Raw genomic sequence first — 60948 nt, 5'->3', positions numbered from 1 at the left:
CTGGCACTGACAAGGCTAAACCAACAGAGCCCCTGGTTAAAGCCAAAACTTACAGAGTTTTGGTGATATTGAATTTTGAATGTATCAGCTGTTTCCTGAAGTAAATTTCTTGTGTGTTATTATAGCTTTCCCCTCTGATTCTTTCCCCAAGAATTTCTAACAGTGGGATTGATCATTTATTGGGCACAATTTCCCCTATACATTTGAGGTATTTGGATAACATCCCCAGCTGTGTATAGAAACAGTCATGTTGGTAAATTGCAAAAACTCTGGGTTTGGTGTCTCAGGTTTTGGCACCAAAATGTTAGTAAATTGATGGCTGAAACTGCAAGGAGACAGTTCAACCCTGGAGAGCAAGGTATCCCAGAGACCTCATGCTACTCAGAACAAGAGCTCTGCCCTGAAGGTGTCCCAGACACCTAGAGCTATTTGTCTCAGCCCTGGCAGCTGGGACTGCAAAGAAATAGCCCAACCCTGGAAAGGAAATTTTTCTGACTTCTCAGGAGACAAAGGCCTGGAACTGCTTCAGCAGGAAAGGGTATCCTGAGTGTTCCTAAAAGTCAAAGTATACCTGGTGTGATGGGGGATAGTCTCCCCGCAGGATATATCTATCCTGCTCCTCTCCTGGAGTCTCTACAGCTGAGCTTTGCTCAGACTCCACTTAAGGGGGCTTGCTAGCAGAGCTCTGCTTCTCCTGCCTAAGATGTTTCTTCTTTTGCTTCACTCTACAAAAAGGGGAAAGCCCTGCAGAAATGTAGCATCTCCCCAGGCTCCTAAGAAAAGTGTTACTTACAGTTCTCTCTGTCCACTGAGGGATGTCTTAGCAAAGATCTTCTGTTCAGCTCCTCCTTGCCCTGCTCTTTCAGCCCTCTCTCTCTCTTGTTTTGTCCACTGGGGGACATCTCAGCAAGGATCTTCTCTATGCCAGTGAATGAAGATTTTCACACCCAAAAAACTCTTTTGAGGAAAAGGTTTATTTGGGAAGGAGGAGTCCAGGATAGTAGCTGCCTCTTCATGGGTGGAGAGAACAGCCTTCCTTTCCTGACTGACTAGACAGGGAGGTTTTTTTTTTACAGGAAGTCCAGGGGTTGGAGTCAACTCCTGACCCAGAATTCTACTATCCTGCCCTGTGATTGGTTGGTTTCACAAGTCAGTTGTACAAGGCAGATAAGACTTTGAACTGAGCTAAACTATGTTTCTATCACTGGCCTTATCTGAGCCATCCTTCCCTAGTTCTGGGCTCCAGGGTCAGGGTGGGTTTCTTTATAGCCAGCCCCTTTTCCCTACAAGTCACACAGTCAATATGTGTTTCCCACAATAAGGTCTTTGTTCCTTTCTCCAATATAAACTTAGACATCTGCCCTCTTGCAGTTATCTTCATTGGCAGACATTTGGTTAGTGTTAAGTGTCCAGGCAAAAGTATCTCATCTAAGACATTTGCAGAAACCCATGTACAGAGCATTCCATCATGTCTGAATTTGTTGACTCACAACCTTTGGATAGATAGGGAGCAATTGTGCCCTGGGCTCACCCAATCTGCAGATAGGAAAGTGCTGCCTTGTGCTAACCTCGAACTAACACATTCTTAGCTCCTGTTACTTTCAACTTGGTATACAAATCAGCTTGTTATCTAACCACAGTTAGGAATGCAGTATTATGCACTGATTCCCCCTTTTCCCTTCTTAGACTTCCCTAATTGATGTAAGATTTCTCTCCCTCTCATTTGACCCCATTCCCTTTAAGAGTTCACTGAGTGTACATATCACCAATTCTTTGAGTCATAAAGAGATCCTGATTGCTGATTGGATGTGTATAAAACTGGAAAATTAAAGGAGAACTAAGGTAGAACAAAGAGAGAACTGCAGAAAGGGATACAGAGAACCGGGCAAGAGAGAAGTGAAGTATGAGCACTGAAAAGAGTCTGTACAGGTAGAGCAGACTTAGGACAATGAAGAGAATGGACTGGTAGATCTCAGTGTGCATAGATTGTTTTGATTTCCCTCAGATTAGATTCCCAGCTGCTTGTTCGATTCTTTCACTGACCCTGGGAGAGAGTTATTTGGGTCTGGACCCCAAAAGCTCTTGCTAGACTAATGCTTAAAAAGGAAGTGAAAATCATTTACAGCAAAGATTTAAGAAACCAAAGAAAACACCTGAAAACGACAACATAAACTGAGATGAGACCCCCCTCCTCCCACCCTACAATGCTCTTTTCACAGATGGGCAAATTTAATGATATGGAAATGACTAATTTACCCCAGGGAATTTACAGTGCAATTGTATCCAACTTCAATTGCATTCCCTTTTTGGATATGTTTTAAGTTTATTTTACTGTGATTTTTGAGTGTTTTACTTCCATGAAGATCTTTGCACCTCAAGTATTCCGTGTGTCTCTTGAAGCTAGGAGAGAACACTGGATTCCTTAGAACTGCACTTACAAATGGATTAAAGTAATATATGGGTGACAAGAAAGGGACCTGGGTGCCCCGGAAGTGCAACAAGTACTCCTAACCACTGAGCGACATTGTAACTCTCCCATTTTATGGTCTGCTTATAAATAAGAAATATGGTTTTCCACAAAATCTATGGAATCCTGACATCTCACAGATCTAATCTCTTATTTCCTATCACAAACAATATTTGTGTCTTAGTTTTTCTATTCCTTTGAAGAGACATCATGACCATGACAACTCTTAGAAAACATTTAATGGGGTAGCTCACTTACATTTCAGAGGTTGAGTAACTATTTTCATGGTGGGAAACAAAGTAACATACAGGCAAATGTGGTGCTGAAGCTAAGAGTCCTTGTATCTTGATCCAAAGGCAATAGTGAATGGACTGAGTCATTGGAAATGGCTTAAGCATATATAAGACTTCAGAGCCCACCCCACAGTGAAACACTTCCTCCAACAAGGTCACACATACTCAAACAAAGCCACATCTGCTAATATTGCCACTTCCTTTGGGGGCCATTTTCATTCTAATGGAAAAAATTTGGTATATCAGATGAATTCAAAATGTTTTGTGGAATATTACTTTAACTATGTGAAGATGAGTTACATTTGTTTATGTTGCAGAATATTACTTTACATATGTAAATGTGTGTTGAATTTGTTTATGCTGCATTTGTTTAAATATCTACAGATGTGTTTATTTGTTTTTCCTTGCCTCCCTAGGGCACCTCATTGGTCCAACAAAAAGCCAAACAGCCAGTAGCTAGGCAGGAGAGGTATAGGTGGGGTGGTGGGAAGAAAGAATAAATAGGAGGAGGAGTCTAGAAAGAAAATTAGAGTGGAGAGAATGAGGAAGAAAGAGAGGCAGGTACCCAGGACCAGACAGAGAGACAAGCAGGTCAAGCAGGACATACAGATGGAAAGAAAGGTAAAAATACCGAGACAAAATGTAGATAAGAAGCTTTGCACAGTGGCAGTATCGTAGCCAATGAGGTTTATCCGAGGCGCGATTATTGCTAATTGAAAATGTAGATAAAAGAAACAGGTTAATTTTAATTATAAGAGCCAGTGAGACACTCATAGGTAAAGTCCAGCATTCATAAATAATAATGAGTATCCATGTCGTGATTTGGTAGCTGAAGGGTGGACCCAAAGATAGCATGATATAAAAAAATATGATAAACTATTGTTACTGGAATTATTCTGTACTGTTATTTTCCATTATTTCCACAATTTTGTGCAATATCAAAATAATAAGCCAGATCAAATTTTTATCAACAAGCAATTAAAATTATATATATATATATATATATATATATATACATATATATAATATTACATAGATATATAATTTTATATGTATTATATAACCATATATATACACATATATATACATATATATACGTGTATATATATGTATATGTATGGCTAGTGTTTCCTATAATTAATAATAAAGACATTTTGTAAAGTCATGTGGAAACTTACTATTGTAGAAACTCCATAAGTAAATAAGATAATTTAAATTTCATTATGCTATATAGAAGAGATAATGCTCCAAGTAGAAATTTTAAGTAAATTGGTTGCAACAACTCTGGGTTTGGTCCTGGGTTTCAGCACCAACAATGTAAGTAAATTTGTTGCAACAACACTGGGGAAAGGTGTCCTCACTACCTGGAGAGTCAGGCAACACCTTGAGATGCTTAGGACAGCTCTGACAGCTAGAACTGCAAGGGGACAGTTCAGCCATGGAGGTCAAGGTATTCTAGACACCTCAAGCTGCTCAGAAAAACAGCTCTGCCCTAAAGGTGTCCCAGACACCTGGAGCTGTTTAGTGCAGCTCTGATGGCTGGAACTGCAAGGAAGCAGCCCAACCCTGGAAGGGAATTTTTTCTGACTCTTCTGGAAAGTCAGGTCTAGAACTGCTTCACCAGGGAAGGGTATTGTGACTGTTCTGAAAGTCAAGGTATACCTACCTGGTGTGATACAGGATGGTATCCCCACAGGATATAGCAATCATCCTCCTCTCCTGAAGAGCCACTATAGCTGAACCTTTCTCAGCCCCCACCTAAGGGGGCTTCCTATCAGAGCTCTGCTTCTCCAGCCTAAGATGTTGCATCTTTTGCTTCACTCTGCAAAAAGGGGAAACCCATGCAGAAATGTAGCAATCCTTTCCAGCTCTGGATAAAAGTGCTACCTTTTCAGCTCTCTCTTGCTCTGTCCATTGAGGGCCCTCTCAGGAAAAATCTTCTATTAATGCTCCACCTTGCTCTGCTCTTTCAACTCTCTCTTGTTTTGTCCACTGTGGGACTTCTCAGCAAGGATCTTCCCTATGCCAGTGAATGAAGATCTTCACACCCTAAAATCTTTTGAGAAAGAGATTCATTTGGGAAGGAGGAGTCCAGGAGAGTAGCTACCTCTAACAGGGTGAAGAGAACAGCCTTTTTTAATGGACTAGACAGGGTGGTTTACACAGGATGTCTTGGGGGTGTAGTCAACTAGGGTTTGACTTGGGGCCCAAGGTTCTACTATCCTGCTCTGTGATTGGTTGCTTTCACAAGTCAGTTGGCCAGGAGCAGAAATGGCTCTGATCTGACTGAGCCAAACTGTGTTGCTTTCTGCCCTGATCTGAGACATCTTTTTCTACTTCTGGGCTCCATGTTCAGGGTGGTTATCTTTAGCCAGCTCTTTTTCCCTACAGAAATCATATGCTACCAAGTAAAATTTCAAGTACCAGGAATTAGTTACATCTTTTGAGTAGTTGGTCAAAGGGGTCCCACAGAACCCCCCAACAATAAAGGCTAATGTCAGTGTTATTGATTACCTTCCACAACCTGATAGTAAGACCTTATCATGAAGACAGAAGTTAACTTATATCATTGAATATGGAGAAAGGGATCTGGTATGCAACAGGAAGCTTCATTCAGGCTTATTATCATTAATAGTGCTGGAAGGTACAGTGCACACTGCAGGAGAAGAAAATCAATCATCAGTATGACACATCTACAAAAGTGAGCTATCTTCAAGATATACTGGTGCAATGATGGCACAAACATTCTGGGAGAAATCAACAACTATTTAATTGAATTTAAATCCAACTCCATTAGATCAAACCCATAACTAACACTGATAATGAGGCCAAGAACCTGATTCCACATAGGTCATAGACTTATGGCAAAAATCAATTACTATTATTCTTTGAATTGAGCATGGCAGTAAAATGAATCCTGATTACATATTGCTATGCCCAAAATTGAGTACATTGCTCAAGTGTCATCAGAAATGCTATTTTGGATCCTGCCACTGACTTCCCTTCTGGACCAGAGGTGAGTATCCGGGCCCAGTCCAGACCAAATCCCTGGGCATCAGCCACTCTGGGGAAGATGTGCCCAACTTGGCTCCTGGTTCTAGCCACCAGGCAGGTCCCCTTCTAGCTCCACCAGGAAGGATACCCTCCTCCAAGCCCCCTGGCAGCCCCTGCAATCTCCATACCCTGCCCCAACGCCCATCTGCCCAAGACCCCAGCCACTTCCTGGGACTTAGAGACTGTCCCCCAGCTCCCTTCTGGACAAGAGCACACATCCTACCGTGAACTTCCTGTCTGGACAAAAGTTCCCATCCTGCCCCAGACTTCCCATCCAGATAAGAGCTTCCATCGTGCCCCGGAGTTCCCATTTGGACAAGAAAGCTCCCATCTGGATAGGAGAGAGAGACTTCCTGAATCTCTCAGCTCTGTGTGAAGCAAGTGTGCTGATAAGACCAAGAATGAACTACAAGGAGATGGGCAGACATCAAGAGAGAAGTACATACAACAAAATGAAGAGCAATACGGCATCACCAGAACCTAGCCTGCCTCCAACATCTAGACCTAAACATCAAAAATTGGAAGAAGAAGAAGAAGAAAACAGCCTTATGAATAACATCATGAAGAAGTTAGAAGCTTGTGTAGAGGAAAAGACAAAAAATGGGAAGAACACTGTAAACAACTAGAGGAAAGGGCAACCAAATTAGAAGAAAACAATAAAACCCTGGAAAAAACAATAAAGTACTGGAAGAAAACAATAAAGTACTGAAAGAAAATAATGAAAAAGCAATGAAACAAATGAAGAAAACAGTCCAAGACCTGAAAAGGGAAATATAAAAAAAAATAAAGAAGACACAAAAAAGGGAATGCCGGAAATAGAAAATCTGAGTAAAAGATCAGGAACTTCAGATGCAAGTATACCCAACAGAATTCAAGAGATGGAGGAGAGGATCTCTGGCATTGAAGATACAGTAGAAGAAATAGTTTCATCAGTCAAAGAAAACACTAAAGCCAACAAAGTCATGAACCAAAATGTGCAAGAAATTTGGGACACCATGAAAAGACCAAACCTATGAATTATAGGGATAGAAGAAGGTGAAGAATACCACCAACTCAAAGGCACAGAAAATATATTCAAAAAAATCATAGAAGAAAACTTTCCCAACTTAAAGAAGGAAATGCCTATGAAGATACAAGAAGCCTATAGAACACCAAACAGACTAGACCCCCCAAAAAAGTCCCCTTGACACATAATAATTAAACAACTAAATGTACAGAATAAAGAAAGAATATTAAGAGCAGCAAAGGAAAAAAGGCCAAGTGACCTATAAAGGCAAACCCATCAGAATAACACCTGATTTCTCAATGGAGAATTTGAAAGCCAGAAGGACCTGGACAGATGTAATGCAGACACTACGAGACCATGGATGTCAGCCCAGACTAATATACCCAGCAAAACTTTCAATCATCATAGACGGAATGAACAAGACATTCCAAGACAAAGCCAGATTTAAACAATACCTATCCACAAACCCAGCCCTACAGAAAGCACTAGAAGGAAAATTCCAACCAAAGGATGTCAGATACACCCTGGAAAACACAGGCATTAGATTAAGCCACAGCAGTAAACCCCAAAGAAGAGAAGTACACACACATACTACCACCAAAAATAACAGGGATGAACAATTACTAGTCATTAATATCCCTTAATATCAACAGACTTAATTCACCTATAAAAAGACATAGGCTTACAGAATGGATACAAAAGCAGGACCCATCTTTCTGCTGCATACAAAAAACACATCTCAAATTCAAAGACAGACACTACCTAAGAATAAAAGGCTGGGAAAAGAATTTCCAATCAAATGTCTTAAGAAACAAGGAAGTGTAGCCATCCTGATATCCAACAAAAGAGACTTCAAACTAAAATCAATCAAAAGAGATCAAGAAGGGCATTACATACTCATCACAGGAAAGATCCACCAAGATGAAGTTTCAGTTCTGAACATTTATGCCCCAAACACAAGGGCACCCACATATGTAAAAGAAACATTACTAAAGCTTAAACCACATATAAAACCACACACATTAATAGTGGGAGATCTCAACACCCCACTTTCACCACAAGACAGATCTCCCAAATCGAAACTTAACAGAGAAATAAAGGACTTACCTGATGTCATGACCCAATTGGACCTAATAGATATCTACAGAACATTCCATCCTAACAAAAAAAAATATACCTTCTTCTCAGCACCCCATGGAACTTTCTCTAAAATTGGAACCACATACTTGGCCACAAAGCAAATCTCAACAGATACAAAACAATTGGAATAACCTTCTGTGTTCTATCAGAACACCATTGTTTAAAGTTAGGTTTCAACAAAAACAAAAACTACAGAAAACCTACAATCTCATGGAAACTGAATAATGCTCAACTGAATCACCCATGGGTTAAGGAAGAAATAAAGAAAGAAATTAAAGACTTCCTAGAGATCAACGAAAATGAAGATATCACAAACCCAAACTTATGGGACACTATGAAAGCAGTGCTAAGAGAGAAATTCATAGCACTAAATGCCCACATACGGAAGTTGGAGAAATCACACTAGTGACTTAACAGCACACCTGAAAGCTCTAGAACAAGATGAAGCAAAGACTCCCAGGAAGAATAGATGCCAGGAAATTATCAAAGTGAGAGGTGAAATTAATAAATTAGAAACTAAGAGAATAATACAAGTCCCTGAAAAAAGAAATTGAAGAAGATGTCAGAAAGTGGAAAGATCTCCCCTGCTCATGGATAGTCAGGACCAACATAGTAAAAATGGCAATTTTACCAAAAGCAATCTACAGATTCAATGCAATCCCCATCAAAATAACAACACAATTCTTCACAGACCTGGAAAGAATAATACTCAACCTCATATGGAAAAACAAAAAACCCAGGATAGCCAAAAGAATCCTGTACAATAAAACAACCTCTGGAGGCATGACAATCCCTGACTTCAAGCTCTACTATAGAGCTACAGTAATAAAAACAGCTTGGTATTGGCATAAAAACCGACATGTGGACCAATGGAATAAAACTGAAGACCCTGACATTAACCCATACACCTATGAACATATAATTTTTGACAAAGGAGCCAAAAGTGTACTATGGAAAAAAGAAAGCTTCTTCAACCAATGGTGCTGGCATAAATGGATATCAAGGTGTGGAAGGCTGCAAATAGGTCCATATCTGTCACTGTGCACAAAACTTAAGTCTAAGTAGATCAAGGACCTCAACATAAATCCAGCTACTCTGAACCTGCTAGAAGACAAAGTAGGAAGTAGTCTTGAATATATTGGCATAGGAGATCACCTCCTAAATATAACACCAGTAGCACAGACACTGAGAGAAACAATCAATCAATGGGACCTCTTGAAACTGAGAAGCTTTTGTAGAGCAAAGGATACAGTCAACAAGGCAAAGTGACAGCCTACAGAATGGGAAAAGATCTTCACCAACCCCACATCTGACAGAGGACTGATATCCAGAATATATAAGGAACTCAAGAAATTAGACATCAAAACGACCAACAGTCCAATTGAGAAATGGGCTTTAGAACAAAACAGAGAATTCTCAACAGCGGAAACTCAAATAGCTGAAAGACATTTAAGGAATTGCTCAACATCCCTAATCATCAGGGAAATGCAAATCAAAACAACTCTGAGATACCTTATGCCTGTCAGAATGGCTAAGATCTAAAACACTGAAGACACGTTATGCTGGAGAGGATATGGAACTAGGGGAACTCTCCTCCGCTGCTGGTGGGAATGCAAGCTTGTATAACTACTTTGGAAACAAATATGGCACTTTTTTAGAAAATTGGGAATCAATCTCCCCCAAGATCCAGATATACCACTCTTGGGCATCTTCCCAAGGAATGCTCAATCTTACCACAAGAGCACTTACTCAGCTATGTTTATATCAGCATTGTTTGTAATAGCCAAAACCTGGAAACAACCTAGATGCCCTTCAACTGAAGAATGGATAAATAAATTGTGGCACATATACACAATGGAATACTACTCAGCAGAGAAAAACAATGACATCATGAGGTTTGCAGGCAAATGAATGGATCTAGAAAAAATCATCCTGAGTGAGGTAACCCAGACTCAGAAAGACAAATATGGTAAGTACTCACTCATAGGAGGATACTAGATATGGAACAAGGATGACTGGACTGCTACTCACATCACCATTGAGGCTACTTGGAAAACAAGGCCCCAAGAAAGACACGGAGATCACCCAATAATGGAGAAATGGATTAATCTACATGAACAGTCTGGACATGAGTGGGAGCAATGAACGGCGAGGGTCGAGGGAAAGAGAGCGGGAGATACCAGCTGGATCAAGAAAAGAGAGGGAGAACAAGGAATAAGAGACCATGGTAAATGAAGACCGCATGAGAAAAGGAAGAAACAAAGTGCTAAAAAGGCCCACAGAAATCCACAAAGATACCCCCACAAAAGACTGCTGACAATGGTCGAGAGACAGCCGGGACTGACCTACTCAGGTGATGGGATGGCCAAACACCCTAATAGTTGTGCCAGAAACTCCATCCAAGGACTGAGGAATCTGGATGCAGACATCCACAGCTAGGCCCCGGGTAGATCCCTGGGAGTCTAATTAGTGAGAATGAGGAGGGTTTATATGAGTGAGAATTGTTGAAACCAAGGTTGGATAAAGCACAGGGACAAATAGCCAAATGAATGGAAACACATGAACTATGAACCAAAGGCTGAGGGGCCCCCATCTGTATCAGGCCCTCTGAATAGGTGAGATAGTCGATTGGCTTGATCTGTTTGGGAGGCATCTAGGTAGTGTTACCGGGTCCTGGGCTCATTGCATTAGTTGGCTGTTTGAAACCTGGGACTTATGCAGGGATGCTTGGCTCAATCTGGGAGGAGGGGACTGAACCTGCCTGGACTGAGTCTATCAGGTCGATCTCAGTCTTCGGGGGAGATCTTGATCTGGAAGAGGTGGGAATGGGGAGTGTGCTGGAGGGAATGGGAGGGGGGCAGGAAGGGGGACAACTAGGGAATCTGTGGTTGTTATGTAGAATGAATAGTATTTTAAAATAAAAAAGAAATGTCCTTTTGTTTGCAATAGATGGTAATTAACACAGACACTCACAACTGCACAATGTGTGCTCAGTGAGAGACTTGGAAGACTCATTCCAAATCTGAATGTTTTCATAAATGCCTTCTACCCATGGCTCTGAAGTCTATGAAGAACAGGAGATGGATCAATATTAGGAGCCAGAAATGTAGGATGATTTCAAGGAAACAGAGAATTCCAGACAAAAGAGGGTTTGTACATGTGTACACACATAGAAACCAGACAAATTTCCAGCATAGTAAAAGGGAGGTGGACACAAGTTCTAACTCCTAACCAAGAAGCTATGAGCAATTGCTACCTTTTATGAAAGGGAAAGTCAGTTTTCTCCAACAAAGTATCACTGCAGGTATCAACAATATTCTAGTGTAGCCCTCATACACAAGTGTTTATTTAATGGGGTGGGGTGGAGGCTTTTATTTAATTTTGGATTTTGTTTTTTTGTTTGTATTTTTATTTGTGCTTATCTTTTTATAAAAAGGGGATAAAATTGAATGGGTAGGAAAGATGGTATGATTTGGAATGTGTTGGGGTATGGTAAAAATTATGATCCAATATATTACATGAAAAAAAAAATAAAATATATGAAAAGATATTTAAAAGTATAAAAGAGTCAGAAGAAAAATATGATCTGTGTAAAACTATGCTATATTGAAAATTGGGCAGTGTCTCTGACAAAAAAGTTCACAAAAGAAGAAATTAAAATGTCTAAGAATTATCTTTTAAATTGGTAAACATTTTTAAAATTAAGAAAATGAAAATTAAAACTACTTTGAGAGATTTCATCTTACTCCAGTGAGAATGGATATTATCAAGAAAACAACCACCAACAAATGCTGGTGAGAATAAATGATGGGGAAGGTGTGGGGAAAGGGGAAACCCTCATTCATTCTTAGTAAGACTGTAAACTCTGGAAATCAATGTGGAAAATTGATCATATGCCCAGATACACTACTCCTTGGCATATGTCAAAAGAACTTGATATCCTAACCACAATCTCTTCCTTAGCCATGTTCATTACTTCTCTATTCACAATAGCTAAGAAATGAAAACTACTTAAATCTCCTTCAACAACTGAAGAAAAAATGAAAATGTGATACATACATGTAGTTCTACTCAGCTGTGGAGAAAAATGAAGTCATGAAATTTTTCAGATAACTGGGTGAAACTAAAAAGTATTATAATGAGAGAGGTAACCCACACATGAAATACAAATGCTAAATGTTCCTCCTTTGTGCTTCCTGTCTACGCATTTGTGGATATGCATTCATAACCTGGAATAACTACAGAACTAAGAAAGAAAAACTGGAGCAATTAATGAAAAAGCTTGAGATACTGAAATAGCATGCAGGTGCTACAAAGGGAGAAATAGAAGAAATTCATAGCTTTAAATAATATGGGTACAGAGAGAATACAGAGTGACAGAGAGGAAGGAGCTATAAATACTACCAAGGATGTTTGGAGAGACACAGGGAAGTTTATTATTTCATATTTATCTAAAATAATATATAATATGCCTGTATTAACATGTATTTTAAAGACATTCTGCAAATTATAATGATAATACTCCCTCCAAGTGCCATGGACTATAAGGAAAAACCCTAGTATCATGCATGAGAAATCACCTCTCAAGTTGTTCAGGGGACTCCAAGTGACCTTCAAAACAATACCAAGTATTATTGCCCTTGATTGATTGGCACACAGAACTTGGATTACAACTCTGTTGCCGAAGTCACAATACACTTCAGACACAGATATTGGAGGAATTGAACTGAAATTGACCTGGAAGCTCTTCTGTGAGAAGTGGCTTTCATGAAAGCTGCCAAGAAAGAAGAGGAATCATTAGGCTTATCCAGGTGTGATATCTGTGAACCACAGCAATAATGCAACTGGCAAGATATCCATGATGATGCAATTGTGGAACTTTCATCTTGGAGGTTTCAAGGGTTGTCTAATTGAACTTAAGGCACACTCAACAAGTGGGAAGCCATGTCTGGCAGTGTACACGTAGACAACCCCTTGAGCCTGGAAATGGCATAGATCAAAGAGGTGAACCTTCTACTGTAAGTATCAGAATCCAGTATGCTTTCTAGCTGTTTTCTTAATATCTATCTCTTACACACAGATAAATATAATTCCCACCCTCATCAAAGAAGCTTTTTTGCAACATATGGAGACTATTATAAAGTCCCACAACTGGTCAAAATGCAGAGAATAATTGACTGCAAGGTGCCCAACCACAACTGACATATCTGCAATGAGTTCATTTAACTGAAAGGTTGGAAAAAAACATGGAAGAGGCGACAGAAATCCCCCAGCAGCTAAGGATCCTAATTGCTGGTACATATACCCTAGACATGACAGGAAAATACATCTATGAACTCTCAATAGTATATGTAGTGACATGTGCTATCATAATCACACCAGTTGGTATAGAAATAAGGGCAGGGGAAATTCTACATGGTCTTAACTCTAGGTGAGGTCAATGGCTGCTGAAAGAGAATCATCTGCCTCAGTAGGGAAATCCCATATTGGTTTTCCAATCACAAATGCTCCACTCAGAGTACATTCACATAGAAACAGAACTAACTGGCCTCAGTAGGTTATATGTACATGTGATCATATACATATAGATAATATAAATATACATATATATAAACTGCAAAGTAAAGAAGAAATCCTAAATACGGGAAGGGAATGAGGCACTGGAGGGGGAGAGTGAACGTGGGAGCCATATAACACAACTAAGGACATGAGTTTCTCAAAAATAACCACTACTGAAAAAAAGACTTTCATGTGGTAACATTTTGTATGACCTCTGTAACTTTTATGCACATTTGAAAACATTCTGAAAGCTGAATTGTATTAGAAAACATTTTAAATTAAACCCCATTTTTATGTCCTAGTACTTGTTATTGAGTTTCTGGTTTGGGATCTTGAATATTGCAGAATTATCTCTGAATGTGTTTACAATTGCTTAACACAACAACCTTTGACTGGTTACAACATCATTTCTTCCTGTAAGTAGATGGTTTTACAAGGAACTGTGGAGTGTTAATCATTTCTTTGCCTACACTATAAATATTACCTCTCAACACTTGCCAGAAGCTGAAAAGGTGGCTAAAACTGTAGCCTAGCAGCACCCACCAAGAGCTCTTTGCCATGTCAGACTACCTTTGGTTTGAAGGAATACCTTTCCCTATTATAAAGTATGAAAAAGAAATAATTGAAAAATCTTGTGATAAGTTTGTGTTCAGAGATGAAGACATAGTCATACTGGCTTACCCTAAATCAGGTAAGAACTGTTAGAGTGCTCTTGAAGTGTATGAGGAAGGATAAGGCTTTGATCCTCATTCATTTGGGTGATGAGTGGCGTGCTCTATATATCTGATGTGGGCATGGATTGCTGTTTGTGAGTGCATTTCACTCAGAGAAAGAACACCAGCCTGCACTGTGTGGCAAGAGGCTCATCTAGGCCATGCGAGCAATGTCAGTTGATCCTAAGGCAGACTCTGGGAGGTTTCTGTCTCTATGTGGAGGAGAGTAGAAGGGAAAAATGAGGATAATAAACAGAAGAAACAGCACCAAGGTAAAAGTCATGGATGTAAGAATATGTGGAGGAGAGGACAATGTCAGGTAGAAGAATTACCATGGACCTTGTCCAAGGGGTGAAATAGTCTCAAAACTCAAAGAACCAAAAAAGCAGTGTGTGATTTGGAGGAGGGTTTTCTGGGTGGCAGAAGCACTGAACATAGGTAAGTTTTAGGTGCCGACACTGACAGTGAAAGAACATGGAAAAGCCAAGAGCAGTAGAATGCATGAAGAAGATTCATACAATGACCCAGAGAAGAGAGCTAGAGAAATACCCAAGGACAAGTAAACATGTAAACATAAATACAAGTGTGTGTGGAAAATAGACAGAAGGGGTTTTATTCAGCTAAAGAGGAGCAGTACTCATACACATACTGCAGCACGGATGCATCTCAATTGCTTTGCACTAAAAGAAAGGAGCAAGTCTCAAGGATAGAGTCCACTATTACATATCTGTGAAGTATCTGGGAAAGTCGAACTCAAAGTACAAGAATGTAGATGATGATGGTCCAGGACTTGAGGGGACTTTCAGGTGTAGTTAATTGAGTATAGTCTCAGTTTCTCCATGTGAAGCATTGACAAAGTGCTGGATGAATATACTTTGTACTTAGAGCATTTGGACATTGTGAACACCACAGGACTGTGTGCTTAAAAACAGATACACTGTAAATTGTACAGGTGTACAATTTTCTACTTGAGGCTTTTTAACAAGTACTGTTGAAATGAGTGACCATTACTTTTCCTTCTTCAGGAACTAACTGGATGAAGGAGATTGTCTGCTTGATTCAGAACAAGGGGGATCCCAGTTGGATTCAATCTGTGCCTATCTGGGATCGCTCACCCTCAATAGAGAGTCAAAGAGGATATCAACTATTAATCAATAAGGAAGGACCACGCCTCATCAGCTCACACCTTCCCTTCCATTTTTTCCCCAAGTCTTTCTTCAGTTCCAAGGCCAAGGTCAGTGTCCTGTTGTTGAGAAATCTTTGTCCAAATGTTCTTTGAATTTCATCTACCTTGGTGGGCCCTGGAGCTCTTGATGAAATGCACTCAGATTGTGTAGGTTGTGGGTGGGAACATGAGATTCTCATGCACTAAATAAGTGATGCAGATGTGTCTCTTCCTCAGACTACATCAGAGTACCAGAATGTCAAGTACCACACAGTGATCCTGGGCAGTTATATGAAAGAATGTGAAATATAAACTAGAGCATTCAGGAACTACACAAACAGGTCAAGCAGAGGGCAAACTCTAGTGTACACTGGACATTACTGTTTTGCTGTCATCAAAGTCAATTAGCTAATTGTGACTATATATATATATATATATATATATATATATATATATATATGTATGTATGTATGTATGTATCGCATGAGCAGTGTGTGAATCACCCCAGGCAGGGTTGCTCTTAGAAGAAGCAGCCTGACCAGGCATTAGTGCTCTAATCATGGAGATTGTTCAGCAGTCATGGCCCAGTTGTACCCACTGTGTGTTATTGAATCTAGCTGTCCATTGAGATCAGTAGCCACAGGAATCCCCCACACCAATGATAGAGGACTTCCAGAGGGGAACAGAGATATGGAGGTTCTGACCTATCATAGTTTCTAGTTTGTAAAAAAGCTTTCGGGAGGTTTCTGAACCATGGAACTTAAAATATGTTATACTTAACATACAAATACAAATGTAGAACTATTATCACTCTTGATAATATCACAATGAAGTTTACTCTTTTCTTTCTTTCAAATTTGGAGTCTTTTTTCATTAATTGTTGTTACATCTGCATATGTATCTACTTATTTCTCAATATTTAAATACAATCTGCTCAGTCTATAAAATGTTACTTGTATGTATGATTTCAGGCCTGAGCATTTGGAAATGCATAACCAATTGTTATGCTTTTCCCAGGTAAAGTCTGTTTCTCCAACTCTCTGCATTTCTGAGTTGCCTGTAAGTCTTTGTGTTCACTATTGTACAATGACACTCTAGCTTTGAGATCTGCACAATGATTCTTGAAAGTTACATTTGGTAGTTACAGTTGTGGACAAAAATTAGGTTTTCATATTGCAGATATATTTAGCACAGTACTCATCTCTGTGTATATAAGATGTTCTTTCACAATGGATGGATGGTTTTTCACACTGTAAGACATTGATCTTTACAAATATAGGATCAGTCTTGGATTTTTGTTATAGTTGTTTTTTTAACGATTTAGTGACCTGAGTTATTGTGCAGTTACATATTTGTAAATGAAATAAATTTATAAAAGAGGATTTTGACTATAGATATTTGCACTTATGTAAAGTTTTATCCAAATAAAAATAAAGTTTTTAGAAACCTCATGGAGATTTAATTGACATTTCATATAAATTGTGCAAGTTAAAAGGTTTGGAATGACTATGTTAACCTTCATGTACATGTTTTTCTATTTAAGATAATCTATGTCATCAGAAATCCCAGAGATGTTCTTGTGTCTGGTTATTTTTTCTGGAGAAAGACAAAATATGTTAAGATTCCAGAGTCACTGACAACTTATTTTGAATGGTTCATCAAAGGAAATGGTGAGTGTCCTATTAAATATAGGACTTGGGGAGGCTCAGAGACATTTTAATGACAAGGTGAGATATAGTTCAGGTTGGTCTTGAATTCTATATAGCCAGGGAAATGTTGAAGCTCTGTTCCTCAGGCATCCACTTCTTGAGTTCTAGGACTAAAGCACCTACTACCATGTTCCATCAATTTAAAGCTGGCACTCACTCTCATGATCAAGTATTTTATTTAACTTGGTTACATCCCTAGACTTTAGTATATTCTGTAGTCTTCACTTGGCTACATCTTATTTCTCTGTATTCAACCAATATGTGGTTCCAAGTCTCATCACCATTTTGAACCTAATTGCGAAGTCTTCCTGTTTTCACACCACTACAAAACAGACACAGCCACAACTTGCCCATAACACATCATCCCAACAAAGTTTGCAGTGTCTGGTCTTTCCAGCACTAAGGTAGGTGTTATAATTTGTGGTATTGAATAAGAAATGCCTCAAATAGACCTTGACATTTAAACACCTGTTCCCTACTTGATGGCACTGTTTAAGAAGATTCATGAGGCACAATCTTGCAGGAGGTACATCACTGAGTGTGGGCTTTGAGAGGTTCTAAATAATTATTTAATTAAATTTATTCATGTATTTCTGTATCCTGACCAGTTTCCCCTCCCTACTTTCCTCCAATACCCGCCATGTACCATTTTCCCCACCCCACACCCCAACCCAATCCTCCTCTGTTTCTGTTTAGAAAGGGGCAGGCCTCAGCATGGGTGTCAACAAAGCATGACATATCAAGTTCAGGTAGAGCTAAACTCCTTGCATTTAGGCTGGACAAGATAAACCACTATGAGGAATAGGTTCCTAAAAGTCAGCCAAAGAAATAGGGATGGGCCCTGCTTTCATCACTAGGAGTCCCACAAGCAGATCAAGCTACACAAGGGTCACACATATGTAGAGGTCCTAGGTTGGTTCCATGCAAGCTCACTAGCTGTGAGTCCAGAGACTGTGAGCTCCTATGAACCCATGTCATTTGTTTCTGTGGGTACCCTTGTGATGACCTTGAGCCATCTGGCTCATCCAATCTTTCCTCTGTCTCTTCAACAGGATTTCCTGAGCTAGGCCCAGTGGGTCTCTCTATCTGGTTTCTTCAGTCACTGGAGGAAGGCTCTCTGATGACAATGTGGATAGTTACCAACTTGATTACAGGAGATGGCCAGTTCAGACTACCTACCCACTATTGCTAATAGTCTTAGCTTGAGTCATCCTTGTAGATTCATGGGAGTTTCTCTTATCAGGTTTCTACCTGACCCCAAACCCCCACCATCAAGATGTTTCTTTCATTACTCTCCCACTCCAACCATGCCCCCAACCCAATCTATCATGTTCCCATCCCAGTCAACCCAGGAGATCTCTTCTATTTTCCCTTCCTAGGGACATCAGTACATCACCATACACTTTGTGCTCTCCTTGTTACCTAGTCTTTATCGAGCTGTGGAATGTAGCATGGTTATCATTTACTTTACAGCTAATATTCACTCTTGAGTGAGTACATACCATGTCTGTTTTTCTGTGTCTGGGATACCTTACTCAGGATGATTTTTTTTCTGGTTCCTCTAGTTGCCTTCAAAATTCCTAATGTAATTGATTTTAACAGCTGAGTAATACTTCATTGTGGAAATTTACCACATTTTCTTTGTCCATTGTGTGGCTGAGGAGCCCCTAGGTTGATTTCATGTTCTGGCTAGTGTGAAAAACCCTGTCATGAACATAGTTAAACAACTGTTCTCATGGAAAATTGGGCATCCTTTGGGTATATGCCCAAGAATTAGGTATCGCTGGGTCTTGAGGTAGATTGATTCTCAGTTTTCTGAGAAATCTCCATATTGATGTCCATAGTGGCTGTACAAGTTTTCACTAACACTAGCACTGGAGGAGTGTTCCCCTAGATCCACATCAAAAGGTTAAGTACTTAAGTCACTTCCAGTTGCTTGCCTCTGCTTCCTGAATGTAGTTGAGGAGATGACATCGCAGCTTCCTGCTGCTATAGCACTGCCTGCCACTTTTTACCATTGTCTCTTTTCTCCCATCATTTATTCTTATCCCTCTAGACTCATAAACCAAAATTAAGCTCTCTCTGCTTACTTAAGTTGCCTTTGTTCATGATGCTTTACCACAGTGGCAGAAAAATTACAAAAGTGCATGTTCCTACCACACAACTCAGTTGTGGTTTCTCTTAGTCTTTTTTTATTGGCTTCCCATACATTATCCTGACTGTTCACTATTTTGTTAAGATTCATCTTAACAAATATTGTAAATCCTATTTTCTTAATTGTCACAAAAGTATTTTCATAGGCATGGATTCTTAGCACTTTGCATATAGTTTAACTTTCATTGAGTTATAATAATTATATATAATAACAAGATTCATTATGACATTTTGATACAAGTGTGCAGGTAATTTTGTTCAAATTAATGGCCCACTATCCTCTCTTCCGCTGTTTCCACTTTTGCTGATCTTGTTCCTCTTTCTAAGTAACACTGCTTTCTACTTCCATGTCCCTTTTCTTCATGTGTGTGTTTGTGACCCAGTGAGGTCCATTGGGGTTGCTTACTGGAGCACAGGGAAGAAGTCATTTATAGGAACATGGGTTTCTCACCAGTAACTCCTATACTGAAAAAAATACCTCCCCCTCCACCAGCTACCAAAAACTGCCTATAGACTGTGGTAGGAAAGGGCTGTCATGAGCCCTGTCCTCTAACTACACTTGACTGTTCATAAAGCCACAGAAAAGTGGTGGATACTTGGGAGTACTTTCCACTTGATAGAGTATTTTAGGTCCCAGTCTTATGAAGGTCTTCACAATATTCATGGGATGGATTCAAGTGAATCAGTAGTTCAATACCATCATTTTCTACATACCAAGACAGAGGCAGGCTTGTTGATATATTCTTTTTAATACCTGCTTCCAAATAAACTCTTATCTTTTAAAAAGACTTCCAAGACAGAACCACAGTTAATTTCCAGCTACATATATGTCATTAGCTTATTTTTAGTGCTCTCCCTAAAACGGTTTTGGCTTTTTTGTTTGTTTTCAGACAGGATCTGTTGTATCCCAGATTGGCCACAAATTCTCTGTGTACTGGAATATGACATTGAACCTCTGGTCTTCTCTTGTATTGATATCCCGAGTTTTAGTATTGCAGGTGTATGCCATATTTGACTTGGCTTTTAGGTTTTCTTTGAATATGAATAGGTATGTGTGTTTACAATAGTGTGACTATAAATGTGTGAATGTGGCAGTTTTGTGCCAAAACTTGAATGTGGCAGGCAAGCAACAACATCAGGTGTTGAGCCTTAATTTCTACCCTGTTTGAGAAAAAAATCTTTCTTTTAGTTCATCACTGTGTTTGCCAGCTTAGCTGGTCCCAATCTTCTGGCCATTCTCCTGTCTCCACCTTCCATGTCATTGATGGAGCACTAGGGTAACAAAAAGAAACTGAATTATCATCTTTGAATGGTTCCTGTGGATTCAAATCAGGTCCTCACACATGCATGGCAAATGCTTTCCTTTGAGTCATCACCTGAACCCAGCTTTCAATCTCTTTAAGTGGCCTAATTCTGTGTTCTATTATGAAGTTTATTTCTCTCTACTACTTCTGTGTAGATCATTTACCCCCAGCTTTCAATCAAATCTTAGGTTCCTTGAATTCATGTGTCCTACTGCTCTGACCCTTGCTTAACTCTTAACTCACTCCTCACTTGATTTAGTAGGTTCTTCAGATAATCATGAACAATGCAGATATGCAATGGCAGATGAGAAATGCAGAGAGAGGGACAATGAAGGAACAAATGGCTAAACCAGGAACAATGAAGACACTGTGACTGTTGAGAAAACATTACAATAGCCCTAGGAATGTAAATGAAGTTTTTGGGTTTGTATCAGGGTCATGTGCTGTTGTTCCCCTGGGGGATGGGGGCAAGTAGGCACAGAGTTAGTGATATAGCCTCTGGGAGATTGGATAAAAAACAAGCCCAGTTTATTCATAAAGAGGCAAGTTTTACATACCCTCCACCCCAGCCTGGGAGAAGGTCAGAGTAATATGCATCTGCTGGTGTGACTTGGCTGCCTCTCTCATTGGTCCAGGTGATCTCCAGATCATGTCTCAGCTGCTTTTGCTAAGGCCCTTAAGCAGACCAGGTTGGCTTTTAGAAAGTACTTTTTTTTTTACTTTTTTGGGCCCATTTTTCCCTCAAGCCTTTTAGGGATGAGTCATCCCACAGGGGTGAAGGTGGAATTCTATGGTGGAAGGTCTCTAGTAGTCTGTGTTTAGGACACCACGGTACTGAAGAGTCACTATTGAGACCTGGTGGAAGCTTAGAGGTGGATGCTTGGGTGAGGAGATCTCCCTTAGAAAGAATTAAGATAGTTCTTTGGACATGATAGCAATATAAAGTCCAACTGTAGCCATGCCAAGACCTCTTTGGCTTACTGTATTGGTATGATGGCTTTTCCCCAAAACATGCCTCCATTGCTAATGCCCATCAGAAGCAGGTCTCCATGAGGCATCAGGGGTAAATCTGTAAGATGATGAGTTTACTAGTGAACTTGATTTAATCAGCTCATTATCTGTGTGTATGTGTCCAATGTTACCTTGTATATTTTAAATACTAGTTTCATTTTTCTTAGTAAAGCAGTCTGCCATTTGCAGAAAGGACAAGAATATCAGGAAGACATGACTTTCATTCTTTATAAGCAATGCTTTCTGTTTTTGTTCCCACAGTGGCATATGGATCATGGTTTGAGCACACCCGTGCCTGGCTATCCATGAGAAAAAGAGACAACTTCCTGCTATTGAGCTATGAAGACATAAAAAAGGTAATTATCATTCTTACAGCAATCACAGAACCTCTCACAAACTCACCCAAAGTAGCACCCCATATTTCTCAGTATCCCCATGTCAGTTTTAGATTCATAAAGTGTCAATAAAAGTGAAATTATGTCCTAGGTCATTTATTGACATACACCTGAAATTTTCTCTGCAGTTGCCTTATCCATCACCCACATCTTTATCTTATCAACCCTGGAGTAGGTTGGGGTAGCTCAGACTTGTGCTATAGGTTTTGTAATTCTGACTATGCAACACATTTAATAACCTTATAACCCAGTAGTCTATTGGGAAATAGGTAAAGCACATTCATTCCACTATTGTGCCCAAATGTATGTCATCCCCCTTGATGACAAGAAGAGGACAAAGGCAGGAAATCCATCTGTGAATCCTGGGAGAGCACAGGAGCTGAAGTCACATGAACTGAGTGATACACACATCTGTGGTGGTATTGTGTTCCCCAAAATATTGTGTACTCTAATAAATTTATCTGGGGTCAGAGAACAGACAGCCACTAAATACAAAGGCTAGAAAATGGTGGCACTCACACCTTTAATCCTGGCATTCCAGAGATAGAAATCCCTCTGGATCTCTGTGAGTTCAAGGCCACATTGGAAACAGCCAAGCATAGTGACACGCCTTTAATCCCAGAAAGCCAACCTTTAATCCCAATGAGTGGTGGTAGAAAGCAGAAAGGTATATAAGGCGTGAGGACCAGAAACTAGAAGCATTTGGCTGGTTAAGCATTTGACTGGTTAAGCTTTCAGGCTATGGAGCAATACAGTTCAGCTGAGATTCATTCTGGATGAGGACTCAGAGGCTTCCAATCTGAGGAAACAGGACCAGCTAAGGAATTGGCAAGGTGAGATAGCTGTGGCTTATTCTGTCTCTCTGACCTTCCAGTATTCACCCCAATAACTGGCCTCGGGTTTGATTTTATTAATAAGAACTTTTAAGATTCCTGCTACACACATCTGACCAGGAATGTACAAGATGCAGCCAGTCAGGGATGATTGTGTCCTGTGCTCTGCAGTACAAGGGGTTCTGCATTGTGGGCTAGAATACACTGGAGATTTGAAAATTCTTAGTAGAGAATATCTAAATGTTTCAACATTAAGTAATGGTATATGTCTAAATAGACTGATAGGGCATTTGAGATCTGATCCTTATCAGATCATTGCAGGTTTCATTTCATTGAAATGCCCAACAGACAGTTAGCAATATGTTCAAGTACTGTATATGTGTCTAAAATATCTATTATTTTGAAAATTAAAAATATATCTTGGCAAGTCATCACATGACTCTAAAACTACCATTGGGAGAGAGAGAGTCGGAGTCAGGGGTTCTAGGTTATCTTGTTTGTATGGTGGGTTTGAGGTCAACTTTGCCTAAAAGAGACATTGTTCAAAAGATAATTTAAATAATTTTAAGTTCATTTGTGTATTTTATTTTCATTTAGTTAAAAAAATTCTCCCTCTACTGATGGACACATAACACCGACACCAAGCATATAAGCTCAAAAATATTCATATTTGTTCAGCAACTCAAAAGCTTTAGTAGTTTGGAAGATAACAGTGAAAGATAACCATCCTTTATATATCATAAATAAAAATATCAATCATACTTTTGAAGAACAAGAAAAAATAAGTGCAGTCTGTCAGAGAAAACACTGAGCCATCCTTTGAATAGTTCAAAAAAATAGTTAAGGAGGAAAAGAAGCAGTCTTACAGCTAATGTTGAGCTTTCAGAAGTAGATTCTGCTGATAATGAAGGTTACTGAAAGCTGTAACTTCTTGTTTTCATTTTTATTTCTCTTATAATTTTTTATAATTTAAAATAAGTTTTAAATTTAAACATATTTTAATCATACTCTTTCTCTCTCAAAATTTCTTCCAAATTTTCTTCTCCTCATTACCCACACACCTTAAATTCCTTCTGAAATAAAAAAAAAACAAACAAAATCCAAATAAAACAAAATTCCCCTGAAAGAAAACAAAATAAAACAATAACCAAAAGAAAAAACACTGAACTGCAATGAAATAGAACCAAATAAAAGCACACACACATGCACACACACAAACACACACACATACAAACACACACACACAAACAGAAATCAAACTCTGGAGTCCATTACATGTTGGACAACTACTCCTGCACATGAAAACGTTCCTGGAGTGGTTGATATATTCAGTGTCATTTCATTGGACACACCTAGTGGCTAGATTTTCATTCATTCATTTTTTAAAAATATAACAAAATAAAGTACAATCTGATGAAATAATATTATTACCTCAAAATTGGACAAGATAAACCAACAGAATGAAAACATCACAAGAGAAGGCACAAGCAGAGACCCTCATGCTCAAATATCAAGGAAGACCACAAAATCAGTCAACTGTAGACCCTAACATATAAGCAGAGGATTGGTGCAGACTGGTGTGCCACTATGCATGCTGCTCCAGTCTGTGGGTCCATATGAGCTTTTCTTATGTTGATGTGGATGGTCATGTTTTCTTAGTGTCCTCTCTCTTCTCTGGCTCTAACTCCCCTTTCCCTCTTCTGAAGAGTTGTCTATGCTCCAAAATCAGAGATTTGGTGGAGACATACCACTTAGGGCTGATTGTTCAAAAGTATCTCAAACTCTGTGTTTGCTCTGGCTGTGGATCTCTATTTTTCTTCCCAACTGCTTTGGGAGAAATCTTCTCTGATGACAGCTGTACAAGGCACTAATCTGAGCACAGCAGAACACCATGGAGTCACTTTGTCACTAATTTTTCAGGCCAAGATTATTGGATTTTACCCTAGGTCCCCAGTCTATCTAGTCTCTGGTCAACAAAGCAGTGTTAGCTATGTGTTCCATCTCATAGAGTAGGCCTTAAGTAAAATCAAGCATTTCTTGGCTACTCTCCAGAGCTTTGTGGCTTCATTGCCTTAGCATATCTTGCAGGTAGGACTATATAATTGGAAGTTTCCTGTCCCAACTACCTGGTCAAAAATAACCAACTCAGAACCTGAATGTGATCTATAATTTCACAGCTGATATCTCTGGCTTGTTACTAGATAATTCTTACCTTTAAGTTAACCCAGTTCTATTCATCTATGTATTGTCAACTGTCTTGTGGCTTTACGTGTCTTCTAACATGTCTTGCTTCCTGATCAGCTAGCTAGCAGCACTCCTGAATCTGTTCTCCTTCTTCCCATCATTCTCAATTTGATTTTACAGCCAAATTCCTGCCCAGCTACTGGTCTGTCAGCTCTTTATTAACCAATATGAGTAATACATATTGATAGTATAGAAGGGATAGTTACTGAGAATTCTCCCCCTTTTGTCTAATTAAAAAGAAAGGTTTTCACCTTTATATAGTAAAGCTACATATAACTAAAACAGTTATTAAATAAGAATTACAGTAATAGCATCTGATCCATTTATATTTGGCAAGATTGGAGAAAATACTAATTATCTATCTTATCTTGGTTTGTCTAAAGTTTTGTATCTAATTTACTTTCTATTATAACTAAGGAAAATTATGATTATAATGATTTAGTCTTCAACTCCATCAAAGACCCCAGAAGGGTGAAAAGTTACCTAATGACAGGGACATCGGGTTGCCTGGAAAGTCACCCAAAGCTCCTCTGTAACACTGGGGCATCCTAAGGTGGTCTACAGGCTAAGCATATCTGACAGACTTTCCTGTTAAGCAGAAAATATTGAAGGACTATTCTATTTCCTTAGGGGTTATTGATCTATTTAAAATGTTTATCTGGTCCTTATTAAAATTTGGTATGTGCTACCTATCCAGAAAATTGTCATTTTCTTTCAGGTGGAGTACAGTTTTTTGAAGTATGACCTGATGATTCTCTGAATTTCCTCATTGTTTGTTGTTAGGTCTCCCTTTTCATTTCTGGTTTTGTTAATTTGGACTCTTTCTCTCTCTCTCTCTCTCTCTCTCTCTCTCTCTCTCTCTCTCTCTCTCTCTCTCTCTCTGCCTTTTAGTTAATTTGATTAAGGGCTTGTCTATCTTGTTGATTTTCTTAAGGAATCAACTCTTTGTTTCCAGTTTTCATGAAGCTCACATCAGAGGTTCCTGTTTGAGTTCCTAAGTTTTTCTTTTGCAGATTTCCTATAATTTGAGTTTTCTTGATTGACTTTATTTCTACTTTCAGGTTTCAATGGTTTATTCATTTATTTCCACTGCTTGTGTTTTCATAGATTTCTTTATGAGATTTACTCTATTCCTCTATCATTTCCATACATGGTATTTTAGGGTCAATTTCTTCTTCTGTAACTATGGTAGAATATTCAGGGCCTGTTCTAGTGTGGTTTCTAAGCTCTAGTGAAAACATCCTGTCTTGGATGTCATGGACTATGCTTTCAGGTTGGCATCTAGGCATCTAGGATTGAGAAAATTATAATTCTACATTCTAATATCTGGTCTTGCCTTTGTTGGGTTCATGCTTCCTTCCTTATTTTTGTTGCTCTGTCTAGTACTTAGGAGAGTATATTGGCTGTGTGTTGTCTGGTAGGAAATTCTTCTGGGGTCCTGATAATTGGGGCCAATGGAAGTTCCAGGTAAAATGTTTCCAGATATAGAAAGCTGAAATTTAGGAATGGGAATAGTCTAGAATGTTGTCCTAATAATGTCCACAGGAGGGAAGATAGAAACATTTTCCACAGGAGCTGCTTAGTTAGTTACCTGAGAATGAGGCCACTGAGTGAGGTTAGTCCACAGCAGAAGGTTCAATATAAAGCTATGAATGAGACTGAGGAGTAGATTTGGAAAAATGGAAGGAGAGATGAAGATCTGCAGTTAGCCTATTTGCTTTCATGGTTAGAGTGGCCTGTAAGTGCTTAGGGAGTGTCTTCTGGATTCAGGATTTGCTATGACAAAAACAATAAGTGTGGAGAAGGAAATTTGGAGAATAAGAATTGTGTTATCCATGTGAAACAATGGCATTTGGTGGAGGGAGACTGTAGCAGATGTTCTACACCGAGCTGGGAAGGAGACTAGGAGCCTGGACTTAAAGGAGCAAGTAGAGATGTGAAGATGTGCATTTAGCCTAACTGTTTACATTCCCAGTTTGATCTATGGGTTCCCAGGGAATGCACGATGGAGTTGAGGTGTGGAGCAAATCAATGCATTGGTGATGGGATGTTAGGAGGGGAGATCCAGTAGAGATGTGAGTGGCTGAGGCAGGTGTTCTGCTACAGAGCTAGGGGTAACCCTGGGGTGGTTGGACTTAAAGGAATGAGGGGTAGGTGAAGATGTGTAGTTACTTTATTTCTTCATGACCAGAATGTTCTTTGGTTTCCCAATGAGGTCCTTTTGGAGTTGGATGCTGGGATTACAGGACTGAAGTTAGAAGATATGTGGAATCCATTCTATGGTGGGGGGGGAGTTGCTAAAGATTTTCTGTGACATAACTGGGCATGAGACTGGGGAATTGGATCTGGAGGAGCACAGTGAAAGGTAAAAATCTGTAGTCAGCCTACATGCTTCCCTGGCAAGAGTCAAAAAATAATTTTTAATGTAAAATATTAAGGAGCATCAAAAACAGGAAATTGGATTATTCAAAAGGAATTGGATCTCTTAATGATATCATCCAGGAACACAAAGTTTCTACATAAGTAGCAATATAAAAGACTCTTTTGTCTTTTGTAAAATCTTTTACTTTCTCTTCATAAAATTCAGTATTTCCCAGGAAGCTTCATTACTAAGATGTCTTTGTTGCATGGTAGTGCAGTTTCCCATAAGTTTTCTGTCCCACCATTCCACACAATTTTTCTAGTATTGCCATGGTTGTTTACCTTCCAATGAGATATTAACTAAATCTGTGATAAAATATGTAATAAAAGTTTTGAGATAGTTATACCTTTAGGCCCCCAGTAAAAGTGTCCCGGCCCAGAAAACATGTCGCGGCCAGCGGGATCTTCAGGAGAGACCCTAGAAGGGGGAATGGCGAATGAAGTGGACAAGAGACACAAAGAATTGACAGCAAGACAGTATTCTGATCAAGCTGCAAAATTTTATTTTTCTCAGGTGGGTTTTATAGCAAGCAGACCAGGAAACTTTCTTTGGGAAAAGATCAGGGGACTGTTGAGTTGCCAAGCAACCCAACCAAGCAACATAACCACAAAACATTGTTACTAATGGTCACTGTAGCAGAAAGATAAGGAAATGTTAAGTTATTTTCTAATAACTCAGGACTTGTCCAGGCATGTCAAAAGTTTCTGGTTAGTGGCTCAATACTGGACAGCAGAAATTTAACTCAGGCAGGCAATATGGCATGGCTCTTACAATTGTCCTGAGCAGAAAAGGGCTGGAATTCAAAGCAAAATCCAAAACTGTGCCTTCTTGTGACTATTTCTTAGTATTAACCCAGTTGTGGTAGTTCACAACTGTAATTCCAGAATACGGGTATCTGAAACAGGAAGACTGTGAATGTGATGCCCTTCTGAGTTATAGCATTAGTTAGTTACAAACAAACTAATATCTCCCAGAAGTACCCCCAAGTAATAATTATTGAGATTAGTCTTATGAAAGTTTAAAACTATTATTCACATTTACCCATAGGGTGCAGTTTTACATGGTGTAAACCTTAACCTCTCTAAATTCTTTGTGCACATTTTCTTCTTTCCTGTGGATCATTGTCTAGAATTATTTCTCTAAGTCTCTTTGAACATCACAGGCAAGGTTGGGTACGGTGGTGCACACCTTTAATGCCAGCAATTAGGTGGCAAAGGCATGTAGGTAGATCTCTGATCTCTTTGAGCTTGAGCTCAGTCTGGTATCCAGAGCAACTTCCATCCCACCAGACAGGACTCCATATTGAACACCTCTCAAGAAAAACATCCCAGTATATTTAGTAGGTGGGTTGTCACACACATGTGAACACATCACTGCAAAGATGGAAGCAAGAGGATCAGCTGTTAAATGAATTCATCCACTATGAAGTAAGTTTGAGTACAGCATTGGTTATATGAGACCTTGTCTCTAATATCCCCTCCTCCTTAGAAGAAATTCCAGGCTGTGACTCTTAAGGCTATAGATCAGTCAAAATGCAAGCCCACTCAATATAAAAATGCTGTGGAACTCCTGTCAACATATCCTGTATGTTTTCAAAACCCCTTTCACTGCTTTCTCATTTCATGTTCCCATTTCTTTCTTCACATCCTCTTTTCATCCTCCATCCATAGTTCCCATCTGTGCAACTGCTCTCTCAGAGCTTTCTCTATAACCTTCATTTTTGTTTCTTCTTCTTTTAGGACACAAAGAGCACCATAAAGAAGATTTGTGACTTCCTAGGAAAAAAATTAGAGCCAAATGAGCTGGATATGGTCCTCAAGTATAGTTCCTTCCAAGCCATGAAGGAAAATAAAATGTCCAATTTCAGTCTCACTACAAAATATGGGGCTCCTAATGGTTTGGATCTCTTGAGAAAAGGTGAAGAAGTTTTTGAGCTTTAAATGATGTCAGGATGTGTGGAGGGCATATTGTTCCAGTGAGACTCTAGGAAAGAGTTGGGAATGGTTCAGATGTCATTGCTCATCACATCATAGTTTCTCACAAACCTTACAGAAGATTCATTCCATGGTGATGATGTGGTCTTCAGTAGCTATGAAAACTGATTTGTTCTGGGAGAGGATGTTGGGATTGCAGATGGTTGAGTCCAATAACCTCAATGGAAACAAAAGGGTAGACATGTTGCAATGAGGCTTAGTAATGCTCCCTGTATCATAGAAATCTAAATAAAACACATAGCACATGGGACCAAAGATATATTTGCAATGATAATCACAGAAAACCCTTCCATTCATGGCTGGAAAAGATGTTGAACATGCCAATATTGCTGTCCCACACCAGGCTGAGTATAGACCCCATAAAGACTAAGTGAATGGTATTTATCAACCTACATTTGGATTGCTTCAGGCTCAGGGTTACTCAGTTTGTTCTGAATGCCTCTCCAGGAATGGGAATATCCATCTTCTCTATGTCTGTGCTACCTCTCTATGCTGGGAGCAGACTGTGGGTGTGGTTCCATAGCAGTAAAGTTGAGGAGCCACTGTAACAAAAAGAACCACACCTGGAATATCACCTTTTCCTATTAGCAGATAATTGGTTAGATGGGACTTGGCATTGAAGAAGGAATGAATCAGATGTCAGGCCTTTGGGGATAAGTAAAGAAAATGGAAATATACTCAGCAAGTGGAGAATTATTGGTTATTGGTTTAATTTTCTTCTTCCAATAATTTGTATGCTTCAGCCTTACTCTCCAACCCTCCTCCACCCTAGATTGTAAGGATCAGGTCATAGAACATAAAGACATCAGGAGTATACAGACAGAGAATTAAGTTAAAGTGGTTAGCAGATTGCATTTAATTTAATACTCCTGGTGTCCTCACAAGTGGAAGTTTGGGCTCAGATTTGAGCACATATACATGTCACTTCAAGAATTTCATTGTCTATACACTATGGACTGAGACCTCTCGAGAATCCACTCCTGTTGACAGATAACCACAGACTGCTGTGCTCCAGACTCTGTGGAGACAGAGTTGTCTGCACTAGAAGTGAAGGTCCCACATAAGAAGAGAATTGGCCCATTCTTGGATTTCCTGTAATGAATCAGAATTTGGCAGAGGTAAAACAGTATGGATACATAAAAAGCTTCAATGAAATGCCAAAAGGAATGAAATGTCTTCTTTAATAGGGAAAGGCTATGGAAACTAACAAGTAAAAATTTGGTCAATAGAGCAGATGTAATAGAATAAGGACACAATTCCATGAAGACAACAGTCAATTCCTCTTTTCCATGTAGACCCTTCAAGGATGAGACCACAGTGGGATTTTAATTTTCTCCGAAATAAAGTATTTTTCATGTATCATATATGGTTATTCTGTCATAAAACTTGATCTTTCACCATAAGTCCTTTGTAATTTATCATAGTGATTATATATGACATCCATTTCTTCCACATTTAAAGATAACTTTTACTCTGCGGAATTATTTTTCTTTTACTCACAATCATTATAAACCATGAGTCCACTGTAAACCAGGTCATTGAACGAGGATACCAACGTCATTACCTGTCCAGCCCTGATTCATGAATTCTTTATAGAGGATGCCAAGAGAGATATCAGGGAAACACTTTTGAAAGAATATGATGCATGAGGATAATTTTGGTCTTTTCAATTGCTATATCATATTAATTCCTTTTATTTTTTAATCCTGAAGGAAGAGCAGGTCAAAGATTAATTCTAAAATGCATTTAATTACTTACCAGTAGATACTTAATATCCTAAACCATAATGCATGAACAGCTTTGCTAACTGTTAGACTGGTCTTAAGCAGGCAGAATTCTCTAGACCTATTTTCACTGTCCTTTAGTTGCTCTTCTCAGGACCCAAGAAAAATACCTTTTTTTTTACCTCTGGAGAGCTACTCTAAAGAGCTACTTTTTACCTGGGAGACTCAATCATCTGGCTAGGTTGAATGAATCTGGTACTAAGCTTTAAGCAATAATTATCTACAAACAATTTTAATCATTATGATTCCATATTTAGATACTGCAGGAAATACAGATCAGAGAGATGGTCATTCTCATGCATCCACTGTTTACTTGACAGAACTTTTATAAAGACATTGTCACAATGAAGACACAAGGAAGGAAAGGTCTTCTGACAAACTTCAAAGGTTTTGGACCTCAGTACTTCACAGTGGATGTTTCCTAAATAGAATGCTTGAGCCATGAATCATTTTCCCTGGTGTCCTTAGAAGGCATTAATCTGAGACAAAGAGGGAAGAAGACCTAGAGAGAAGCCCACTATAGGCAGGCCAGTAAAAGGCCAGGGAAGGTCTGGACAACAACTTTTTGTGAGACCTGCCTCCTCCAAGACTATGAGGAAGTTCCTTTCCAACAAGAGTTAAGCCACAAAGATTTAGAGTTATCCTGTCCTCTGATACACCAGAGTTTGAGGAGATTTTTAGAAAGAACGAATGAAGAGAAATATATACTTGTAAGGGCCACAGAGTCTTGACAGAATTTGACTTACAACTTCATGTGTGTACCTGCAAAGATATGCTTTTCTCAACTGCACTGATTCAGCCCAATTGAATTTACTGAGACTCTGTTAGCTCAGCATCCAGTCTGGCTTATCAAGAGCTAGGTGTACTGTGGGAAACAATAGAGAAATTTGTTCTAATAATGAAAATATATGAAAGCTGAGAGTAGCAATTTATACTTACAAGTTACCTTCTTAAAAGAGACCGTCTTATAGTCATATCAATTAATGGCATATTGTTTAAATATGGTGTATCGAAAATTACAACTTAATTCTGAATATGTTATATTTTATTTAGTAATACCACTGGGAATTTAAAGTTAACTTATATGATACATAAGGAATACAATGTGATAAGGAAAAACAGATTTCTAAATTCAGTCTTTTTGGCTTCAAGTCTACATGCATCAATATCATGCTGGGTTACAGCTCAAGGACTAGTTTTTTCTCATCAGCAAAATGGAAACAAGGCCAGTATTTTCCACACTCATTCATGAATGCTTTCAAAAATTCCACACTGAGTATATTCTGTGTGTCTGATATGATTTGATGAATGAATCCTTTGCCGATGAAAGAAACATTTTGCTTTTTAAATATATTAGATACATATTTCAGGCATCTTTACAAAAAGGAAATTCATCAATGTGTCACAGTTATGAAATAAAATACAACAAGGATGTGGCCTGCAGAGATCTACATGGAAGGAAAATAGGAAAAGGTGGTCACATGGGCATACATTAGGAAACAAAAGAAAAAACATGAGTATATGGAAGACATCAGCACTCTAGAAAGAAGGAACACACTGTTCAATGAAAGCAGTTACACAGTTTGCCATCTGTAATGTCAAACCTAAAGACATACAGGAATGGAGTGATGAGAAACAAAGTCTGTTAAAAAGATGTTGTAAATAGATCATGTAGGTCTTGATGCATCACCAGACACCATGCTGATTGAAAACAGAAATCTTGGAATGTTCTCAGTTGGCAGTTATCTGGGTATCCTGCACTTGAAGAAAGCATCAAGATGGTTGGCATGTAGCTCACAACAGTCTGCATCTCTAGCTCAAGGGGATCTGATGCCTCAAAGCTCTGCAGGAAGCTGCATCATTTGGACCTACACACATATGATTAAACTTAATTTTAAAAGATCTTTTAAAAGTTGCTTGCATATTTTGCAGAACTTTTACAAGTAACCACTAAAATTTAAAAAGAAGAATTGAAACCTTTTTGGATAATTCAGATCAGAAACTCTGTTGGATTGGACAGTGTGATGGAAGCAGGTGTAGTGGGAAGCAGGAATAATCTGAACATCTAAAAAGCTGTGATAGTGTGGAAGCTATTAGAGTGTGTAGCTGATATGATGAAATGGGAGAAGGGGAGACATTATTGCCACAGAGGTAGAAGTCTGATGTATAATTTTTCAAGGTGTAAGATGTGTTCTCCAGGAAGTCACTGGTACTTCCCCTTTACTAACCATGTGGTCCTTGTCAAATAGATGGTAAGAGCATGTGAAGGAGGGACTGAGAGCAGTGCTGAGATCATTATTAACCCATCTATGTGTCTGCTTCACATTTTCTAGGCATCACTGGGGACTGGAAGAATCACTTTACAGTAGCCCAAGCTGAAGCTTTTGATAAAGTATTCCAGGAGAAAATGGCCGGTTTCCCTCCAGGGCTGTTTCCATGGGAATAAATTCTTAAAACTGAATATATATATATATATATATGGAGAGTGGGGTTTATTTTCCTGTTCTTGTATATGTGAATGACTGGATGTTGTCACAGAATAAATTCTGATACTTATTTGGGGTTGCTTTTTTTTTAGATATTAATTGATAGAAGTATTAGTAGTGGTAATAGTAGTGGAGGTAGTTGTAGTGTGTGTGTGTGTGTGTGTGTGTGTGTGTGTGTGTGTGTGTGTGTGTGTGTTACCATATTTCTGTGTACAGTTCTTTCAGAGGTCAGAAGAACGCATTGGTCCTCATGGAGCTACAGTTAAATATTGCTATAAGTTGCCTACTTTGTGTCTTGGAACTGAACTCAGATCCTCTACAAGGGCAGTACAATCCTCTTGACCTCACAATCATCTCTCCAACTGTGAATATTGGAGTCTTGAGTCATCACAATTTGCTTCTTTTATTATAGTTTGTTATATATTATCAGCTAACTGCAATATGCTTCATGGAATCCCAGCTTTAAACAATCCTTGTAACATTTTAAACATAAAAAAAAAACTAAAAGAAAATTTAAGTAATTTTTACTCTGTGACTTTGGTGCAAAAGAAATTTTAAAAATGTGTTTATAGAAACTTTGACACTTCATTCAAACAGCCTAACTCTGATCCTCACAATTGGCCACAACCGCCTTTACCAGCTGAGTGATGTTGCCTGTGAAATAGCATGGGGAGTATGCACTGTAGCATGGAAATCCTAATAGATGTTATAACCCCAAAAGGGAATAATTCTCCCTCCCAAGCAGTTAGAGCTCTCCAGTATGGGACTTGTCCTACAGATCATGTACCCCATCAATGACAGACTTCTACTACTTAAACCCCTGCAGTTGTCCACAGGTGCTGTGATTTCATACTTGCTGCATCATGATGAACACAATAAGATATACTATAAGCACTTTTGGAAATTAATTGTTCAACAAATGTTTTCTCCTTGGTTTCCCTATAACCTCTGACCCTTAACCCATTTCTTACTAAATACCCATAACATAAATATTCTTTTTATCCAGAACCTTAAGCTTAGGTCTGATCTTTCCATCATCCTTAGTCTAGTAGTTCCTTTTAATTTTATATATTATAATTTGATATATTCTCTTCATTTTATCATCTGGGGATTTTTTTGTTAAATGTTTTTTGAGACAGGGACAAAGTAATTATATAACCCTGACTGGTTGTCAAATCTCAGTGAAGAGCAGGTTACCCTTGAACTCATAAAGATCCTCCTGCCTCAACATTCTAGGTACTGGTTGACCATGCCTGGCTATTTTTAAATTATAGCTACAAGATTGAGGGGGTTTTAGAGGAAGGTTTTTGCACATGAGTACATTTGCACAGGAGACCAGAAGAAGCCCTCATATACCCTCAAGTTGTTCTTATAGAAGGTTGTAAGCTGCCCAACCTGGGTTCTGGGTATTGAACTCCAGTCTACAGAAAGAGCTGCAAGCAATCTTAATCTCTTAGTCATATATCCAGTCTCAGTATATTTTATTCCTAAAGCAATTTTATCTATTGAAGAAATAGAGCATGCAGTCTGTTATAAATATGTTTAAAATGATCTAAATTTTGATAATTCTGAGAATTCCTTGAAATAGTGACATAATATCCAAGAAAAAGAATTTGAAAATACGGGCAATCCTTTTCCCACATTGTTATTATTCTTATATGTATCGTTAATTGATGAATAGACATAATTCTTTTAAATTAAAATTAATATAAATGCGAGGTTATAAGTAATCTGAAGGGAAATGTCTAAAGCAAAGGTTTATACTAACTACAGAGGGGATGTAGATCCATATAGAAGGAAAAAGAATGATAAATTATGAGTATCTATAAAAATATCACAAGGAATCATACTACAAAGAAATCAACATATAACACATAAACATATATAGTTGTCTATGAAATTTTCTTTTTTATCAATGTGAAAAACAGACCTACATTTTATTCTTCCAAAATTTCAACACTCTGAAAATGCAACTGTTCACCTGATTGGACTTACGAGCCCATGAGCACCATTTGGAGTAAGGGAACCTCCCTGAGACAAGGGAACATCAGCACTGACTAGACCAACAGTTCCCACTGGAATAAGACTATCGATCAGAACAAGAGAGCCTCCTTCAAACACAGATACCACTTGCACCAAGTGGAAAAAGAGTTGGGTTGACACCAGTGCAAAAATACAGTCAACAACAAGAAAACAATATTGTGGTGGTATTCTAATTGTATTGAAATGTGATTTTGATTGTATGTTAATAAATAAAATTGCCCGGGGGTCAGAGCTATTAGAGCCATAGACACAGTGTGGCAGTGGTGGCACACGCCTTTAATCCCATAGATCTCTGTGTGTTCAGGGATACAGCCAGCATTGGAGACATATGCCTTTAAGACCTAGGGGGCTGTACATTCAGACAGTGACGAGGCAGTCACATGTTTGGGTTTACAACCAATGAGAAGGCAGAATGACTGGAAAATCAACTTACACACAGGAAATAGCTCTCTTTCGAGAAGCTGGGACAGCAGGAGGAAAGGTGATATTTTAGCTCTGAGCTCTGACCTCTCAGCTTTCTCTTTTACATTGTTTCTGTGTTTCTTATTTAATAAGATGGTTGGTTACATGTACACAATATGGCTCCATCAAAACCTGCATCAGAAAGACTTGAACATCCCAGCACAGAAGAAATTGACCTTCAAAATTATCTTAAGAAGATGATAGAGATCTTTAAAGAGGAAACAAAAAATTCCTTTAAAGAAGTCAAACAAAAGTCAAACAAAAAATTGGAAGAAATCAGTAAATCCCTTAAAGTAACACAATAGAAAGCAAATAAAGAGGTGAGAAAAACAGTTGAAGATTTGAAAACTGAAATCAAGACAATAAAGAAGACACAAATCAAGGGAATCCTGGAAGTGAAAACTCTGAGTAAACAAACAGGAACTTCAGAATGCAAGAGATGGAAGAACGGATCTCTGACCTTGAAGATACAAAAGAGGAAACAGATTCATCAGTCAAAGAAAATGCTAAAGCCAACAAAGTCATGAGGAAGAATGTGCAGTAAATTTGGGACACCAAAAAAGACCAAAACAAAGAATAATAGGGATAAAAGAAGGAAAAGAAAACCAACTCAAAGGCACAGAAAATATTTTCAACAAAATCATAGAATTAAACTTTCTAACCTAAAGAATGAAATGCCTATAAAGATACAAGAAGATCACAGACCACCAAATAGACTGGATCCAAAAAAGTCCCCTGGCCACATAAAAATCAAACCACTAAACATATAAAGTAAAGAAAAAAATTAAGGACTCCAAAGGAAAAAGGACAAGTAACATATAAAGGCAAACACATAAGAATAACATCTGACTTTTCAATGGAGACTCTAAAACCCAGAAGGACATGGACAGATGATATGGAGACACTAAGAGACCATGGATGCCAACCGAGATTATTATACCGAGCAAAACTCACAATCACCATACACTAAGTAAACAAATTTTCCATGATAAAACCATATTTAAAAAATATCTCTCCACAAATCTACCCCTACCGAAAGGACTTGACAGAAAAATTCAACCTAGGGAATTTAAATACACCCATGAAAACACAGGCAATACATAGTCCCACACCAAAAAATACCAAAGAAGGAAAACATACAGCACTACCACCAAAAAATAAGAGGAATTAACAATCACTATTCATTCATGTCCATCAATATCAATGGTCTCAATTCACCTATAAATAGACACAGGCTAACAGAATGGATTCCAAAACAAGATCCATCCTTCTGCTGCATATAAGAAACACACCTTAACTTCAAAGACAGACACTACCTCAGAATAAAAGGCTAGGCAAAGCCTTCCCATTCAAATGGAGTTAAGAAGCAAGCTGGGGTAGCTACCCTAATATCTAATGAAATAGACTTCAAACTAAAATCAGTCAAAAGAGATCAGGAAGGACACTACATATTTATCACAGGGAAAATCTAACAGGATGAAGTCTCAATTCTCAATATTTATGCCTCAAATACAAGGGCAACTACATTCATAAAAGAAGCCTTACTGAAGCTTAAATCACACATCAAACCCCATACACTAGTAGTGGGAGACTTCAACACCACACTCTCACCAATGGACAGATCTGTCAGACAGAAACTTAACAGAGAAATATCGGAACTAACAGACATTATGAGTCAAATGGACTTAATAGGAATCTACAGAACATTCCACCCTAACACAAAAGAGTATACCTTCTTTTAAGCACCCCATGGAACCTTCACTTAAATCAACCACGTGCTTGGTCACAAAACAAATCTGAACAAACACAAAAAAATGAATTAACCTCCAGTATCCTATTGGACCACCATGGCTCAAAGTTAGATTTCAACAACAAAAATTACAGAAAACCTACAATCTCATGGAAACTGAATAATGCCCAATTGAATCACCAATGGGTCAAGGAAGAAATCAAGAAAAAAATAAAACATTTCCTAGACTTCAATGAAAATGAATAAACATTCCCAAACGTATGGGACACTATGAAAGCAGTGCTAAGAGGAAAATTCATAGCTGTAAATGCCCACATAAAGAAGTTGGAGAAATCTCACACTAGCAACTTAACAGTACACCTGAACGCTATAGAACACACACAAAAAAGCAAAATCACCCAGAAGGAATAAATACCAGGAAATAATCAAATTGAGGGCTGAAATCAATAAAAGAGGAAGAAAGAGATCAATACAAAGAGTCAATGAAACAAAGAGTTGATTCTTGGAGAAAATCAGCAAGATAGACAAACCCTCATCTAAATTAACCAAAAATCAGAGAGAGAGCATCTAAATTAACAAAATCAGAAATGAAAAGGGAGACATAACAACAGACAATGAGGAAATCGAGAGAATCATCAGGTCATACTTCAGAAACCTGTACTCTACAAAATTGGAAAGTGTGAAAAATATAGATGATTTTCTGGATAGGTACCCCATAGCAAAGTTAAATCAAGACCAGATAATCTATCTAGACTAATAAACCCTAAGGAAATAGAATCAGTCAATAAAAGTCTCCCAACCAAAAGAAGCCCAGTACCAGATGGTTTCACCACAGAATTGTACCATATTTTCAAAGAAGAGGTAATACCAATACTCTTCTAACTGTTCCACACAAATAGAAACAGAAGGAACATTACCAAACTCCTTCTGAGGCTACAGTTACCCTAATACCCAAATGTCACAAAAATGCAACAAAGAAAGAGAATTACAGACCAATCTCCATCATGAACACTGATGTAAAAATACTCAATAAAATAATGGTTAACCGAATCCAGGAACATATCAAAAAAATATCCATCATGAACAAATAAGCTTCATCCCAAGGATGCAAGGATGGTTCAACATAAGAAAATCTGTCAATGTAATATGCCATATAAAAAAACTGAAAGAAAAAAACCACATGATCATCTCATTGGATGCTGAAAAAGCCTTTGATAAAATCCAACACCCCTTGATGATAAAGGTTCTAGAGAGATCTGTAATAAAAGGAACATACATAAACATAATAAAGGCAATTTATAGCAAGCCAACAGCTGACATCAAGTTAAATGGAGAAAAACTCAAAGCGATTCCACTAAAAATCAAAAGCCAGACAAGGCTGTCCACTATCCCCATAACTGACTCAGCATAGAACTTGAAGTTCTAGCTAGAGAAATAAAACAACAAAAAGAGATCAAGGGAATACAAGTTGGAAAGGAAGAAGTCAAAATTTCACTATTTGCAGACGATATGATAGTATACATAAGTGACCTCAAAAATTCTACCAGGGAACTCCTACAGCTGATAAACTCCTTCAATAAGTTGGTAGGATACAAGATTAACTCAAAAGAATCAATAGCTCTCCTATATACAAATGAGAAATGGACTGAGAAAGAAATCAGAGAAACTTCACTCTTTACAATAGCCATAAATAATAAAAAATACCTTGGGGTAACTCTAACTCAGCAAGTGAAAGACCTGTATGATAAAAACTTTAAGTCTTTGAAGAAAGAAATCAAAGAAGATATCAGAAAATGCAAAGATCTCCCATGCTCATGGATAGGTAGAATTAACATAGTAAAAATGGCAATCTTACCAAAAGCAGTCCACAGATTCAATGCAATCCCCATCAAAATCCCAACACAATTCCTCACAGAATTGGAAAGAACAATACTTAACTTTACATGGAAAAACAAAAAACCTAGGATAGCTTAACTAATCCTGTATACTAAAGCAATCTCTGGAGGCATCGTGATCCCTGACCTCAAGCTCTACTCTAGAAGGATAGTAATAAAAACAGCTTGTTTCTGGCATAAAAACCGACAGGTGGACCAATGGAATAAAATTGAAGACCCTGACATTAATCCACATACCTGTGAACATATGATTTTCAACAAAGAAGCCAAAGCAGTACCATGCAAAAAAGAAAGCATCTTCAACAAATGGTGCTGGCATAACTGGATGTCAACATGCAGAAGACAGCAAATAGATCCATATCTGTCACCATGCACCAAACTCAAGTTAAAGTGAATCAAATACGTGAACATAAATCCAGTTACAGTGAACTTGAAAAAAGAGAAATTAGGAAGTAGGTTTGAATGCATTGGCACGGGAGACCACTTCCTAAATAAAACACCAGTAGCACAGAAACTGAGAGCAACAATAATATATGGGACCTCCTGAAACTGAGAATCTTTTGTAGAGCAAAGGACATGGTCAATAAGACAAAATGACAGCCTATAGAATGAGAAAAGATCTTCACAAACCCCACATCTGACAGAAGACTGATCTCCAAAATATATAATGAACTCAAAAAGCTAGACTTCAAAATAATGAACAATTCTGTTAAAAATGGGCTACAGAGTTTAACAGAGAATTTTCAACAGAAGAATGTCAAATGGCTGAAAGACATTTAAGGAATTGCTCAACATTCATAGTCATCAGGGCAATGCAAATCAAAACAACTCTGAGATACCACCTTACACCTGTCATAATGACTAAGTTCAAAAGCACTGAAGACAGCCTATGTTAAAGAGGGTGTGGATCAAGGGGAATACTCCTCGACTGTTGGTGGGAATGCAAACTCGTACAGCCACTCAGCACATCACTATGGCAGTTTCTCAGAATATTTGGAATTACTTTCCTCAAGACACAGCTATACCACTCTTGGGCATATACCCAAGGAATGCTCAATCATACCACAAGGAAACATGCTCAACTATGTTCATAGCATCATTATTCATAACAGCCAGAACCTGAAAACAACCTCAATGCCCCTCAACTGAAGAATGGATAAAGAAAATGTGGCACATATACACAATGGAGTAATACTCAAGATTAAAGAACAATGACATTATGAAATTTGCAGGCAAATGGATGGATGATATCTAGAAAATATCATCCTGAGTGAGATAACCCAGTCTCAGAAGGACAAACTAAGTATGTACTCACTCATAAGTGGATACTAGATATGAGGGAAGGAATGGCCAGACTGCAACCCACAACTCCAGAGAGGCTAGCTAACAGGGAAAGACCCTAAGAGGATGACCCAGCGAAGAAGTGGATAAGATCTACATGAGTGGACTGGGTGTTGGGGGGTGGCAGAGGGCAAGATGTGGGGGGTGAGAATATAGGAAAATGGGAGGGGCAGAGTGGGAGGGCAGGGAGGAAGACACCATGATAGATGAGGACATCATGGGAATAGGAAGAGGCAGGGTGCTGGGGAGGCTCTCAGGAATGTTCAAGGATGACCCCACCTTGGACTGCTGGCAGTGGTCCAGAGGGTGCCTGGTCTGGTCTTCTCTGGTGACCGGTCTAGCGAATCACCTAACTGTCATCATAGAGCCTTTGTCCAGTAACTGACAGAGGCAGAAGCAGAGATCCACAGCCAGGCACCAGGCTGAGCTCTGGCACTCTAATCAATGAGAGAGAGGAGGGATTCTGCAGGCAGGGGACATCGAGATCATGATGGGAAGACATGCAGAAATGACCAACCACACTAGATGAAGCCCATGAACTGTAGACTAGTGGCTTTGGAGCCCCCATGGGACTGAACCAGACCCTCTGGATATGTAAGATGGTTGTTTGGCTCGATCAGTTTAGGGACACTCAGGGAGGGTGATCAGGATTCATCCCTGGTGCAGTATGAAGATGTTTGGACCTGCCTAGGTCCAGTATGCAGGGCTCTGCTGACTCCCCATAGAATACCTTATCTGCGAGATGTGGGGATGTGGGTTGGCTTGGGAGAGAGGGCTGTGGGGTGGGAGGAGGGAAGAAGTGGGATCTGTGGTTGGTATATAGAGTGAGTAGAAAATTTCTTAATAAAGAAAAAATAAGAAATTATAAAAAAGAAAAGAAAAGAAAAAGAAAAAAATAAAAAGACCCCCTGATCAACTGTAAAAAAAAATCATCAAAGATCATACAGAATTTAAAATAACTTATTAAATATCCATAGATCACTTTGCACCCATGAGACATTTGACTGCCAGGACAGTCACTAAAAATTCTTCTGTAACATTGAGCATCCATCTTCAACCTACAGGCCTACATTGTCTGGCAGATTTCTCAGCAAAGCAGAAAATTTGAAAGACTGTCTTGCCTATTTTGGCAAAATTCATCAGTTGCTTTCTTTTGTGTCCTGCAGAATGTCTGGCATCCCTTTCAAGAATCAGGAACCATGAAGGACTGCCCCACCTTGTTTTAGCATGTTTAGCAGTAGAAGAATTAACTGGTCCTAACTTCCATAACTTTTCAAGATCTGGCAGTTATGGTAAAGACTGCCAAACAGGGAAATACTTGAAAACAAATTCATTGTGGACACCAAAACCAAGATGGCAGGGCCAATATTCTCTTAGTTCTATTTTTCACACAATCCTGTCACTTCATAATCATTTGGAAAACAATGATTAAAACTCCCAGGGTCCTGGCTACCCAGTCCTTTGATGCTAATATTCAGAAGCATGAGCAAAGTTAGTATCTGTAGGTTTGAGGCTAACCTGGTCAACATTGTGAATGAAGGTCAGTTGGGCTAATATAAGGACCCTGACATTAAGAAAACAATTATAATTGAATCAGTAAGATTAGGACTCTCTGGAGTGGGGCTGATACAGAGGGGCAAAAAAGGGTGGTTGTGAATAATGGATTAGAGAGCTTGAAGGGTGGGAGGGGCCAAATGATGAATGGAGCTTTTTGAATTTTCACCTTGAAGAAGGTATTTAAGCCCTGCTTTTTGGACTAGTGTTCAAATACTGAGAGGAATCTGAGCAAGTTGCAGCAACCTACTGACTTCCAGGTGAGGTAAGGCCTCAAGGTAGGTTGGGGGGTACCTTGATGGGGGAGAGAGGGAGCTATTGGGGCTGCCTTGGATTTTGAATTTCACAACAAGCCTGTAGCAGTTGATAGCAAAGCAATAGCATAGGAGTTAGTGACTGTGGGGCTTCTCTGATCTTTGTTTTTAATCCCACGTTCTCCAGTGTAGGAAGATCTCACAATAAGATCAAATTCTCCTGTAATTGCCGACTCTCAAGTGCCCCAAGAGTTCCCCTTTCCACCTGGAGTGAGTAGGCACCCCATTTTACTTCCAAGTAACAAATCCTGTAATTATACAGTGAACTCAGATACCCAAGACTCCATAAGTGCCTCAGTGCCACCATTTCAACAGGGTTTCCTGGCATCTCAAGTCCCATCAAGGTCAAGAGATTCACCCAGTAACATACCACCAAAAACCAGATCACCAAATTCTTCTCTCTGGACCTATCAAGATAAGAATATCCTTTTATTCCCTACCAAGTTTATGGTAATTTTTTCTACCAATGGTCATATGAGCTCTTACAGAAATTTTTACAGAATAGGAAATAATTGCATTTCATTCTGTAGTTTATGTACAATTTTTAGTTAGGTATATTGAGAATGTGTGTATCTGCATAAAATTTTGGCATAGGGGAATTAGGGGAAGGGTCTTCATGAGGTTTGCCCAAACCTTCTCTTCCATGTTTTGCTGGTAACACTGGGGACTGGAAATATCACTTCACATTAGACAAGTGAAGATTTTGATAATGTCTTCCAGACAGACTTTTCCTTAATGGCTGTTTCCATGGAAATAATACTCAAAATTATGTGGATTACTGAAATACTCCATATGTACTGTTGGCATTGTGCCTGTGTGTCACTTAGCCTAATAGCATAAAATTTTTGTTTCATCTCAGATCATTTAATTGTCAAATCATGAGACACTGAGGTGGCACAGAGGGTAAAGGCCCTTGCTGCTAAACCTGTGAATCTGAGCTTAATCCTGACAGCAGCAAGGTTGAAAGGGGATCCAACTTCTAACAGTTGTCTTCTGACTTCCACATATACACCATGATAGCAATACCTACAAAATATATTACAGTAATTTTAATATGTTCCCAATTTTCAAATTCATAACATAATAAATAAATTATATAATTATAACAAGAAAAACAATCTAAGATTAACTAAGGCTCTTTTTGTTCTTTTACACTGATCTCCCCAATTTTTTTGCTACATATTTTTTTGAAGTGTGGATCAAAGTGTTAGCACTTAATTCTCAGCCATCAGGGACAGTAGTCCCCAGAAACCATTAGCCAAACTAAATGCTTTCTTTAACAAGTTTAGGTGGTCATGTTGTTCTGTCTCAACAATTGAAAAGTTAGTATGACAATAATGAAGTTACAAAGAAAACCATAGGTATTATAATAGATAATGGATATAATAAAATATGATGTATTTATCTATCAATTTAACTTTATATTTGTTTTTATACCCATCCATTTAATTGTATTTTCATCTATCTATCTATCTATCTATCTATCTATCTATCTATCTATCTATATATCTATCTATCATCTATTCCTTTGTTCAGGAAACTCAGTCAAGAAAATGGTAGCAATGAGTCCATCCAGTAAATTAGATACATATTGGCTGAAAAAAATCAATTTTTTTAAATTTAATTTAATTTTACATATCAGCCACGGATTCCTCTGTCCTCCCCCCTCACCCCGCTGCCATTCCCCCAGCCCACACCCCATTCCCATCTCCTCCAGGGCAAGGACGCCCCTGAAGATTCATTTCAACCTGGTAGATACAGTCCAGGCAAGTCCAGTCCCCTCCTCCCAGGCAGAGCAAAGTATCCCTGCATAAGCCCCAGGTTCCAAACAGCTAGCTCATGCACTAAGGACAGGTCCCAGTCCCACTGCCTGGGTGCCTCCCAAACAGTTCAAGCTAATCAACTGTCTCACTTATCCAGAGGGCCTGATCCAGTTGGGGGCTCCTCAGCTATTGGTACATAGTTCATGTGTCTCCATTAGTTTGGTTATTTGTCCCTGTGCTTTTTCCAGTCTTGGTCTCAACAATTCTCCCTCATACAATCCCTCCTCTTTCTTGCCAATTAGACTACTGGAGTTCCACCTGGGGCCTGTCCCTGCATCTCTGAATTCACTTTCATCAGTCATTGGATGATATTTCTAGCATGGCAGTTAGGGTGTTTGGCCATCCTATCACGAGAGTAGGTCAGTTTGGGCTTTCTCTTGACCATTGCCAGTAGTCTATTGTGGATGTATCTTTGTGGATTCCTGGGGACCTCTCTAGCACTTTGCTTCTTCCTATTCCCATGTGGTCTTCATTTATCATGGTCTCTTATTCCTTGTTCTCCCTCTCTGTTCTTGATCCAGCTGGGATCTCCTGCTCCCCTAAGCTCTCATTCCCTCAAAACTTGCCCTTCATTACTCTCACTCATGTCCAGGTTGTTCATGGAGATCTCATCCATTTCTCTGTCATTGGGTGATCCCTATGTCTTTCTTAGGGTTCTGTTTTCTAGTTAGCCTCCCTGGAGTATTAAATAGCAGTCTAGTCATCTTTGTTTTACATCTAGTATCCTCCTAATAGTGAGTACACACCACGTTTGTCTTTCTGAGTCTGGGTTACCTCACTCAGGATGATTTTTTCTAGATCCATCCATTTGCCTGCAAACCTCATGATGTCATTGTTTTTCTCTGCTCAGTGGTATTCCACTGTGTATATGTACCACATTTTCTTTATCCATTCTCCAGTTGAGGGGCATCTAGGTTGTTTCCAGGTTCTGGCTATTACAAACAATGCTGATATGAACATAGCTGAGCATGTACCCTTGTGGTATGATTGAGCATTCCTTGGTAACATGCCCAAGAGTGGCATAGTCCCAAGTATAGGGACTTGGGGGAGATTGATTGCCAATTTTCTAAGAAAGCACCATATTGATTTCCAAAGTGGTTGTACAAGCTTGCATTCCCACCAGCAGTTTTTAGCAATACTACTTTATGATCTAATGGAAGAGCACTTAATTATCATATGTGGGGAATTTCCATACACACAATTAAAAGTGAAAAAACCCTACCAATCACTCATTGCAAGGCTTGTCTGTTTCCTGCATCCAAGCAAGGATGGACAACTACCGGTCAGCAGGGCCTGTCTGTTTCCTCTTCAGGCAATCAGGAACTACCATTGCTGTCATGTCTTGATTGCAACAGCAATCCTCCTCCGAGTTACTGCCAGAAGTTGGATGTTCCTAAACAGATGTTATGTTTGTCCATCTTCCCACTCTCTTTATTTTTGTATGAGTGCCTTGATCTAAATAGTCTGTAAGAGGTGAACTGAGTAACTCACTGTATAAATATAAAGGGAATAGGTTGGATAGCCAAGTGAAATTCAAGGTCATAGACCAAGAAAGAAAATGATCATATTCGAAGCTGGATGCTGAGGGTGAGTTTTATAGGAGGAACTAAACAAGAATATATGTGAAGTTACATGCAAAACATTATTCATTATAATGAACACTATATCACAAGAGTAACTTCAAGGCGCTCTGCTTTACCAGAGGTCATGCCAATATCCAGAACCCCAAGTAAGACCCCACCTACAAACCACCAACACTGCCTCAGATCCTGGCCAGCTTTCCCCAACAACCACTTCTCCCCTTCTCTCCATATTGTAGCCCACAATTCCTGCAGAAGTCCCCTACTCTATCAGAAATCATGCTAGTATCCCAAAACCCAAGTAAGACACCACTTGCAGCCCCAAAACACTTCCTTATAGCCCAGCCAGCTTTCCCCAACAGCCTACACTCCCCTTATCACTGTATCCCAGATCACAAGGTTAGCAGAAAAACCCTGTTCTTACAGAGGCCACACTGGTACCCAGGGTCACATCCCCTTACTCTACCAGTGGCAATATCAGGGCCTAGAACACCAGAGGCAATGTGCACCCAGAATCCTAGAGGTTGCATAGAAAGCCTAAACTCCTGGGAGTCATCCTACTAGATCAGAAGACTCACTGGTGACCAGAATTTGGGGTCAAGCAGACAGAAAACCAGAGAAAAAACAGGAGCCAGGGAAAAATACACATGCAACAAAGTCAAACTCAGATATCAGAACATAAACTTATAATTACCGAAAACCTAGACACCTAGAGGCCAGTGTAAGAATACAATCAACAAAAGCCAGGGCAATTTGTAACATCCAGAGACCAGATATCCTGCTATAGCAATTCCTGAATGTTTCAACACAATTGAAGCACATGAAAATGGCTTTAAAATCAAGTTTATGAAGATGATGAGTTCATTAAGGAAGGAGAGAGTTTTGTAGCTTGATCTGCTTAAGGGTCCTCCTGGCAGTAGGATAACGATCCAAACCTGGTACATGAGCTGGCTTTTAGGAGCCCACTACCTATGGTGGGGCACCTTGCACAGCTTTGATGCACTGGGGTTAGGGGTTTGGACCTGTCTCAACTGAATGTTCCATGCTCTACTGACTCCCCATGGGAAGCCTTATCTTTTTGGAGGAAGGAATGGGGGCTGGGTTGGGAGATACTATGGAGGCAGAAGGAAGAAAGGGGGTCTATATTTGGTATGTAAAATGATTTAAAAACTCTTAATTAAAAAAAGAAAGAAATTTAGTGCCAAAACTTATTACACTGGGAGTATCAAACACATGGGATTTTGAAGGTTGCAAAGTTCCGTATGAACTTAAAATACCTACTTAATAAAACTTGCATTGCAGCCAGGCGGTGGTGGCGCACACCTTTAATCCCAGCACTCGGGAGGCAGAGGCAGGCAGATCTCTGTGAGTTCGAGGCCAGCCTGGGCTACCAAGTGAGTCCCAGGAAAGGCACAAAGCTACACAGAGAAACCCTGTCTCGAAAAACCAAAAAAAAAAAAAAAAAACCTGCATTGCATGTTGAAAAAATAGGGAAGGAAGTGAATAAATCCCTTAAAGAAATTCAAGAAAACACACACAAACAATGTGAGGAAATGAAACAATTCCTTAGAGAAAGCCAAGAAAATCAAGAAAAACAAAAAAAAAACTTATGAAGGAAATAAAACTGTGTAGGACATGAAAATAGAAATACAAGAAATAAAGAAAAAACAAACTGAGGGAATCCTGAAGATAGAAATCTAGGTAAGTGAACACAAAGTACAGACACAAGCATCACCACCAGAATACAAGAGATGGAGAGATACTCTCAGGCATATGAGACAGGATAGAAGAAATTGATACATCAGTCAAAAAAAATGGTAAATTTAAAATTTCTTTACACAAAACATCAAGGCACACAAAGACACCGTGAAAAGACCAAACTAAAAATTAATAGGAATAGAGTAAGAGGAAGAATCACATCTCAAAGGCTGAGAAAATATTTTAACACAATCCTAGAAGAAAATTTTCATAACTTAAAGAAGGACATGCCTATAAAGATACAAGAAGCTTACAAAACACCAAATAGATCACACAAGAAAAAAGTTTCTGTGGTACATAATAGTCAAAACATGAGACATACATAACAAATAAAGAATGTTAAAAATTGCAAAGAATAGAGACCATAAAGATATAGAGCCTGACCTATTAGACACACACCTGACTTCTCAGTGGAGACTCTAAAAACCAGAAGGGCCTGGAGAGATGTCTTGGAGACTAGACTCTAAGATTCCATGGATGCCAGCACAGACTACTATACCCAGAAAAGCCTTCAATTACCATAGATGGAGAAAAAATATATTTTGTGAAAATGGCAAATTTAAACAGTATTCATTCACAAATCCACCCTACAGAAAATATTAAAGGAAGCGCCAACTCGAGGAGGTTAACTATACCTGTGAAAACACAGGAAATTAATAAACCCAGGCAGCAAAACCCAAGGAAGGAAAGCACACACACACACACACACACAACAACAACAACAACAATAACAATAACAACAACAATAAAAATAACAATAACCGTGAAATAAAGGAATTAACAGTCATTCATTAATATCCCTCAATATCAATGGACTTAATCTTTAGTAAAAAGACACAGGACAACAGAATGGATGTGACAAAAGGAAGGATCCATCCTTCTGCTTCATGTAAGAAACACATCTTGACATCAAAGAGAGGCATTGACTCAGAGTAAATGGTTGGGAACAGATTTCCTAAACAAAGGACCCAAGAATAAAGCTGGTTAAACTATTCTTATATCTAGCAAAATAAACTTTCAGCCAAAATTAATCAAAAGAGAGGAGTTTAGGATGAATTGCTAAATGGTCTTATTAATAAAAAAAACTCAGAGTCAGATATTAGGGTTAAAACTGAGAGATCAGAAAAGCAGAAAGAAGCCAAACATGTTCTCACCATTTGAAGATCCTCAACCAAAGAGAACTACTTCCTGTATACCCATGCCTATATGCCTTCCTGTTCTGTCATCTCATTTCCTCTCTCTGCCCAGGTACATCACTTCCTCTTCCTGGCCAGCTCTGTCACTTCCTGTCTGTCTGTATAGACATCCAGACCTTTATGGTTAGTGCTGGCATTAAAGGTATGTACCACCATGCCTAGCTGTGTTCCCAGTGTGCCCTGAATTCATAGAGATCCAGATGAATCTCTTCTTTTCCTCTGATAGGTTTAAAGGCATGTACTGCCATTGCCCAACCTCTATATTTAATATAGGGGCAGTCTTTTTTCTCTGATACTCAGGTAAAATTTATTGAGGTCACAGATAAAATATCACCACAGAGGGGGAAGTATACTTCATATTCACTGAAGGAAAAATGATACGTCAATTCTTAACATCTATGCCCCAAACTCAAGGGCTCCCACATTTTAAAAGAAACATTACTAAAAAATCAAGTCACAAATCAAACCTCATGAATTAAGAGTGGGAAACTTTAAACAAAGAGAACAATATAAAGAATCAATGAAACAAACATTTGGTTCTTTGAGAAAAATTATTGAGATATACAGAGCCAATGCAATGAAAAGACTGAGAGAGAATATCCAAATTAACAAAATCAGAAATGAAAAGGGGGCATAACAACAGACCCCGAAGAAATACAAAGTAGCATTAACTTCAAAAACCTATACTCAATGAAATTATTACTAGTGGTAATCAGCTCTACTCATAGACAGGAGCCTATCATAAGCATCACCAGAGAGTCTTCATCCAGCAATTGGTGGGAGCACATGTAGAGATCCACAGTGGAACAATAGTTGGAGTCCTGGAAATCCTGCAGAACATGGGCAGGAAGGATTGTAAAAGTCCAAGAGTTCAAGGATCTGGGCCTCACAAACAACTAACCAGGTCTCATAATTGCTCACAGAGACTGAACCAAATTTTCTATATAAGTTTTTAACTTTTTATGTTTGGGGGCTAACAAGGTCAATTCCAAAATATTATCTTCTGTTTGCATAATAATTCCAGTAGGAGAATTGATAGAAGGTAAAAGAACTAAAATATATTCTAGTTTAAGACTTACTTGATCCATATATGCCTCATGTAATATTTTTTCCACTTTGGTCATTTCTTTCCCAGCATCAGCTGTTAGATCTCACAGGCAATTTAAATCTGAATTATCATGCAAAGTTTGAAATAAATACCTTATTTCTTGAGTAAGTAATCCAATATTGAGGCATACACAATTAATATCTCCAAGTAGTATTTCAAAATTGTTGAGACTTTGCAATTGATGTCTTCTGACCTGAACCATTTGGGGTTGAATAATTCTGTTGACTTAATTTAAAACCTACATAGTTTATAGAATTTCTTCTCTGTATCTTCTCAGGTGTAATCTGTAATCTCCAATAAATAAAATGTTTTCTGCTTCATTAAACATTCTTTCTAAAGTATCTGTATCAGAAGCAGCTAATAAAGTAACATCTATATATGGTAATTAATGGATTGATAAAATTGTTTAATAACCAATTCCAGAGGTTGAGGCACAAAATATTGGCATAAAGTTGGACTGTTTAAATTCCTTGTGTGAGTATTTCAATTTCTTCTTCATAATTTTCATCTGTAATTCCTGGGTGTACTAGAGATATTAATCTACTCCTTTCAAAAATCATCCTCCACTTTCCCTGAGGGAAAAGGAGCATACACCCCAGTGGCTATTTTAAAACAAGTAATTTGTAGAGATAATGTAAGATGTTTACACTCAGCCAAATATGAATGAGCACTACTGAAAGTAGCATACGTTAAATCTCCAATACTAAACTTGCATTCCACTTATTGCTTTGTTTTTGAGATTATTCCATTGCTGAGAGGATATAAGTGGCTCATACTATTTGGTGCCTGATAATGAAATAAGCCCTTTATCAGGTTTCCCTGTGGTAAGGGATAAACATGCACATCCCTCACTGATTCACATGTAATAATCCAATGCAATAAATCTAAGTCTGTTTCATATAAAGGAGGAAGAGAAGATTAATCCCCAGTGTCTTGAGCCTCCATACCTTCATCTTACTTGAAAACAATGTTTTTGTTTTCCTCTGAGACAACATTCTCTTTTGACAAGTCCTCATCAGAATATCCTTCTTCTTAATTCACATTTCCACATCTGATGAAGCCTTTTCTCACTCTTCACTCTGCAGCAGCTCCAAAGCATTGGGAATTGATTTACATAAAGACCACATCTCTCATAGTATAGCTTCTTACTGAGCCTTCCAAAAAGCTCTCAATACTTTGACAATGTCATTTTAATTGAACATGAGGAGTTGCCTGAAACCAATACAAAGCCACTTAATTAGGTCCAAAAGGTCATTAAGCTGTTTTTCTTTTATTTCACTCCATGTCTTTTGTCAAGGGTTTTAACAACTGCACATACTGCTGCTTCTGAAATGGGAAATTCCTCATGTCCCTTCCCAATTTTGGAGTCTCAGTTACCTGTGAGTGTACTTAACCTGCAGACCTGGAGCATCTAGATCCCTCATTTCCTTGAGCACTACAGTTTGAGTACCAAATGTCAGTAACTGTTTCATATAAGATGACCCAAAAAAAGAAAGAAAGTGACTTGAGGATGCCATGAGGCCTTGGGAGAGCAAAGGGAAAATCATAGTGGACTGAACCCTGAGAAGCCTTGAAAAAACATTTTATTAATTGTTACACAAAAGGTATTTTTAAAAAGTCAATTTCACATATCATAGGCTTTGATCTGATCTAGGAGATGTCAGAAGGAACACATTACCCAAGCCATTCTCAGCCATTACAAGACTTCCAGGTTTGCCCTGAATATCTTGTGACTGAATTCATGCAAAAAGTCAGAATCTCCAACACAAAAAAGCAGCTTCATAAATCTCAGATAACAATCACTGCTTAATACAAAGGATAATTTCAAAAACTAGTTGTGCCATCACTCCTGAGTTTATGTCAGGTAAAATGGCTCTACTGTTTTTCCCACAGTAGGCTGTGTGTCTGCTGTGATGTGACTAGCAACAAGGTCCTATAGCTTGACTTCCCCACAATGATATTCTGTGTCTTGGATCGATGAGCCAACCATCTATTCCTCTTCCTTCATGTTCCTCTTCTCAAGTTGAATTATCACAGCACAGGAAATGAAACTAAGGCAGGTTACTTGATCTGAGTTAATTCTTCAGCCCACAGGATCTGAAGGAATATAAGACTGATGCTGGCAGACACCAGCTAAAATGAGTACTTCCAAAAGGATAGTATCCAAAGATACCCAGAGAACCAGGGAAGTGTCCTTGTGATGATAAAGAGGAACACAGACATCAGAAATGTGCTGACAGAGGGGAGAAAACCTGATCTGTGAAATGGCTGTATGCTGCTGTTCCTCCTCTCATCCAGGAAGTTACCTGGGGGGAGATGAGATGGAAGACAGGATTTAGGGCATTAACCTGCTGTCTTTTCAGACATGTGATCTCTGAATACTGTACAATGGAAAGATTCTGTTCCAGTGCATGTTCATAGGCAATTTGTATTGAAAGACTGCATAGGTTACATGTCCTGGCCACACAGATAAGATGGGTTCAGTACTCTGTGCTGAGACATTAAGGAACAGCACTGTCTGTCATCGGGGCTGGTGAGGCCTGGGTGTGGGCTCTGGGATGGGAAAGTCCTGAGCAGCTGCACAGTGATTTCACTCAGAGACTTTCCTTCCACTAGAATCGTTCATCTAACAAATTGAATTGTTCCACTTTATTGGTTTTGCTCCAGGATTATTGTTTGGAAATTGTTTTTAACAGTACTTGATTAGTTTTTTTCATGTGAGAGTATGTGTATATGCATTATAAGCACGTGTGAATGACTACATGTGTATGTGTGGATATATGTACATACACTCATATCCATTGATTATACTTCACTTTACACACTCCTCAAGGTCTCAACAAAAAGAAAAGAGAAATAGATAAGTAGGACATGAGTAGAAAAGTAGTCAGATGATGCCCCCTCACATGACATAGATCCCAAAGATCCTCTGAGAAACAATTAGACCTGATAACTATTGTCTGCAAGGCAGCACTTTCCAGTAACAACAATGAACCAATAATCATGTAGAAAGTTAAATACAAAAAAAGTACTATACAAATCGGTTAAAATATACTGGGACTAATCCTTAAAAAAGAAGTGAAAGTCATATACAGCAAAGATTTAAGAGACCAAAAAAGCACCTAACATACAAACTGGGATGAGCCCCTTCTTCCCACCCCACAATGCTTCCTTCACTGACAGGCAAATTTAATATTATGAAAATAGCTAAAATAGCACAAGACATTTGTAGTAGGACAGGTCTATAGGGTTGAGGAAATTGGCTCAAATCAGTTGCCTAGGGATGTCCATAACTTACTTCCTTATTATCCAAACTACAGTCTGCCTGAGGGCCTTGCAACAGGTGCTGTCAGAGTTCCTAATCGTTCAGTGACACCAGATTGGGACACAGCCTATGTGCTGAGAGGAGGGTATATAAGGACATTCCCATTATTTTTTTAATATATAAGTTTTGATTTAAAAAATATTTTCTTTCCGTTTACATACCAACCCTTGTTTCACCTCCCTCCTCTTCTCTTGCTCCCCATACCTACACTCATCCCACCCCCTTCCCCTCCTTATAGAGAATAAGACCTTCTTTGAGTAGTCAACACAGGCTGTTATAACATGTTGGGGCCAGGCCTAGGCCCTCCCTTCTGCACCAAGGCTGAGTAAGGCATTGCACCTTAGGGAATGGGCTCTAAAAAGCCAGTTTGTCTACCTGGGGTAAGTACTGGTCCCATTACCAGGGGACCCACAAACGCATCAAGCCATACAACTTTCACCCACATTCAGAGGGCCTAGTTTGGTCCCATGCAGGCTCCCCACCTGTCAGTCCAGAGTCCATGAGCTCCCATTAGCTTGGGTCAGCTATTTCTGTGGTTTTTACCATCATGATTCTGACCACCCTTGCTCTTATAATCCATACTTCCTCCCTCTTTCAACTGAACTCCAGGATCCTGGCCAAGTGCTCGGCTGTGAGTCTCTGCATCTGCATTCATCAGCCACAGAATGTAGGTTCTATGATGACAATTAGGGTAGACACCAATCTAAGTGCAGGGGAAGGCTAGTTCTAGAACCCTCTCCACCATTTCTATGAGTCTTAGCTGGGAACAATCTTGTGAGTTCCTGGGGTTTTCCCCAGCTGCAGATTTCTTCCCATCCCCTTAATGGTACATTCTGTCAAGATATCTCTTTAATTGCTCTCCCTCCCTCTCTCCCCCATGCTCACACTTCCCTTCATTTCCCATCCCTTTCCCTCTATCTCCCCCTCTTAGTTTGCCCAGGACATCTTAACCCTTTCCCCTTCCCAGAGTGATTCATGTATATCCCTCTTAGTGTCCTCCTCTTTACCTAGCTTCTCTAGGTTGTGGATTGTAGCTCAGTTATCCTTTGCTTTGCTTCTAACATTCACTTATGAGTGATTACATATCGTGTTTGTCTTTCTGGGTCTGAATTACCTCACTCAGGATGATATTTTTTTCTAGTTCCATCCATTTGTCTATGAATTTCATGATGATATTGTCTTTTACTGCTGCATAATACTCTATTGTGTAATTGTACCACATTTTCTTTATTCATTCTTCTATTGCAGGGCATCTAGGTGTTTCTAGGTTCTGTCTATTACAAATAATGCTGCTATGAACATGGTTGAGCAAATGACCTTGTAGAGTGGTTGAGCAACTTTTGCTTATATGCCAAGTAGTGGTATTGTTGGGTCTTGAAGTTGGTTCATTCCCAATTTTCTGAGATAGTGCCACACTGATTTCCAGAGTGGCTGTGCAAGATTGCATTTCAACCAGCATCAGGGGAGTGTTCCCATTTCTCCACATCTCCAACATAGGCTGTCATCTGTATTTTTATCTTAGCCATTCTGACAGGCATAAGATGGTGTCTCAGAGTCGTTTTGATTTGCAGTTCCATGATGGCTGAGGATGTGGAACATTTCCTTAAATGTCTTTGGCCATTATTAAATAAATCAATCTGCTCTTGGCCGTTCATCTGACTCCCAGTGTCTGTGTCTTTGATGTGGTGCCTTCTTACTCCCTCCCCTGAGGAAGCCATTAGGACGCACGAACATCTGGCACCTGAAGATGGGACTTCTGTTACTGTCACTTTCCTGCTTTGGTTCTGATCATCTCCCTCTCCTCACTCATGGTGCTAGACAGTGCCCCCAGATGGTGTGTTTAGGTGAGAAGGCCCCTCAGTGCTGTGTTCTTTTGGTCCCTTCCGCAAGTAAGTGTGGTGATATATTGTGCACATCAATAAAACATATCTGGGGATCAGAGGAGATAGCCAGCCACTAGATTAGACATAGTGGCCAGACCGTGATGGCACACATCCTTAATCCTATCATTAAGGAGACTGAGATCCATCCAGATCTCTGTGAGCTCAAGGCTACAGTGGGAACAGAGCCAGATGTAGTAGCACACACCTATGATCTCAACACTAGAGAGCTCATGAATTACTTGGGAAGCACACATGCCTTTAATCCCAGGAAGTAAGATGGTAGGGCAGAAAAAGGTGTAGAAGGCATGAGGAAACATGAACTCACTGTATTTAGACTGAGGAATTCATAGAGGTAAGAACTTGTGGCTGGCTTGCTCTGCTTCTCTGATGTTTCAGCTTACATCCCAATCTTGCTATGGGGTTTCTATTAACAAGACCATTTAGCAATTTGTGTTACAGGTAAGCATTGGAACCACCATTTCTTTCCTTCTTTTGTGTTGTCTGTCATGTTTGTCTGCCTGTCCCATTAGAAGGCACATTTTTTTGTTGTTGTTGTTTCGGTATACCCAGCACCTGAACATAAGCAATGACCACCACACCCCTCACAAAAGGTAGAATAAAGACTCGGCTCCCAAATGCCATCCCTCATCTGGAGACACTGTGTGGGCTTATGAACAAGGCCTAAAAAAACATGGAAGTCCCCAATTAGCACAATACATAAGAGTCAAATACAAATTTCTACCCCTGTTGATTGTCATCTACTTTCTGACGGATGTTTGCCTTCTGTCTCCCTCTACAAGATGTGTAACCTCTTTATCACCTCCTCCCCACCCATGTGTGATCTCATTAGGACATTCAATGATGAGGATGCAGATACTTCAGGCCCAGGAAGTCTGTCATGGAGAATGCAGCTACCATTAAGACCCATGCTCTGCTTCCCCTTCAGGCCCAATTCCACCATAGATGTCAACACCCCTGGGGTGTTCTTGGGGCAATCTGCCCCAGGGACCACCTGTATTGGAGACCGGCCACTACCCTGCTGCACTGTATACCCGCACTCTGTACAGCCAGTCCCATTCAACACTGGGGGGCCTGCAAGCATTTATCCAGTATACCTCGGTCCAAATGCCTGTTACCCCTGGATTCCCACCCCATAGCTGAACTCTTCCTCATCTGGAAGGGAGCTAATAAGAAGGGCCTGGGCTCACCTTATTTGGAACAGGTCCTCACACAATGGGCAATGCAACTACAGACATATTTTGAGTGGTATAGTATGCTCAAAGCTGTGCTGGAGCTGGCTACCTTTCTTAGCTGGAAATCAGCATACAGTGGTCAAGCAGAAGCTCAAGCATGAATGAAATTTTTAATTACCATTCCAGTGACCCTTGATGTGCTCACTTGGTGAGGTTACTTTTTCCATCCCATCCATCCAGCAAAGATTGGCCATGGAGCCTACTACCAACAGATTTCTTACCTGGCTTTGGGAGGCCAGCAAGGAGACCTGCTCCCACATTCTACCCCAGGGTATTCTTGAGGAGAGAGGGATAAGAGATTAAGATAGTAGGATAGAAGGGAGAAAAACAGAAAAAGAGGCTAACCTCACAAGGGCCTTAATCCTTATCCACTGGCCCCTTCTGTCTCTTTTACAGGGTTATTTATAGGAATGCCAAGGGACTGAACAAAAGGCCACTCCCCAGCACAGCCAAGGGCAAACCATTTCCAATCACCTGGTAGCCATACTTGTGGTCAAGCAGTTCTACAATGCAGCTCTCCTGAGTAAAGCAAGCTCAGATCTCACTAGGAAACCTTTGTGGGCCTCCACACCAGGCCTTCAAGGCTCTTAAGGCATGTGCCCATAGGACAGTTCAGCTTACTTTAATAATCTTATTCAACAGCGAGGAGAGGTGTTCACCAACTTCCTGGCCCATGTCAATGAGGCAGTAGAGCACAGAGTGGATGCAGGCCCCACTGGAGATATGTTAATTAAACAGCTAACTTGGGAAGGGCTCAGTGTCCAAACCAAAACTGCGATTGCAGCCCTGTGAAATGAGGACGTACATAAATGGGTGCAGGCCACCAGAGACCTCAACCCCAGCACTGATCACACCACTGCTCTTCCACCTCCCTGGCTGCCCTCCTCAGAGACAGGCAGTGTGCTAATGACACCTCCAAGGGCCCCAGCTAGATAGAACTTGCTGGGGATGAAATAAACCAGACAATTTGTGGCCTGACTGACCCCAACCAAAACTTAGGGCCCAATGCTCCAGATACAATAAGGGATTTCAATGGGCAAAAAATTATAGGTCACAGCCTGCCAATACACGAACCACTTTAAACATCAGGCAGGGAAATCCTAAGTCCTGCCAGTAAGAGGAGGCTCTGGTAATCCAAAAATCTATTGGACAATGCCAATATTTCCACACTCTCCAATGCTGAACATCTATCTTGATGGACAAGTTGTGAAAGGCTTTATTGACATGGGTGCAGACACCACCATTTTAACCAAGACAGAGGTACTTCACTTCCCTCATTGGAAGTTTAATTTACTCCCCATTAGTGGTGTGGGAGGCCAACAAGATTCTAAGATGACCACCTATCTGGTCCATTGGAAGGACCTTAATGGTAATTGGGGGGCCATTCACCGTATCATTTCCACTGTACCTAAGAACATGTGAGACATAGATATTTTAGAGGATAGAGGTGATCTCCTAACTACAGATGACAGGGCCTTTTGCATGACATTGAGGTCTATGAAAAGGCAGGTCTTGCAGTCCGTGACCCTGCATGTGATCTGCACCCCAAATCGAAGGGCCACTGTCCCCATAAGGTCCACCCCAATCAAATCTCCTACCTTCATTTCTGTGACATGGCTCTTAGATCATGAAGTATGGGTGGAACAGTGGCCTATAACTGAACCCAAGCTGTCAATCCTAAAGTAATTAGTTGCAGAACAGCTAATATTGGGGCACAGAGAACCATTCCCAAGTAAACATAATACCCTCATATTTGTTATCTCCAAGAGATCAGTATGCTACTGTCTCCTGCAGAATCTTTGTGTAGTTAATGTTCAAATAGAAATAAATGGGGTCTACACAGCCAGGACTCCCCCACCCTAGTGCAATTTCTCTGTCTTATTAAATATTAGTTTTAGATATAAATGATTACTTTTTTTGAAATCCTCTGTCAAAATAAGATCAATATTGTGGCATGAATCTTAAAAGTTCTTATTAATAAAAACAAATCTGAATGCTGGAAGATCAGAGAAGCAGAACAAGCCAGAGCCACCTCACCTTCCCATTTCCCCAGGTGATCTTGTTCCCACAGATTGGAAGCTTCTGAGTTCTCATCCAAATGGATCTCAGCTGAACTGCTGCTACTCAAAAGCCTAAAAGCTTAACCAGCTTAGTTCCTGGTTTTCACACCTTATATACCTTTCCACTTTCTGTCCTCACTTCTTGGGATTAAATGCATGAGTCACCATGCCTGGCTGTTTCCAGTGTGGCTTTAAACTCACAGAGAACCAGATGGATCTCTGCCTCCCAAATGATAGGATTAAAGGTGTGTGTGCCATATTTTCTAGCTTCTAGAAATTCACTAGGTATTTGTCAAAAAGCAAATATCTAGTGGTTGTTCTCTTCTCGGACCCCAGATAAGTTTATTAGGGTACACAATATTTTGGGGAACACAATACCACCACACAATATCATTTTGCCAATTCTCTGTGGGAACCTAATATTCATAAACCAGCTAAGAGATATCAATGAACAGTTTTTGCCCCAAGGAATGAAAATAGCCCCAATATTTGCCAATTGTATATTTCTCAAGCTTTGGTCAATATCCCCAGGGATGTTCTTTGAACCCATTATGTGGATGATCATCTCCTGTCACACCCAGATGCAGCCTACCTATAAAAGACTGCCAAAGGAGTATTAGAAGCTCTTCCATTGTTATATCTGATGGTGGCTCCAGATAAGGTCCAAATGGTACCCCACTTTGTTTTTTCAGGCTTTTTATTTGCTAAGCAGATCCACCTCCTTTCCCTTAAATTGGAAATGAAGGGATTGTACTCACTCTCAGAATTACAGCTATTATGTGGTGCAGTTAATTGGCTTAAACCTTTCTTGCCCATCCCTGACTAAGAGATGAGACACCTCTTTCTGTTGTTGGAGGGCCTCACTTGTCCTTCCACTAAGGTTAGTCTTACCCAAGAAGCTAAAGATTGGCTACAAAAGCTTTTGGCCATTCTAGCAAACCCCATCCTGCAACATCATGATACCCAAAGACCCTTACTGGCAATGGTCCTCTGGACATTCAGGGAATTTGGGAGAGTATTATGAAAACCTGGGCCCATTCTATGGATACAACAAGCACATTCTGACCTGCACAAAATCACCTTAGGTTTGACCAGTCTTTCCAAATCATCCTTAAACCTTGGATGCTGGCATGGAGAACATATGGAAGAAAGCCAGGTAAGCTTATCTTCCCCTTTTCTTTAAACAATACAGAGTCCCTCTGGGCAAATTCCATCTCATTCCAGGAAATGGCTGCAGTATTCACAGGAACTAGTGGCAATCATTTGTCAAGAAGCAAGATCTTAGCAGAACTCCACACACTTCCTGTAAAGATACAAGTCCATGCAGTCCAATACTCCAGTCCCATCCCTCATGCCACCCTGGCTTTTTAGATTCCAATAAAAACACACATGGTGTTCTTATCCATTGTTCTGACTCCAAAGATGTTACATATGTTATCCCTAAAGCTGGTTCCATTCAATTGGGTGAGCTATTGGCCATCCCAAATGCTCTAGTGGAGTGCTAGCCTGAGCCTGTTAATATGTTTTCTGACAGTCAGTATGGTGTACAGGCAGTTCATGTGCTGGACTTTTCTAGAGTCAAAGACTCACTGATTCCCCATTGCCAGCACCATGCTACTCATACATGATGTCCTAAATCAGAAGATTGAGCACTCGTATTTGTCCTGCCAGAGACAGCATATGAAAAGCCTGACATGTTGCCAGTGGAATCTGTGCTGGAGGTAACTGAGATGAGGACATCGATCCTTCCAGGCCTGCCCTGCTGGATGTTCTACTAAGCCTGCCTTCTGTGGGCCAGGGAGAAAATAACCCTTGTATCCAGAGGGCAGACTTTATGGCGTATGCATGTCATGATGTCACCCATCCATCT

The 60948-nt window shown here is 39.4% G+C and overlaps 1 protein-coding gene and 1 pseudogene across 1 annotated transcript; both read left to right on the top strand.

Moving 5' to 3' along the window:
* The first annotated feature begins 3412 nt into the window (after positions 1–3412).
* LOC114687073 lies at positions 3413–3516 on the top strand (annotated as a pseudogene).
* Positions 3517–14030: 10514 nt separating this feature from the next.
* Positions 14031–33801, top strand: LOC114687069 (bile salt sulfotransferase 2-like). Its single transcript, XM_028861768.2, has 6 exons — positions 14031–14210; positions 15258–15466; positions 16941–17067; positions 21837–21931; positions 29209–29386; positions 33581–33801. The coding sequence occupies exons 1-6, from the start codon at positions 14078–14080 to the stop codon at positions 33691–33693; spliced, it is 855 nt and encodes a 284-aa protein (XP_028717601.1). The 5' UTR covers positions 14031–14077; the 3' UTR covers positions 33694–33801.
* Positions 33802–60948: the final 27147 nt, after the last annotated feature.

Source organism: Peromyscus leucopus, chromosome 1, assembly GCF_004664715.2.
Source record: "Peromyscus leucopus breed LL Stock chromosome 1, UCI_PerLeu_2.1, whole genome shotgun sequence".
Lineage (NCBI taxonomy): Eukaryota > Metazoa > Chordata > Mammalia > Rodentia > Cricetidae > Peromyscus > Peromyscus leucopus.
This window is presented reverse-complemented; position numbering and strand designations above follow the sequence as displayed.

Excerpts from the sequence above, each read along its gene's own strand:
- LOC114687069 (XM_028861768.2), top strand. The coding sequence starts at position 14,078 with ATGTCAGACTACCTTTGGTTTGAAGGAATACCTTTCCCTATTATAAAG. Across the intron at positions 15,467-16,940 it reads TCTTCAGTTCCAAGGCCAAG|ATAATCTATGTCATCAGAAA; the intron begins GTCAGTGTCCTG and ends TTTCTATTTAAG. Across the intron at positions 29,387-33,580 it reads TTTGGATCTCTTGAGAAAAG|GCATCACTGGGGACTGGAAG; the intron begins GTGAAGAAGTTT and ends CACATTTTCTAG.